We start from the raw sequence: 72,089 nt of genomic DNA, 5'->3' as shown, positions 1-72,089 counted from the left end.
CTACACACTGACAGGACTCTACACACTGACAGGACTCTACACGCTGACAGGACTCTACACACTGACAGGACTCTACACGCTGACAGGACTCTACACGCTGACAGGACTCTACACACTGACAGGACTCTACACACTGACAGGACTCTACACACTGACAGGACCCTACACACTGACAGGACCCTACACGCTGACAGGACTCTACACACTGACAGGACTCTACACGCTAACAGGACTCTACACATAACACACTGACAGGACTCTACACACTGACAGGACTCTACACACTGACAGGACTCTACACACTGACAGGGCTCTACACATAACACACTGACAGGACTCTACACACTGACAGGACTCTACACACTGACAGGACTCTACACACTGACAGGACTCTACACACTGACAGGACCCTACACGCTGACAGGACTCTACACGCTAACAGGACTCTACACATAACACACTGACAGGACTCTACACGCTAACAGGACTCTACACATAACACACTGACAGGACTCTACACACTGACAGGACTCTACACATAACACACTGACAGGACTCTACACGCTAACAGGACTCTACACATAACACACTGACAAGACTCTACACACTGACAGGACTCTACACACTGACAGGACTCTACACACTGACAGGACTCTACACACTGACAGGACTCTACACACTGACGGGACTCTACACACTGACAGGACTCTACACGCTGACAGGACTCTACACATAACACACTGACAGGACTCTACACACTGACGGGACTCTACACACTGACAGGACTCTACACGCTGACAGGACTCTACACATAACACACTGACAGGACTCTACACACTGACAGGACTCTACACACTGACAGGACTCTACACACTGACAGGACCCTACACACTGACAGGACTCTACACACTGACAGGACTCTACACACTGACAGGACTCTACACACTGACAGGACTCTACACGCTGACAGGACTCTACACGCTGACAGGACTCTACACACTGACAGGACTCTACACACTGACAGGACTCTACACACTGACAGGACTCTACACGCTGACAAGACTCTACATGCTGACAGGACTCTACACACTGACAGGACTCTACACACTGACAGGACTCTACACGCTGACAGGACTCTACACACTGACAGGACTCTACACGCTGACAGGACTCTACACGCTGACAGGACTCTACACGCTGACAGGACTCTACACGCTGACAGGACTCTACACACTGACAGGACTCTACACGCTGACGGGACTCTACACGCTGACGGGACTCTACACGCTGACAGGACTCTACACGCTGACAGGACTCTACACGCTGACAGGACTCTACACACTGACAGGACTCTACACACTGACGGGACTCTACACACTGACGGGACTCTACACACTGACAGGACTCTACACTCTACACACTGACAGGACTCTACACACTGACAGGACTCTACACACTGACAGGATTCTACACGCTGACAGGACTCTACACGCTGACAGGACTCTACACACTGACAGGACTCTACACACTGACGGGACTCTACACGCTGACAGGACTCTACACGCTGACAGGACTCTACACGCTGACAGGACTCTACACGCTGACAGGACTCTACACACTGACAGGACTCTACACACTGACGGGACTCTACACACTGACGGGACTCTACACACTGACAGGACTCTACACTCTACACACTGACAGGACTCTACACACTGACAGGACTCTACACACTGACAGGATTCTACACACTGACAGGACTCTACACGCTGACAGGACTCTATACACTGACAGGACTCTACACGCTGACAGGACTCTACACACTGACAGGACTCTACATGCTGACAGGACTCTACACACTGACAGGACTCTACACACTGACAGGACTCTACACACTGACAGGACTCTACACGCTGACAGGACTCTACACGCTGACAGGACTCTACACACTGACAGGACTCTACACGCTGACAGGACTCTACACACTGACAGGACTCTACACACTGACATGACTCTACACTCACAGGACTCTACACACTGACAGGACTCTACACACTGACAGGACTCTACACACTGACAGGACTCTACACACTACACACTGACAGGACTCTACACACTGACAGGACTCTACACACTGACAGGACTCTACACACTGACAGGAGTCTACACACTGACAGGAGTCTACACACTGACAGGACTCTACACACTGACAGGACCCTACACACTGACAGGACCCTACACACTGACAGGACCCTACACACTGACAGGACTCTACACACTGACAGGACCCTACACACTGACAGGACCCTACACACTGACAGGACTCTACACACTGACAGGACTCTACACACTGACAGGACTCTACACACTGACAGGACTCTACACACTGACAGGACTCTACACACTGACAGGACTCTACACACTACACACTGACAGGACTCTACACACTGACAGGACTCTACACACTACACACTGACAGGACCCTACACACTGACAGGACTCTACACACTACCCCTAATTTGGTACTGGAACTGACCCTGTATATAGTCACCTTACCCCTATACATATCTACCTCCATCATTACAATATCCCTGCACATTGTTAATATGGTACTGGAACTGACCCTGTATATAGTCCCCTGACCCCTATACATATCTACCTCCATCATTACAGTATCCCTGCACATTGTTAATATGGTACTGGAACTGACCCTGTATATAGTCCCCTGACCCCTATACATATCTACCTCCATCATTACAGTATCCCTGCACATTGTTAATATGGTACTGGAACTGACCCTGTATATAGCTTCTTACTTTCTCCTGTCCTTCTTATTTGATATGTTTATTTCTGGTGTGTTTTTTGTTCTAGCTTGTGTTATTTTTAGTACTACGTTGATATTGATTACTGCGTTGTTGGGTTAGGTGCTGGCAGAGAGGCATTTCACTGTACTTTGTGCACGCGACATTAACTTGAAACTTGATGGTTTTTGTTGTCGTATTTCATTTAAAGAGTGATTATACATTAAACAAAGTGTTAAATACCTACATTCTGTTGTTCCATCGCCACATTATTTTCATTTTTTTAAAGTAGTTATATTACAGTGAACTTTTATGACCCCTTTAGACGGGGGTCACGTGATGCAGCGAAGCTAAGAAGAAGCCTGACCTTGAGCTCCCGATAAATCTTTAACAAACTCATCCTACAACTTGATAACTTCACCCATACTTATTACTACCACTGTAGCCGAGTGGTGATCTGCCTACGGGACAAAACAAAGGCAAGGGAAGCACCGAAACAGACCAAGAAACGACGGAGAAAGAACCTCTGGCCTCCTCCGAACCAAGATGGCACCACGACACCTCAGGAAGAGGAACCAAGATGGCACCATGACACCTCAGGAAGAAGAACCAAGATGGCACCATGACACCTCAGGAAGAAGAACCAAGATGGCACCATGCCACCTCAGGAAGAAGAACCAAGATGGCACCATGACACCTCAGGAAGAAGAACCAAGATGGCACCATGACACCTCAGGAAGAAGAACCAAGATGGCACCATGACACCTCAGGAAGAAGAACCAAGATGGCACCATGACACCACAGGAAGAAGAACCAAGATGGCACCATGACACCTCAGGAAGAAGAACCAAGATGGCACCATGACACCTCAGGAAGAAGCACCAAGATGGCACCATGACACCTCAGGAAGAAGAACCAAGATGGCACCATGACACCTCAGGAAGAAGAACCAAGATGGCACCATGACACCTCTGGAAGAAGAACCAAGATGGCACCATGACACCTCAGGAAGAAGAACCAAGATGGCACCATGACACCTCAGGAAGAAGAACCAAGATGGCACCATGACACCTCAGGAAGAAGAACCAAGATGGCACTATGACACCTCAGGAAGAAGAACCAAGATGGCACCATGACACCTCAGGAAGAAGAACCAAGATGGCACCATGACACCTCAGGAAGAAGAACCAAGATGGCACCATGACACCTCTGGAAGAAGAACCAAGATGGCACCATGACACCTCAGGAAGAAGAACCAAGATGGCACCATGACACCTCAGGAAGAAGAACCAAGATGGCACCATGACACCTCAGGAAGAAGAACCAAGATGGCACTATGACACCTCAGGAAGAAGAACCAAGATGGCACCATGACACCTCAGGAAGAAGAACCAAGATGGCACCATGACCCCCTCAGGAAGAAGAACCAAGATGGCACCATGACACCTCAGGAAGAAGAACCAAGATGGCACCATGACACCTCAGGAAGAAGCACCAAGATGGCACCATGACACCTCAGGAAGAAGAACCAAGATGGCACCATGACCCCCTCAGGAAGAAGAACCAAGATGGCACCATGACACCTCAGGAAGAAGAACCAAGATGGCACCATGACACCTCAGGAAGAAGCACCAAGATGGCACCATGACACCTCAGGAAGAAACTAGGCTAGCTCACATCCTCAAAGTGATCAAAGAAGGCAAGATGACTCACAACACAATTTAACTTGAAAACGGCTGAGTTCAGCTGTTCCATCTCAGCACACAGTTGGCTGAAATCAAAAACTCCATCTCAGGTTTGACAAACGACTATCAACACGCTAGGATCACGAATGGAAAGAAGCTGAAGAGCGCATCAGCACTGCTGAGGACAAGCTAGAGGGAATGGGGACGGGACTACAGAAACTGGGCAAAAAACAAACAAATACCCGATGCACTCACTAACTGTTAAGTCGCTCTGGATAAGAGCGTCTGCTAAATGACCTACATGTAATGAATAAAGGTCGACCATTTAGACAACTACAGTAGGAGAAGCAACATTAGAATTATCGGCCTCCGCGATAAGGGGACCTCCGCTGTGAGGGGACGGACCCCATTGGTTTATCTCCTGCCATGATTCCCTCCCTACTGGGCAAAGAACATTTTAGCTGAACCCCTGGTTATCGAACGGGCACGCACGTCACTCGCCCATCCCCCTGATCAGAACCCACGACCCTTCCTCGTTCGGTTCCTGAGGTACCAGGTCAGAGAGAAAGTTCTCAGAACCGCGGGCCAAAACATTTTCAAGGAGAAAAGGAGTGATCCTACACAACGGGGAGGCGATTGAATTCTTCCCAGACATGAGTCCCGGGATGGTCAAACGCAGGAAGGAATTCGACCAGGTGAAAAAAAAGAACATTCCCTTTGCGACGCTTCAACCTGCAACGATGAGAATCATCCATGGCGGACAGAGAAGATTCTTCAAAACGCCCTGAAGAGGTCGCAACTTTTCTCCGCGGACTGCAGGCGACCGGCTCAGGGCATGGTTGATTGGCATGCGGACCGGGTTAATTTCACTGCGTCCCACTAGCCTGCTTTATAACCGATAGGACTGCTTTGCTGGATTATACTATAGTTTACTGACAGATCAATGAGGTAAGATCCCAATATCCATGTAAACAAAACAGACTCCTGCCAATGATTTAGGATAGCAACACGTTTCAACATTGGCATGAGAAGGGAATAACGCATTTAGAACATCGTTCTTGTAGATGGGGTACTTAGAACATCGTTATATAGATGGGGTACTTATGTCATTTAGAACATGGTTATATAGATGGGGTACTTATGTCATTTAGAACATCGTTATGTAGATGGGGTACTTATGTCATTTAGAACATCGTTATAGAGATGGGGTACTTATGTCATTTAGAACATCGTTATATAGATGGGGTACTTATGTCATTTAGAACATCGTTATGTAGATGGGGTACTTATGTCATTTAGAACATCGTTATATAGATGGGGTACTTATGTCATTTAGAACATCGTTATGTAGATGGGGTACTTATGTCATTTAGAACATCGTTATATAGATGGGGTACTTATGTCATTTAGAACATCGTTATATAGATGGGGTACTTATGTCATTTAGAACGTGGTTATATAGATGGGGTACTTATGTAATTTAGAACATCGTTATATAGATGGGGTACTTATGTCATTTAGAACATCGTTATATAGATGGGGTACTTATGTCATTTAGAACGTGGTTATATAGATGGGGTACTTATGTAATTTAGAACATCGTTATATAGATGGGGTACTTATGTCATTTAGAACATCGTTATATAAATGGGGTACTTATGTCATTTAGAACATGGTTATATAGATGGGGTACTTATGTCATTTAGAACATGGTTATATAGATGGGGTACTTATGTCATTTAGAACATCGTTATATAGATGGGGTACTTATGTCATTTAGAACATGGTTATATAGATGGGGTACTTATGTCATTTAGAACATGGTTATATAGATGGGGTACTTAAGTCATTTGAGCAACTGAAAGAGAAATACCAGTATCCAAATAATGTATTTTGTCATTTACAGTTAAGAAACTTTCTCAGAAGCTTGGAGATATGACTTTACCAAATCTATCAAGTGTTCAACAACTACTCCATGACAACCACAGATTTATATCCAGAGCAACTACTCCATGACAACCACAGATTTATATCCAGAGCAACTACTCCATGATAACCACAGATTTATATCCAGAGCAACTACTCCATGATAACCACAGATTTATATCCAGAGCAACTACTCCACGATAACCACAGATTTATATCCAGAGCAACTACTCCATGATAACCACAGATTTATATCCAGAGCAACTACTCCACGATAACCACAGATTTATATCCAGAGCAACTACTCCACGATAACCACAGATTTATATCCAGAGCAACTACTCCATGATAACCACAGATTTATATCCAGAGTGTCCAACAACTACTCCACGATAACCACAGATTTATATCCAGAGCAACTACTCCATGATAACCACAGATTTATATCCAGAGCAACTACTCCATGACAACCACAGATTTATATCCAGAGCAACTACTCCATGATAACCACAGATTTATATCCAGAGCAACTACTCCACGATAACCACAGATTTATATCCAGAGCAACTACTCCATGATAACCACAGATTTATATCCAGAGTGTCCAACAATGCCCAACTACTCCATGATAACCACAGATTTATATCCAGAGTGTTGAACAACTACTCCATGATAACCACAGATTTATATCCAGAGTGTTGAACAACTACTCCATGATAACCACAGATTTATATCCAGAGTGTCCAACAATGCCCAAAACCAGATGTGGAGTATAAGTCTAGAGAGCGATGGGAATCGGATTTGAATACTACAATTGATGAGGGGCTGTGGTCGGACCTATGCCAAGACATTGTGTCAGCGACCATCAACTCTAGAGACTTCTACATTACAACTTCCTCCACCAACTCTAGAGACTTCTCTACATGACAACTTCCTCCACCACCTCTATAGACGTCTACATGACAACTTCCTCCACCAACTCTAGAGACTTCTACATGACAACTTCCTCCACCACCTCTAGAGACTTCTCTACATGACAACTTCCTCCACCACCTCTATAGACGTCTACATGACAACTTCCTCCACCAACTCTAGAGACTTCTACATGACAACTTCCTCCACCAACTCTAGAGACTTCTACATGACAACTTCCTCCACCAACTCTAGAGACTTCTACATTACAACTTCCTCCACCAACTCTAAAGACTTCTACATGACAACTTCCTCCACCAACTCTAGAGACTTCTACATTACAACTTCCTCCACCACAGAGGTTACAGAGATGTAACCCTGAAATATCACAAATGTGTTTATGATGTGGAACAGCAGAAGGCACTTTTTTTCTCCCCCATTCTACTTGGCAGTGTACTGAATTACAGTACTTCTGGCGTGATGTTTGTGATACCGTGGCCTTTAATATGGAGGTCCCTTTCCCACTTGACCCTGAAATATGCCTTCTGGGTAACTTCCCAAATGTGAATTTTGAGGAATAACGTCAACATCAAATGTACAGAAATCGCCCTCGCCACTGCAAGAAAATGTGTTGCGTTGACGTAGAAATCAGATTCCCCTCTCCGAATTACAAGATGGACTCTCAGAAATGAATAAGTGTATGGAGAAGATGCCCTATGCTTTAAGAAATAAATTAAACTACTTTGTGTATATGTTGGTCTCTCTGTAATGTACTGTTTGTATTGGTTTGTTATATGTTGGTCTCTCTGTTGTCTCTCTGTAATTGCTATACTGCTCATAAACGGTGTAACAATACATCATGCAGATGTATATAATGAACATCCACTAGTGGCTAACACAGTTAAGAAATATTCATTTTATTGTTATTTAGATAGAAATATTTTGCATTCATCAAAACCAATGTATTAATTTTTTTACAATATTTTTTCTGACATGGTGGAATAATTCACGAGGTAGTGAATGTTTTTCATGTCAACAACTTATGAACGTTATCAGAACAACGTCATTAGTACACACATTGACTAAATGAAACTCAACTAAATTCAAGAGGTTTCAAAGTTAGAATCAAGAAATGCACATTCTATTCATCTATTTAATAATTTAGATTTTGCAATATCCAAATCATATCAAATTAATTTAACAATATCCTAATCATGTAATCAAATTCATTAAGCAATATCCAAATCACATAATTCAAATAAAAAGAGTATTCAATGTTGGAATCAAAATATTTAAATAATGTAATGAACAACAACGGAGGGTTAAAAAGAAACACATTTTTAAATATTTAATCTGATTTTAGACACGATCAGGTCTCGAGATAAAAAAATAAAACAAAAGTAGCTCTATTTTTACAATTTCATATAAACAATTTGATTTCATGTGGCATAAACACAAACACTAATTCTCAGTCAAAAACACAAGTCGGAACACAGCCTCTCTATTCTCTCATGCGTTTTCAGGTCCTCTGACTGGGAAAATGTCTTTCCACAATGAGAGCAGTGGTATGTCTTCTCCTCCTGTGTATGTATTCTTTCATGCTTATTCAGGTTCCCTAACTGACTAAAACTCTTTCCGCACTGGGAGCAGTGGTACGTCTTCTCCTCCTGTGTATTAGTATGTTGGAAAGGCTTTTCTCCTGTGTGTGTTATCTCATGCTTTTTCAGACTCCCTGACCACCTAAAACTCTTTCCACATTGGGAACAGTGATAAGGCAGCGATCCTGTGTGTATTCTCTCATGCCTTTTCAGGTTTCGTAGCCGACTAAAACTTTTTCCACACTGGGAACATTGGAAAGGCTTTTCTCCTGTGTGTGTCCTCTCATGTTCTTTTAGGCTGCCTAAGACGGTAAAACTCTTCCCACACAGGGAGCAGTGGTGAGGCTTCTCTTCTGTATGTATTATTTTATGTATTTCCAAGGTCTCTAAATTAGAAAAAGACTTTCCACACTGGGAACAGTGGTAAGGCTTCTCCCCTGTGTGCATTCTCTCGTGCTCCTTCAGGCTCCCTATCCGGGTAAACCGCATTCCACACTGGAAACATTGGAAAGGCTTTTCTCCTGTGTGTGTTCTCTTATGCTCTTTTAGGTTGCCTAAAAAAGTAAAACTCTTTCCACACAGGGAGCAGTGATGAGGCTTCTCTCCTGTATGTAATCTCTTATGTATTTTCAGGCTCCCTAACTGAGTAAAACTCTTTCCACACTGAGAACAGTGGTAAGGCTTCTCTCCTGTATGTATTCTCTTATGTATTTTCAGGCTTTCAAACTGAGTAAAACTCTTTCCACACTGGGAACAGTGGTGTCGTCCTGCTGGTTTGGGCGTCTCTGGGTCTGGTTCCGCTGAAGGACTTTTCCCGCTGTCAGAGTCTGGTCTCTCTCCTGCCAAAGACAAACAGATGATTTAGTTAAACAGAGACCTGAATGAAACCTCCACATGATAAAACTGTCTTCCTATGAGGTTTAATCCAGACTAGATCCCTCAATAAAAGAGTGGCTGTAGTGCTTTGTAGGCCAATAAAAACACTATTAAACTTTACTGTTGTTATGCATTTATTAGACCTAATAGATAAATAGACTAGTCAGTATAGGATACATTTATTAGACCTAATGGATAAATAGACTAGTCAGTATAGGATACATTTATTAGACCTAATAGATAAATAGACTAGTCAGTATAGGATACATTTATTAGACCTAATGGATAAATACAGTGAGGGAAAAAAGTATTTGATCCCCTGCTGATTTTGTACGTTTTCCCACTGACAAAGAAATTATCAGTCTATAATTTTAATGGTAGGTTTATTTGAACAGTGAGAGACAGAATAACAACAACAAAATCCAGAAAAACGCATGTCAAAAATATTGTAAATTGATTTGCATTTTAATGAGGGAAATAAGTATTTGACCCCTCTGCAAAACATGACTTAGTACTTGGTGGCAAAACCCTTGTTGGCAATCACAGAGGTCAGACGTTTCTTGTAGTTGGCCACCAGGTTTGCACACATCTCAGGAGGGATTTTGTCCCACTCCTCTTTGCAGATCTTCTCCAAGTCATTAAGGTTTCGAGGCTGACAAAATCAGCAGGGGATCAAGTAATTTTTTCCCTCACTGTAGACTAGTCAGTATAGGATACATTTATTAGGAAGGTGTTCGGTATACTCAGTGTAGTGCTGTAGTGTTTGGGAGACTCAGTGTAGTGCTGTAGTGTTTGGTATACTCAGTGTAGTGCTGTAGTGTTTGGTATACTCAGTGTAGTGCTGTAGTGTTTGGTATACTCAGTGTAGTGTTTGGTATACTCAGTGTAGTGCTGTAGTGTTTGGTATACTCAGTGTAGTGCTGTAGTGTTTGGTATACTCAGTGTAGTGATGTAGTGTTTGGTATACTCAGTGTAGTGCTGTAGTGTTTGGTATACTCAGTGTAGTGCTGTAGTGTTTTGGTATACTCAGTGTAGTACTGTAGTGTTTGGTATACTCAGTGTAGTGCTGTAGTGTTTGGTATACTCAGTGTAGTGTTTGGTATACTCAGTGTAGTGCTGTAGTGTTTGGTATACTCAGTGTAGTGTTTGGTATACTCAGTGTAGTGCTGTAGTGTTTGGTATACTCAGTGTAGTACTGTAATGTTTGGTATACTCTGTGTAGTGCTGTAGTGTTTGGTATACTCAGGGTAGTGCTGTAGTGTTTGGTATACTCAGTGTAGTGCTGTAGTGTTTTGGTATACTCAGTGTAGTACTGTAGTGTTTGGTATACTCAGTGTAGTGCTGTAGTGTTTGGTATACTCAGTGTAGTGTTTGGTATACTCAGTGTAGTGTTGTAGTTTTTGGTATACTCAGTGTAGTGCTGTAGTGTTTGGTATACTCAGTGTAGTGCTGTAGTGTTTGGTATACTCAGTGTAGTGTTTGGTATACTCAGTGTAGTGTTGTAGTGTTTGGTATACTCAGTGTAGTGCTGTAGTGTTTGGTATACTCAGTGTAGTGCTGTAGTGTTTGGTATACTCAGTGTAGTGTTTGGTATACCCAGTGTAGTGCTTTAGTGTTTGGTATACTCAGTGTAGTGCTGTAGTGTTTGGTATACTCAGTGTAGTGCTGTAGTGTTTGGTATACTCAGTGTAGTGCTGTAGTGTTTGGTATACTCAGTGTAGTGCTGTAGTGTTTGGTATACTCAGTGTAGTGATGTAGTGTTTGGTATACTCAGTGTAGTGCTGTAGTGTTTGGTATACACAGTGTAGTTCTGTAGTGTTTTGTATACCCAGTGTAGTGCTGTAGTGTTTGGTATACCCAGTGTAGTGCTGTAGTGTTTGGTATACTCAGTGTAGTGTTTGGTATACTCAGTGTAGTGCTGTAGTGTTTGGTATACTCAGTGTAGTGCTGTAGTGTTTGTTATACTCAGTGTAGTACTGTAGTGTTTGGTATACTCAGTGTAGTGTTTGGTATACTCAGTGTAGTGCAGTAGTGTTTGGTGTACTCAGTGTAGTGTTTGGTATACTCAGTGTAGTGCTGTAGTGTTTGGTATACTCAGTGTAGTGCTGTAGTGTTTGGTATACTCAGTGTAGTGCAGTAGTGTTTGGTATACTCAGTGTAGTACTGTAGTGTTTGGTATACTACGTGTAGTGCTGTAGTGTTTGGTATACTCAGTGTAGTGTTTGGTATACTCAGTGTAGTGCTGTAGTGTTTGGTATACTCAGTGTAGTGCTTTAGTGTTTGGTATACTCAGTGTAGTGTTGTAGTGTTTGGTATACTCAGTGTAGTGCTGTAGTGTTTGGTATACTCAGTGTAGTGCTGTAGTGTTTGGTATACTCAGTGTAGTGCTGTAGTGTTTGGTACACTCAGTGTAGTGTTTGGTATACTCAGTGTAGTGCTGTAGTGTTTGGTATACTCAGTGTAGTGCTGTAGTGTTTGGTATACTCAGTGTAGTGTTTGGTATACTCAGTGTAGTGCTGTATTGTTTTGTATACTCAGTGTAGTGTTTGGTATACTCAGTGTAGTGCTGTAGTGTTTGGTATACTCAGTGTAGTACTGTAGTGTTTGGTATACTCTGTGTAGTGCTGTAGTGTTTGGTATACTCAGGATAGTGCTGTAGTGTTTGGTATACTCAGTGTAGTGCTGTAGTGTTTTGGTATACTCAGTGTAGTACTGTAGTGTTTGGTATACTCAGTGTAGTGCTGTAGTGTTTGGTATACTCAGTGTAGTGTTTGGTATACTCAGTGTAGTGTTGTAGTTTTTGGTATACTCAGTGTAGTGCTGTAGTGTTTGGTATACTCAGTGTAGTGCTGTAGTGTTTGGTATACTCAGTGTAGTGTTTGGTATACTCAGTGTAGTGTTGTAGTGTTTGGTATACTCAGTGTAGTGCTGTAGTGTTTGGTATACTCAGTGTAGTGCTGTAGTGTTTGGTATACTCAGTGTAGTGTTTGGTATACCCAGTGTAGTGCTTTAGTGTTTGGTATACTCAGTGTAGTGCTGTAGTGTTTGGTATACTCAGTGTAGTGCTGTAGTGTTTGGTATACTCAGTGTAGTGCTGTAGTGTTTGGTATACTCAGTGTAGTGCTGTAGTGTTTGGTATACTAAGTGTAGTGATGTAGTGTTTGGTATACTCAGTGTAGTGCTGTAGTGTTTGGTATACACAGTGTAGTGCTGTAGTGCTTTGTATACCCAGTGTAGTGCTGTAGTGTTTGGTATACCCAGTGTAGTGCTGTAGTGTTTGGTATACTCAGTGTAGTGTTTGGTATACTCAGTGTAGTGCTGTAGTGTTTGGTATACTCAGTGTAGTGCTGTAGTGTTTGGTATACTCAGTGTAGTGCTGTAGTGTTTGGTATACTCAGTGTAGTGTTTGGTATACTCAGTGTAGTGCTGTAGTGTTTGGTATACTCAGTGTAGTGCTGTAGTGTTTGGTATACTCAGTGTAGTGTTTGGTATACCCAGTGTAGTGCTGTAGTGTTTGGTATACCCAGTGTAGTGTTGTAGTGTTTGGTATACTCAGTGTAGTGCTGTAGTGTTTGGTATACTCAGTGTAGTGCTGTAGTGTTTGGTATACTCAGTGTAGTGCTGTAGTGTTTGGTATACTCAGTGTAGTGCTGTAGTGTTTGGTATACCCAGTGTAGTGCTGTAGTGTTTGGTATACTCAGTGTAGTGCTGTAGTGTTTGGTATAATCAGTGTAGTGCTGTAGTGTTTGGTATACTCAGTGTAGTGCTGCAGTGTTTGGTATACTCAGTGTAGTGCTGTAGTGTTTGGTATACTCAGTGTAGTGCTGTAGTGTTTGGTATACTCAGTGTAGTGCTGTAGTGTTTGGTATACTCAGTGTAGTGCTGTAGTGTTTGGTATACTCAGTGTAGTGCTGTAGTGTTTGGTATACTCAGTGTAGTGCTGTAGTGTTTGGTATACTCAGTGGAGTGCTGTAGTGTTTGGTATACTCAGTGTAGTGCTGTAGTGTTTGGTATACTCAGTTTAGTGCTGTAGTGTTTGGTATACTCAGTGTAGTGCTGTAGTGTTTGGTATACCCAGTGTAGTGCTGTAGTGTTTGGTATACTCAGTGTAGTGTTTGGTATACTCAGTGTATTGTTGTAGTTTTTGGTATACTCAGTGTAGTGCTGTAGTGTTTGGTATACTCAGTGTAGTGCTGTAGTGTTTGGTATACTCAGTGTAGTGCTGTAGTGTTTGGTATACTCAGTGTAGTGCTGTAGTGTTTGGTATACCCAGTGTAGTGCTGTAGTGTTTGGTATACCCAGTGTAGTGTTGTAGTGTGTGGTATACCCAGTGTAGTGCTGTAGTGTTTGGTATACCCAGTGTAGTGCTGTAGTGTTTGGTATACTCAGTGTAGTGCTGTAGTGTTTGGTATACTCAGTGTAGTGCTGTAGTGTTTGGTATACCCAGTGTAGTGCTGTAGTGTTTGGTATACCCAGTGTAGTGCTGTAGTGTTTGGTATACCCAGTGTAGTGCTGTAGTGTTTGGTATACCCAGTGTAGTGTTTGGTATACTCAGTGTAGTGCTGTAGTGTTTGGTATACCCAGTGTAGTGCTGTAGTGTTTGGTATACCCAGTGTAGTGTTTGGTATACTCAGTGTAGTGCTGTAGTGTTTGGTATACCCAGTGTAGTGCTGTAGTGTTTGGTATACCCAGTGTAGTGCTGTAGTGTTTGGTATACCCAGTGTAGTGCTGTAGTGTTTGGTATACCCAGTGTAGTGCTGTAGTGTTTGGTATACCCAGTGTAGTGTTTGGTATACTCAGTGTAGTGCTGTAGTGTTTGGTATACCCAGTGTAGTGCTGTAGTGTTTGGTATACCCAGTGTAGTGTTTGGTATACTCAGTGTAGTGCTGTAGTGTTTGGTATACCCAGTGTAGTGCTGTAGTGTTTTGTATACCCAGTGTAGTCCTGTTGTGTGCATTGTGGTTGTGTATCGTTACTAGATTGACTCTGTCTGTTTTTATTTATTTATCCAGAGATAACGCCCAGCTAACGCCCACCGAACGCCCACCGAACGCCCGCCTAACGCCCACCGAACGCCCACCTAACGCCCACCTAACGCCCACCTAACGCCCACCTAATGCCCACCTAATGCCCACCTAACGCCCACCTAACGCCCAGCTAACGCCCACCTAACGCCCACCTAACGCCCATCGAACGCCCATCTAGTTAGACGCTCCTTCCCCTACCTGCCTTCCAGACGCAAAGCATCATGGACGCTGTAGTAATCTCATCATTCTAACAAATTACATCCTGGTTCGATAAATGGATATGTTATCGCTTATTAGCTTTTTTTTTAAAGTTCGGATAACTAGGGCCACTAACAATTTGCTGTGGAGTCGTCGAGACAAGCTGTGGAACGTTCTTTTAACAAAAAACACAGTTGTGCTCCGTCTGTCTTCCCAAGGAAAACTAGTTAGAACATTCTAACATATATTTCATGGAACGATGAACCATGCTGCCAATATATTCCCTCACCACTTCTGCCCGGTCGGTTCAGTCCTTAACCCGGTTCAACCCGGTTCAGTCCTTAACCCTGTGCAACCCGGTTCAGTCCTTAACCCTGTACAACCCGGTTCAGTCCTTAACCCTGTACAACCCGGTTCAGTCCTTTACCCTGTACAACCCGGTTCAGTCCTTTACCCTGTACAACCCGGTTCAGTCCTTAACCCTGTACAACCCGGTTCAGTCCTTAACTCAGTACAACCCGGTTCAGTCCATAACCCTGTACAACCCGGTTCAGTCCATAACCCTGTACAACCCGGTTCAGTCCTTTACCCTGTACAACCCGGTTCAGTCCTTAACCCTGTGCAACCCGGTTCAGTCCTTAACCCTGTACAACCCGGTTCAGTCCTTAACCCTGTGCAACCCGGTTCAGTCCTTAACCCTGTACAACCCGGTTCAGTCCTTAACCCTGTACAACCCGGTTCAGTCCTTAACCCGGTTCAACCCGGTTCAGTCCATAACCCTGTACAACCCGGTTCAGTCCTTTACCCTGTACAACCCGGTTCAGTCCTTAACCTTGTACAACCCGGTTCAGTCCTTAACCCGGTTCAACCCGGTTCAGTCCTTTACCCTGTACAACTCGGTTCAGTCCATAACCCTGTACAACCCGGTTCAGGTCAGAGACATGTATTTAGAGAGTTGGGCCATTAAGGTTTCTGCATTATGGTGCATTTCCATGACATTATGGCAGCCATGTTAGCGCCCCATTAACAATACATGGGGAATATTTAAACTGAACGTCTAGAATCTGAACAATATGGAACGTTCTGAAAGTTGGCCCAACTCTGCATAATAATAATGTATTACATTTCTATAGCGCTTTTCATAACAGTCTCATGTCTCAGGTTCAGCCTAATGGTAATAGGCCCCGTGTAGCTCAGTTGGTAGAGCATGGCACTTGCAACGCCAGGGTTGTGGGTTCGTTTCCCACTGGGGGCCAGTATGAAAAAATTGTATGCACTCACTAACTGTAAGTCGCTCTGGATAAGAGCGTCTGCTAAATGACTTAAATGTAAAATGTTTTGAGGATATTTATAAGTTATATTATCCAATAATTAATGGCTAGGCCCAGAGCCATATATTAAAACGATACATTATTTCAACAAGTGCAGTTTGTGACCCTGCTTTTAAGACAGTACTCACTGGTGTTAATCAGATCTTCAGTCTCCTCTTCCTCTCCTTCCTCCTCCTCTTTCACTCCTAAAACATCTTCCTCCTCCTCTTTTATTGAGATAGCCTCCTCTTCCTCTTTCACTCTAAAAGGTTCTTTCTCTTCTTTCACTATAACATCCTCCTCTTCTTTCAGTGTTATGGCCTCCTCTTTCTCCTTTTTCATTCTGAAAGCTTCTACCTCCTCTTCCTCTACTGTGACAGCCTCTATCCCCTCTTCCTCTTTCACTCTGAAAGGTTCTTCCTCTTCTTTCACTGTAACATTCTCCTCCTCTTCTTTCAATGTGATACTGATAGCCTCCTCTTCCTCCACTGTGATGGCCTCTATCCCCTCTTCCTCTTTCACTCTAAAAGGTTCTTCCTCTTCTTTTACTGAAACATCCTCCTCTTCCTCTTTCACGAGAGCTTCTTTCTCCGTCCAGCAGACCTCCTCTTCTTTAGTAGGAGGAGAGTAACTTAGTGAGCTCATGGTCTGTGATGTTAGCTAGTTAGCATTAATGACTAGCCTCGTGCTACGCTAATTTAGCAAGCCAGCTAGCTATTAACCTGATTAGCAACGTAAATATGACATCAAATGGGGAAACTAGCTATATGAAAGAAGTATGTTTTAAAATACAGAGGCAAATATACAACGAAAGCGTTTACAGAGCTCCAATGTTTCAGCTATATTGGCTAGCAAGCTACCGAGGTGGCTGACTAGATGTTGTTGAAGAAGCGTCCCGTCCACTAGATTACACGTCACACTGCCATCGTCGCCGGGTTTCCATCAATTCCGAATTCGGAGCAATGCGCAGGGGATTGTGGGACGGTGAGCGGCGCGAACTCTGCTAGCGGAGCGCGGAACAATTACACGCGGCCACCGCTGCGTTTAACCAGTCAGGCGAGGAGCAGATGTTTGCTTGAATTTTTTTTTTTTTTTTGACTTTTATTTAACAAGGCAAGTCAGTTAAGAACAAATTGTTATTTACAATGATGGCCTACCAACATAGTTCCGGGGAAGCACAATACAGAGACAAAATCATAAGGTCAATGGCACGGAGGAGGATTGTAGAGATTGTTGGTGTTGATGGTGGGTGAAGAGAGATTTGCACAACAATGTTTTGCTTGTGCTGCTAGCTAGCTATGAACATCAAGCAACCTAAACCTCACAACTGTGATCAAAGCCACCATTTTGTGAATGCGTTGACTAAATTAAACTGTAACATTTGCCCCCGTAAGGGTAGAAATCACCAGTAAAACGCATGAAAACATTTTAAATGATACACTAAGCATGAATTCCCATGTAATATGCTACCAATTGGGTTATGGTATCTTAACATTATGATTCTCATATAGTATAATAATAATAATATGCCAACTTACAGTCATGCGTGGATACATTTTTACGTATGGGTGGTCCCGGGGATCGAACCCACTACCCTGACGTTACAAGCGCCGTGCTCTACCAATTGAGCTACAGAGGACAGTATACCTTATGGCTACTTTCATTATACTGATGTCATGACATTGATGATTATAGCTCACTTCCTGGAAAATACATAGGCCTACATTCACAGGAATGGGTCCTTGGGATAAAGGAAATTGTGGCTTTGACTTGCAAACGTTGTGGTGCAAATCTCTCTTTACCCACCACCAACAATCTCTGCAATCCTCCTCCGTGCCACTGACCTTCTGATTGTCTCTGTATTCTAAAATCATTCTCAGCAAATAAACGAGGTAGAATTACAACACGATTTAGCTTTTTGATGTTTTTAATTAGCTGACAAATAGCCATCTCCTCGTTGTTTTCATGTACAGTACTGTACCTAGGATACAAGGGTTGGATTTGCACTAAACAATTTAATGTCAGAAAAATAATGTAGGAAATCTGGTTTATGGTTAGCCTCATATACATTATCTACTGGTATCATTTTAAATCGAGAACATATAGCCAGCTCATCAATATGCAAACGATGTGTGAGATTAGCTTTTCTCTGCTTCAGATGTACAATGACAAGGGGCACATTGATGGGCTCCCGAGTGGCGCAGTGGTCTAAGGCACTGCATCTCAGTGCTTGAGGCGTCACTACAGACCCCCCCTGGTTCGATTCCAGGCTGTATCACAACCGGCCGTGATTGTGGGGTCCCATAGGGCGGCGCACAATTGTCGTCCGGGTTTGGCCGGTGTAGGCCGTCATTGTAAATAAGAATTTGTTGTTAACTGACCTGCCTAGTTAAATAAAGGTAATAATAAAAAAATTATTGGGCCAGTTGTGCTGCCATTATGATAAGCTGCAGAACGGGTTCACATGGTTGATATCCTGAGACAGTCAAATAAAACCGATTGGAAAGTTCACAAATGGACAAAAAAAAAAGGTAATGTTTCATTTGAGAAAGAAACACAGAACAGTTTGAGACAGATCCCCTTCACACCTTTTTATTGCAGAATTGTGATCTGTGATGAATGAACATTGACACCAGTTCATCTTGAATAATGTTTTTAAGGTAACAACTAAATCCAGTTCACTTCACTTCAACATTGAATTAATCAAAGTATATTTTCAAAAAGTACAAATAATCTAACTTGTTTGTAAATGTTAGTAATCTTTAGGTTATTATTACAAAAGCCTAATTTCAGGTGAACAAAAAAATCCATACCGGACATGACCAACCTTGATCTACCGGGTGACCATCCATACCGGACATGGCCAACCTTGATCTACCGGGTGACCATCCATACCGGACATGGCCAACCTTGATCTACCGGGTGAGCATCCATACCGGACATGGCCAACCTTGATCTACCGGGTGACGATCCATACCGGACATGGCCAACCTTGATCTACTGGGTGAGCATCCATACCGGACATGTGCCAACCTTGATCTACCGGGTGAGCATCCATACCGGACATGGCCAACCTTGATCTACCGGGTGAGCATCCATACCGGACATGGCCAACCATGATCTACCGGGTGAACATCCATACCGGACATGGCCAACCATGATCTACCGGGTGAGCATCCATACCGGACATGGCCAACCTTGATCTACCGGGTGAGCATCCATACCGAACATGGCCAACCTTGATCTACCGGGTGAGCAGACTTCTATTCTAGCCCAGCAATAACACAATACTCATTAGGTTTGATTGAGTTGAATCAGGTGTGTTAGAGCTGGGCTGGAACAGAAGCCTGCACAACCCAGCAGACCTCCAGGAGAAGGATCAGGTCCAGCAGACCTCCAGGAGAAGGATCAGGTCCAGCAGACCTCCAGGAGAAGGATCAGGTCCTGCTACAGTTGTAATACGTTTGTAGCCTACGTTGTGTGTGACTTTTAACTGTATTGTTGTATACAACATGCTAACATAAGTACACATACAACCCAAGGATGGTGGCAGTAGTCTCTCGGGACATTCACTGGGACCTCTTCATCTGCAGACAGGCTTTCACAGCTCTCCATATCAACCCAAGGATGGTGGCAGCAGTCTCTCGGGACATTCACTGGGACCTCTTCATCTGCAGACGGGCTTTCACAGCTCTCCATATCAACCCAAGGATGGTGGCAGCAGTCTCTCGGGACATTCACTGGGACCTCTTCATCTGCAGACGGGCTTTCACAGCTCTCCATATCAACCCAAGGATGGTGGCAGCAGTCTCTCGGGACATTCACTGGGACCTCTTCATCTGCAGACGGGCTTTCACAGCTCTCCATATCAACCCAAGGATGGTGGCAGCAGTCTCTCGGGACATTCACTGGGACCTCTTCATCTGCAGACGGGCTTTCACAGCTCTCCATATCAACCCAAGGATGGTGGCAGCAGTCTCTCGGGACATTCACTGGGACCTCTTCATCTGCAGACAGGCTTTCACAGCTCTCCATATCAACCCAAGGATGGTGGCAGCAGTCTCTCGGGACATTCACTGGGACCTCTTCATCTGCAGACGGGCTTTCACAGCTCTCCATATCAACCCAAGGATGGTGGCAGCAGTCTCTCGGGACATTCACTGGGACCTCTTCATCTACAGACGGGCTTTCACAGCTCTCCATATCAACCCAAGGATGGTGGCAGCAGTCTCTCGGGACATTCACTGGGACCTCTTCATCTGCAGACGGGCTTTCACAGCTCTCCATATCAACCCAAGGATGGTGGCAGCAGTCTCTCGGGACATTCACTGTGACCTCTTCATCTACAGACGGGCTTTCACAGCTCTCCATATCAACCCAAGGATGGTGGCAGCAGTCTCTCGGGACATTCACTGGGACCTCTTCATCTGCAGACAGGTTTTCACAGCTCTCCATATCTGAGGACAGACAACGTCACAAAGAAACAGGCTTCATCTTATTACAGTTAGACCAGCCCCGGCTATTATCTCTCTGTCTGTCTTCATAGTTTTCCTCTCTAGGGGACTAAAACTAGGAGGATATGTTTCATAATGTCACCCCACAACCTGCCCCAGTCTAACTAGTGACACCTAGTTGCTTTTCTGATGGCTGGAACATTAAATCCTTTCACCCTCTTACATTGCTGTTATCTACAAATGCATTTGGAGCGTGAGTTTTTAAATGTATAGGCCTACATCAAGATAACAAGCTAATATGAAGAGAACTAGCGGATGATATTTCACTTAACTATAGTATGTAAAGTTGGCTAGATAGCTAGCTAACGAGCAGCTCATTAGCCTACACACAGTGGCCTGCTGTAGCTAGCTAGCTAACGAGCAGCTCGTTAGCCTACACACAGTGGCCTGCTGTAGATAGCTAGCTAACGAGCAGCTCATTAGCCTACACACAGTGACCTGCTGTAGCTAGCTAGCTAACGAGCAGCTCATTAGCCTACACACAGTGGCCTGCTGTAGCTAGCTAGCTAACGAGCAGCTCATTAGCCTACACACAGTGGCCTGCAGTAGATAGCTAGCTAACGAGCAGCTCATTAGCCTACACACAGTGGCCTGCTGTAAATAGCTAGCTAACGAGCAGCTCATTAGCCTACACACAGTGACCTGCTGTAGATAGCTAGCTAACGAGCAGCTCATTAGCCTACACACAGTGGCCTGCTGTAGATAGCTAGCTAACAAGCAGCTCATTAGCCTACACACAGTGGCCTGCTGTAGATAGCTAGCTAACGAGCAGCTCATTAGCCTACACACAGTGGCCTGCTGTAGATAGCTAGCTAACAAGCAGCTCATTAGCCTACACACAGTGACCTGCTGTAGATAGCTAGCTCACAATACAGCGTTTAACATTTCCAAAATGTATTTACTTACTGTATAGGTTCACGCCTACGCCCATGACATGGACACCATGCTGTATATGACGGATGGTAGTTTGCACCTGCTACCACATATCTACAACACAGAATCCATGTGTACATGTGTGTATAGTGCGTATGTTATCATGTGTCTGTGCCTGTGTGTGTCTTAACAGTCCCCACTCTTCCATAAGGTGTATTTTTATCTGTTTTTTTAAATCTGATTCTACTGCTTGCATCAGTTACTTGATGTGGAATAGAGTTCCCATGTAGTCATGGCTCTATGTAGTACTGTGCACCTCCCATAGTCTGTTCTGGACTTGGGGACTGTGAAGAGACCTCTGGTGGCATGTCTTGTGGGGTATGCATGGGTGTCCGAGCTGTGTGCCAGTAGTTCAAACAGACAGCTCGGTGCATTCAACATGTCAATACCTCTCACAAATACAAGTAGTGATGAAGTCAATCTCTCCTCCACTTTGAGCCAGGAGAGATTGACATGCATATTATTAATGTTAACTCTCCGTGTACATTCAAGGGCCAGCCGTGCTGCCCTGTTCTGAGCCAATTGCAATTTTCCTTTTTGTGGCATCTGACCACACGACTGAACACTAGTCCAGGTGCAACAAAACTAGGGCCTGTAGGACCTGCCTTGTTGATAGTGCTGTTAAGAATGCAGAGGAGCACTTTATTATGGACAGACTTCTCCCCATCTTAGCTACTGTTGTAGCAACATGTTTTGACCTTGACAGTTTACAATCCAGCGTTACTCCAAGCAGTTTAGTCACCTCAACTTGCTCAATTTCCACATTATTCATTACAAGATTTAGTTGAGGTTTAGGGTTTAGTGAATGGTTTGTCCCCAATACGCTTTTCGTTTTTGAAATATTTAGGACTAACTTATTCCTTGCCACCCATTCTGAAACGAACTGCAGCTCTTTCTTAAGTGTTGCAGTCATTTCAGTCACTGTAGTAGCTGACGTGTATAGTGTTGAGTCATCTGCATGCATACACACTGGCTTTACTCAAAGCCAGTGGCATGTCGTTAGTAAAGATTGAAAGAAGTAAGGGGCCTAGACAGCTGCCTTGGGGAATTCCTGATTCTACCTGGATTATGTTTGAGAAGCTTCCATTAAAGAACACCCTCTGTGTTCTGTTAGACAGGTAACTCTTTATCCACAATATAGCAGGGGGTGTAAAGCCATAACACATACGTTTTTCCAGCAGCAGTCTATGATCGATAATGTCAAAAGCCGCACTGAAGTCTAACAAAACAGCCCCCACAATCTTTTTATCATCAATTTCTCTCACCCAATCATCAGTAATTTGTGTAAGTGCTGTGCTTGTTGAATGTCTTTCCCTATAAGCGTGCTGAAAGTCTGTTGTCAATTTGTTTACTGTAAAATAGCATTGTATCTGGTCAAACACCATTTTTTCCAAAAGTTTAATAAGGGTTGGTAACAGGCTGATTGGTCGGCTATTTGAACCAGTTAAGGGGGCTTTACTATTTTTAGGTAGCGGAATGACTTTTGCTTCCCTCCAAGCCTGGGGGCACACACTTTCTAGTAGGCTTAAATTGAATGTATGGCAAATAGGAATGGCAATATCGTCCGCTGTTATCCTCAGTAATTTTCCATCCAAGTTGTCAGACCCAGGTGGTTTGTCATTGTTGATAGACAACAATAATCTTTTCACCTCTTCCATACTCACTTTATGGAATTCAAAATTACAATGCTTGTCTTTTATAATTTGGTCAGTTATACTTGGATGTGTAGTGTCAGCGTTTGTTGCTGGCATGTCATGCTTCAGTTTGGCAAGATTAGCAATGAAAACATCATTAAAGTAGTTGGCAATATCAGTGGGTTTTGTGATGAATGAGCCATCTGATTCAATGAATGATGGAGCTGAGTTTGCCTTTTTGCCCAAACTGTCATTTAATGTGCTCCAGAGCTTTTTAATATAATTCTTTATACGATTTATCTTTGTTTATAATTAATAAATAATTAAATAAATAATTGGTCATTTAGCAGACGCTCTTATCCAGAGCGACTTACAGGAGCAATTAGGGTTAAGTGCCTTGCTCAAGGGCACATCGACAGATTTTTCACCTAGTGGGCTCGGGGATTAGAACCAGCGACCTTTCGGTTACTGGCACAACGCTCTTAACCACTAAGCTACCTGCCGCCCAATAGTATAGTTTCTTAATTTTATTCAGTTTAGTCACATGATTTCTCAATTTGCAGTACGGTTATGTAGCCAGACTTATTTGCCATTCCTTTTGCCTCATCCCTCTCAACCATACAATTTTTCAATTCCTCATCAATCCACAGGGATTTAACAGTTTTTACAGTCATTTTCTTAACCTCTACGGGATCGGTGTCCCTATACCGGGTTAGGGTTAGGGTAAAGCTGGATCCCTTCTAGCCAATACATTGAAAAGGGTAAAGCTGGATCCCTTCTAGCCAATACATTGAAAAGGGGACACAAATTGTACAATGAGGTCCATATAGCCTGGAGGAGGACAATGTCCCAAAAAACTCCAGTGACCCAATGATAATTTGTAGAGAACTTGATTCATAATATATATATATATATATATATATATATATATATATATATATATATATATATATATATATATATATACAGTGGGGAGAACAAGTATTTGATACACTGCCGATTTTGCAGGTTTTCCTACTTACAAAGCATGTAGAGGTCTGTAATTTTTATCATAGGTACACTTCAACTGAAAATCCAGAAAATCACATTGTATGATTTTTCACATCAAATTGATCAGAAATACAGTGTAGACATTGTTAATGTTGTAAATGGCTATTGTAGCTGGAAACTGCTGATTTTTAATGGAATATCTACATAGGCATACAGAGGCCCATTATCAGCAACCATCAGTCCTGTGTTCCAATGGCACGTTGTGTTTGCTAATCCAAGTTTATCATTTTAAACGGCTAATTGATCATTAGAAAACCCTTTTGTAATTATGTTAGCACAGCTGAAAACTGTTGTGCTGATTAAAGAAGCAATACAACTGTCCTTCTTGAGACTAGTTGAGGATCTGGAGCATCAGCAATTGTGGGTTCGATTACAGGCTCAAAACGGCCAGAAACAAAGAACTTTCTTCTGAAACTCGTCAGTCTATTCTTGTTCTGAGAAATGAAGGCTATTCCATGCGAGAAATTGCCAAGAAACTGAAGATCTCGTACAACGCTGTGTACTACTCCCTTCACAGAACAGCGCAAACTGGCTCTAACCAGAATAGAACGAGGAGTGGGAGGCCCCGGTACACAACTGAGCAAGAGTTGCAAAGAAAATGCCATATCTCAGACTGGCCAATAAAAATAAAATATTAAGATGGGCAAAAGAACACTGGACTTTTTCTTTGCAACTCTGCCTTGAAGGTCAGCATCCTGGAGTCGCCTCTTCACTGTTGACGTTGAGACTTGTGTTTTGCGGGTGCTATTTAACGAAGCTGCCAGTTGAGGACCTGTGAGGCGTCTGTTTCTCAAACGAGACACTCTTAACGTATTTGTCCTCTTCATCTGCAGACAGGATTTGAACGCCTCTCCGTATCCGAGCACAGAAATCATCACAAAGAAAAAGGCTGCATTATAACTCAAAATTAGACAGCACTGAATATTACGTTGCTGTATCTCCCTGTCCTTATAGTTTTTTTTCTCACTAGGGACTGGAACTCCAGAATATTTTAATAATGTCCTCCCACAAAGGTACCTTCCCTATCCAGAGTAGCCTACTCTCCATTCTGACAGCTGGAACTGCTAACTAATCCTTTCACCCTCTTCCATGGCTGTTAGCTAGCTAGCTACAAATGCATTTTGGAGTTACAACAATACGTACAGTAGCAGCCAAAAAAGTTTAGACACACACCTACTCATTCAAGGATTTTTCTTGAAACTAACTTCAGGTTTATGTTGAAAAGTCCAATAATAAGATGCGGAGACCACCCACTGGTTGAATCAACATTACGTTTGAACCAACGTGGAATAGAAGTTGAATTGACCTCTGTGTCCAGTGGGCAACTGGATCCAATCAAACTCATTTAGCAATATCCAAATCACATATCAAATCAAATTCAAGATGTTTCCAGGTTAGAATCAAGAAATGCAAAATTGCATTAAATCTATATAATAATGTAATAGACTAGAGTCCTGTCTGGGGGAAGTACTTGTACATCAAGCTGCCTCTCACTACAGAAACAGGAGATAGGCTCCTGTTACTATGAGCTGTTCTGGATCAGACAAGCCAAGGCTCCTGTTATTATGAGCTGTTCTGGATCAGACAAGCCAAGGCTCCTGTTACTATGAGCTGTTCTGGATCAGACAAGCCAAGGCTCCTGTTACTATGAGCTGTTCTGGATCAGACAAGCCAAGGCTCCTGTTACTATGAGCTGTTCTGGATCAGACAAGCCAAGGCTCCTGTTACTATGAGCTGTTCTGGATCAGACAAGCCAAGGCTCCTGTTACTATGAGCTGTTCTGGATCAGACAAGCCAAGGCTTGTGCAAGGCTACTTACTTACTTATATAAAAAAAATTACATTTAGCAATATCCAAATCATATAAATGAACATCATCAGAGGGTTTATCATTTGATCAAATCAATCAAATCTCAGAATCAAAACGAAATAAACATTTAAAAAATATTTAATCAGATTTTAAACATGTCTTGAGATGAAAACATTAAAATAAATGTAAAGGCCTATTTTTGAGTATGATTCCATTTATACAATTTGATTTCATGTGGCATTAACAAAAACACAAATTCTCAGTCAAAAAAAAAGAAAGAAGCCAGAACGCACTGTTCTCTGATGAGATTTCAGGTCCTGGAAAATGTATTTCCACAATGACAGCAGTGGTATGTCTTCTCCTCCTTTGTATGTATCCTCTGATGTGATTTCAACCTCCCCAATATAATTCTACATTGGGGCGCAGTGGTACGTCTTTTCTCCAGAGTGTATTCTCTTACAGTAACTCTTTGAAACATTGTTGAATTTAGAACTTTACATCACCGGTTATTTAGTGTGCTGAACGTTATAAAATATGTTTGCAAAGGGAAGTAACAGTTGTATATTTCCACTAGTGCCACTAGTAAACACTGTGTTGATCAAAGCCTCCAGTAATTCACCCCCTTTTCTACACAATGCTTCAGGAAGCTTTGTTTACCCATCACTAAGTGCTACCGCTAATTTAACCAGCCAGCTAACTAACAACGTAAATATGAAATTAAATGGGTCAACTAGCTAATACGACAGAAGTGTGTTTTAAAACGCAGTGATCTCAGAAAAGGTACAATTGTGAACCTGCAACTAAGAGGGAAAAAGGGGGTAAAATAAAATAATTGACGTTTTAAAATATCAAAATCATGTAATGAACATCTAATTGTATTCAATCAATCCAAATCCATAATCAAAACAAAAAACACATTTAAAAATCTGATTTTAGACATGATCATGTCTCCAGAGGAAAAAACTGTAACAAAAGTAGGCCTATTTTTTTGGTAAGATTTCATATAAACAATATGATTTAATGTGGCATAAAATAACAGTCAAACATCAGTCAGAACACAGCCTCTCTATTCTGTCATGTGATTTCAGGTCCTCTGTCCGGGAAAACGTCTTTCCACAATTAGGTTCCCTAATTAGGTTCCCCTGTGTGTTTTCTCATGCCTTTTCAAGTTCCCTAACTTGGTAAATCTCTTTCCACACAGGGAACAATGACAAGGCTTTTCTCCTGAGTGTATTCCCTTATGTATGTTCAGGCTCCCTGACTGGGTAAAATTCTTTCCACACTGATGGCAGTGGTAAGGCTTTTCTCCTGTGTGTATTTGTTTATGCATTTTTAGGGTTGCTAACTGGGTAAAACTCTTTCCACACTGGGAGCAAGAGTGGGGTTTCTCCCCTGTGTGTGTCCTCTCGTGTGATTTTAGGTCCTGTGATCGTGAAAATCTCTTTCCGCAATGGGAACAGGGGTAAGGCTTCTCTCCAGAGTGTATTCTCTTATGTTTGTTCAGGTTCCCTAAGTGGGTAAAACTCTTTCCACACTGATAGCAGTGGTAAGGCTTTTCTCCTGTGTGTATTCTCTTATGTATGTTCAGGCCCCCTAACCACCGAAAACTCTTTCCACACTGGGAGCAATAGTGTGATTTCTTCTCTGTGTGTGTCCTCTCATGTGATCTTAGGTCCTGTGATCGTGAAAATCTCTTTCCACAATGGGAACAGGGGTAAGGCTTCTCTCCAGAGTGTATTCTCTCATGCTCTTTCAGCTTCCATAACCACTTAAAACTCAAATTACACTGAGAGCAGTGGTGTCGTCTCACTGGATTGGCCATCTCTGGGTCTGGTTCCCCTGAAGGACTCTTCCTGATGTCAGAGTGAGAGTCTGGTCTCTCTCCTGCCAAAGACAGAGTATTTAGTTAAACAGGGTTCAGAATTAAACCTCCACAAGACAAAAGTGTCTTCCTTTGAGGTTTAATCCAGACTAGATCCCTCATTATAAAACTGTACATTTGGATCCTGGATGCTGATTGGTTGATAGCTTAAAAAAGGTCAAACAAACGAAAATACAGCTAGTTTGCTGTCATTCCAGCAGCAGAGGTTGACGTGACTGTTAGCTTTAGCGGTCTAGCTAGCAAGGTAGAAGAACGCTAGCCAGCCTGCATAGCAACCATTTCTGTTTAGAATGCACTACCAGTGTGCTTGGCTAGAAACTATAACAATAGAATGAACAACCAGTGTGCTTGGCTAGAAACTATGCCAATAGAATGAACAACCAGTGTGCTTGGTTAGAAACTATACCAACAGAATGATCAACCAGTGTGCTTGGCTAGAAACTATACCAACAGAATGATCAACCAGTGTGCTTGGCTAGAAACTATACCAACAGAATGAACAACCAGTGTGCTTGGCTAGAAACTATGCCAATAGAATGAACAACCAGTGTGCTTGGTTAGAAACTATACCAACAGAATGAACAACCAGTGTGCTTGGCTAGAAACTATACCAACAGAATGAACAACCAGTGTGCTTGGCTAGAAACTATACCAACAGAATGAACAACCAGTGCTTTTGTCTCTCAACCTCAGAAATATAACTAATGACTGGCTTAAGTCCGGACTATATCTGTTAGTGCCCTTTTGGTATCAGAAAGAAAGTGTATTAGAGGGCAATTCCCCCTCCCCCCCAAAAAAAACATTAATTTAAAAGTTTAACCAACCATACAACTCTATAAGGACTACTTTTAACGATTTACACTGAACATTTTCCAAAAAACACATTTACTGGAAGAACTGCTGCTGCAATGTTTGTTAACAGAATTTCTGTAAAATCTCCCTCAGTTTTTAAAGTGACCACGTTTTCCAAAAACTCTTAAAATACTGTATCTTCTCCGAATTAAGATTCAACGATGTCTTCAGAAAGAATGTGGGGTCGTCGGCTATGACACAACACCTTGAGTTTGAACAAATCTATTTTGGTTAATGAACTACATTAAGTGAAGTGGATTTAAACCCAGTAACAGAATTGCGGTAACGGAAGTTCAAGTTTCAAGTTGTATGTACGGGATACACATGGTATTCACCGTCCAATGAAATGGTTATTGGCAGGTTCCTTCTGGACAATGCAACAACAATAAGAAATAATACAAGATAAGAATAGGAACATAAATTAAATGTCTCAGTAGAACAGAATAAACATTTTAGCATCAGGATAATACAGGAAGGAACAATTATTAGTCCAATATTTACACACGTCTTGGGGAAAGGAGGATTGGAGGGCAAGTGTTTAAACTGTGCAGTATTTAGCAATCATAATAGGAATCTGGTAGCAGCAGTTGTGATGTGTGTGTAGCATGAATATATATATGTGTGTATGTCTGTGTGGGTGTGTATGTGTGTATGTGTTTGTGAGTGTGTATGTCTGTGTGTGTGTCTGTGTGTGTCTGTGTGTGTGTGTGTGTGTGTGTGTCTGTGTGTGTCTGTGTGTGTGTGTCTGTGTGTGTGTGTGTGTGTCTGTGTGGATGTGTGTGTGTGTGTGTGTGTGTGTGTTGTATATGTCTGTGTGGGTGTGTATGTCTGTGTGTGTGTGTGTCTGTAAAAACGTGTACAGACAGACAGACCATCAAAGGCCATCAAAGAGGCAAAACGACAGTCCAGGGACAAAGTGGAGTCGCAACTCAACTAATAAATAACAACTAATAAATAACACAACATGGCTGTCTACAAGCACCAGGGCCGGCCGGTCATGGCTAGAAGGGATCCAGCTTTTGCAGAGGCCAAAGTGAGCCCCGTACCGTATCGTCCGGAGGCAGGCAGAGGCCAAAGTGAGCCCCGTACCGTATCGTCCGGAGGCAGGCAGAGGCCAAAGTGAGCCCCGTACCGTATCGTCCGGAGGCAGGCAAAGGCCAAAGTGAGCCCCGTACCGTATCGTCCGGAGGCAGGCAGAGGCCAAAGTGAGCCCCGTACCGTATCGTCCGGAGGCAGGCAGAGGCCAAAGTGAGCCCCGTACCGTATCGTCCGGAGGCAGGCAAAGGCCAAAGTGAGCCCCGTACCGTATCGTCCGGAGGCAGGCAGAGGCCAAAGTGAGCCCCGTACCGTATCGTCCGGAGGCAGGCAGAGGCCAAAGTGAGCGCCGTACCGTATCGTCCGGAGGCAGGCAGAGGCCAAAGTGAGCCCCGTACCGTATCGTCCGGAGGCAGGCAGAGGCCAAAGTGAGCCCCGTACCGTATCGTCCGGAGGCAGGCAGAGGCCAAAGTGAGCCCCGTACCGTATCGTCCGGAGGCAGGCAGAGGCCAAAGTGAGCCCCGTACCGTATCGTCCGGAGGCAGGCAGAGGCCAAAGTGAGCTCCGTACCGTATCGTCCGGAGGCAGGCAGAGGCCAAAGTGAGCTCCGTACCGTATCGTCCGGAGGCAGGCAGAGGCCAAAGTGAGCCCCGTACCGTATCGTCCGGAGGCAGGCAGAGGCCAAAGTGAGCTCCGTACCGTATCGTCCGAAGGCAGGCAGAGGCCAAAGTGAGCCCCGTACCGTATCGTCCGGAGGCAGGCAGAGGCCAAAGTGAGCTCCGTACCGTATCGTCCGGAGGCAGGCAGAGGCCAAAGTGAGCCCCGTACCGTATCGTCCGGAGGCAGGCAGAGGCCAAAGTGAGCTCCGTACCGTATCGTCCGGAGGCAGGCAGACGCCAAAGTGAGCTCCGTACCGTATCGTCCGGAGGCAGGCAGAGGCCAAAGTGAGCCCCGTACCGTATCGTCCGGAGGCAGGCAGAGGCCAAAGTGAGCTCCGTACCGTATCGTCCGGAGGCAGGCAGAGGCCAAAGTGAGCCCCGTACCGTATCGTCCGGAGGCAGGCAGAGGCCAAAGTGAGCTCCGTACCGTATCGTCCGGAGGCAGGCAGACGCCAAAGTGAGCTCCGTACCGTATCGTCCGGAGGCAGGCAGAGGCCAAAGTGAGCCCCGTACCGTATCGCTGTGCGCCTCTAAAATGTTTTAATAATGCGGAGGGTTCCATACAGCTACTCATAGACATGATTGGTTGATGGTAGGTGAGGGCGGGAGGTCCTAAACACAAACTCACTTCCTTGACAACTTCTTTAATAATAATAATAATAATAATAGTATGCCATTTAGCAGACGCTTTTATCCAAAGCTACTTACAGTCATGTGTGCATACATTTTTACGTATGGGTGGTCCCGGGGATCGAACCCACTACCCTGGCGTTACAAGCGCCATGCTCTACCAATTGAGCTACAGAGGACCACAACAGCTCTCCGCTGCTCTGCCAAGCCCAGGAAGTATGAATGCCCTGACTTCTGCAGAGGCCACATCACCGTAAATGCTGCGCGGCCCAATGCAGACATCAGAATGACCATGTAGCTCCTTTTAGCTAGATAGATAGCTGCAGTGCCAACCGTGAGTGTCTGTCGGTGTGTTTAAATGTCATTCTGTTTTAGGGCTGAACTTTGGCAGAGGCCAAAGTGAGCCCCGTACCGTATCGTCCGGAGGCAGGCAGAGGCCAAAGTGAGCTCCGGACTGTTTTAGGGCTGAACCCATTTAAATCGACTGGTCGATAGGCTGTTGGTCGATAGGCTGTTGGTCGATCGAGATTTCTTTAGTCGAACAGTCGCAAAAAATAAATAAAACAAATAATGGTGGAGCACAAGACACCTGTCTGATTGGCTCCTGTCTGAGTGGACTGATCCATTGTGGAGGCCTGTCTGAGTGGACTGATCCATTGTGGAGGCCTGTCTGAGTGACTAAGACGTGCTACCGAAATTGTATATGGTTATATTACATAAGAACAATGGTGCAACACTAATAAAAATAATATTATTTTATAACAAATGCGCTTTCTCCCTCGTAGTATTCAGACCCCTTGACTTTTTCCACATATTGTTACATTACAGCCTTATTCTAAAATTGATTAAATTGTTTTTCCCCTCATCAATCTACACACAACATCCCATAATGACAAAGAAAATAAAATGTTTTTTAGACATTTTAGCACATTTATTAAATTACAATCTAAGTAAGAGTACTTTTACTTAAGTACAGATTTTTTTTGTACTCTACCCACCGCTGCAAATGATCCATAGTCTAACTATAAAGCGTGGGAGAGTATCCAACACTGGAGGAAAGTTGATCGTTATGCATCAGGCCTACATCTGTCAATCAACTGATGACCCCCTAACGGGTCATAATCCAGAATGTAGCCTATTGTCTTCTAACCCAATAACAAGGGGCCCTGACGGGTCATAATCCAGAATGTAGCCTATTGTCTTCTAACCCAATAACAAGGGGCCCTAACGGGTCATAATCCAGAATGTAGCCTATTGTCTTCTAACCCAATAACAAGGGGGCCTAACGGGTCATAATCCAGAATGTAGCCTATTGTCTTCTAACCCAATAACAAGGGGCCCTAACGGGTCATAATCCAGAATGTAGCCTATTGTCTTCTAACCCAATAACAAGGGGCCCTGACGGGTCATAATCCAGAATGTAGCCTATTGTCTTCTAACCCAATAACAAGGGGCCCTGACGGGTCATAATCCAGAATGTAGCCTATTGTCTTCTAACCCAATAACAAGGGGCCCTGACGGGTCATAATCCAGAATGTAGCCTATTGTCTTCTAACCCAATAACAAGGGGCCCCTGTTAAAGCCACCTACTACATTATTACATGTACACCTCATTTAGCAGAACGCTCTTATCCAGAGCCACTTACAGTTAGTGAGTCATTTAGCAGACGCTCTTATCCAGAGCCACTTACAGTTAGTGAGTCATTTAGCAGACGCTCTTATCCAGAGCCACTTACAGTTAGTGAGTCATTTAGCAGAACGCTCTTATCCAGAGCCACTTACAGTTAGTGAGTCATTTAGCAGAACGCTCTTATCCAGAGCCACTTACAGTTAGTGAGTCATTTAGCAGACGCTCTTATCCAGAGACACTTACAGTTAGTGAGTCATTTAGCAGACGCTCTTATCCAGAGCCACTTACAGTTAGTGAGTCATTTAGCAGACGCTCTTATCCAGAGCCACTTACAGTTAGTGAGTCATTTAGCAGACGCTCATATCCAGAGCCACTTACAGTTAGTGAGTCATTTAGCAGACGCTCTTATCCAGAGCCACTTACAGTTAGTGGGTCATTTAGCAGAACACTCTTATCCAGAGCCACTTACAGTTAGTGAGTCATTTAGCAGACGCTCTTATCCAGAGCCACTTACAGTTAGTGAGTCATTTAGCAGAACGCTCTTATCCAGAGCCACTTACAGTTAGTGAGTCATTTAGCAGAACGCTCTTATCCAGAGCCACTTACAGTTAGTGAGTCAATTAGCAGAACGCTCTTATCCAGAGCCACTTACAGTTAGTGAGTCATTTAGCAGAACGCTCTTATCCAGAGCCACTTACAGTTAGTGAGTCAATTAGCAGAACGCTCTTATCCAGAGCCACTTACAGTTAGTGAGTCATTTAGCAGACGCTCTTATCCAGAGCCACTTACAGTTAGTGAGTCATTTAGCAGACGCTCTTATCCAGAGCCACTTACAGTTAGTGAGTCATTTAGCAGACGCTCTTATCCAGAGCCACTTACAGTTAGTGAGTCATTTAGCAGAACGCTCTTATCCAGAGCCACTTACAGTTAGTGAGTCATTTAGCAGACGCTCTTATCCAGAGCCACTTACAGTTAGTGAGTCATTTAGCAGAACGCTCTTATCCAGAGCCACTTACAGTTAGTGAGTCATTTAGCAGAACGCTCTTATCCAGAGCCACTTAGTTAGTGAGTCATTTAGCAGACGCTCTTATCCAGAGCCACTTACAGTTAGTGAGTCATTTAGCAGACGCTCTTATCCAGAGCCACTTACAGTTAGTGAGTCATTTAGCAGACGCTCTTATCCAGAGCCACTTACAGTTAGTGAGTCATTTAGCAGACGCTCTTATCCAGAGCCACTTACAGTTAGTGAGTCATTTAGCAGACGCTCTTATCCAGAGCCACTTACAGTTAGTGGGTCATTTAGCAGAACACTCTTATCCAGAGCCACTTACAGTTAGTGAGTCATTTAGCAGACGCTCTTATCCAGAGCCACTTACAGTTAGTGAGTCATTTAGCAGAACGCTCTTATCCAGAGCCACTTACAGTTAGTGAGTCATTTAGCAGAACGCTCTTATCCAGAGCCACTTACAGTTAGTGAGTCAATTAGCAGAACGCTCTTATCCAGAGCCACTTACAGTTAGTGAGTCATTTAGCAGACGCTCTTATCCAGAGCCACTTACAGTTAGTGAGTCATTTAGCAGACGCTCTTATCCAGAGCCACTTACAGTTAGTGAGTCATTTAGAAGACGCTCTTATCCAGAGCCACTTACAGTTAGTGAGTCATTTAGCAGAACGCTCTTATCTAGAGCCACTTACAGTTAGTGAGTCATTTAGCAGACGCTCTTATCCAGAGCCACTTACAGTTAGTGAGTCATTTAGCAGACGCTCTTATCCAGAGCCACTTACAGTTAGTGAGTCATTTAGGAGAACGCTCTTATCCAGAGCCACTTACAGTTAGTGAGTCATTTAGCAGACGCTCTTATCCAGAGCCACTTACAGTTAGTGAGTCATTTAGCAGACGCTCTTATCCAGAGCCACTTACAGTTAGTGAGTCATTTAGCAGACGCTCTTATCCAGAGCCACTTACAGTTAGTGAGTCATTTAGCAGACGCTCTTATCCAGAGCCACTTACAGTTAGTGAGTCATTTAGCAGACGCTCTTATCCAGAGACACTTACAGTTAGTGAGTCATTTAGCAGACGCTCTTATCAAGAGACACTTACAGTTAGTGAGTCATTTAGCAGACGCTCTTATCCAGAGCCACTTACAGTTAGTGAGTCATTTAGCAGACGCTCTTATCCAGAGACACTTACAGTTAGTGAGTCATTTAGCAGACGCTCTTATCCAGAGCCACTTACAGTTAGTGAGTCATTTAGCAGACGCTCTTATCCAGAGCCACTTACAGTTAGTGAGTCATTTAGCAGACGCTCTTATCCAGAGCCACTTACAGTTAGTGAGTCATTTAGCAGACGCTCTTATCCAGAGACACTTACAGTTAGTGAGTCATTTAGCAGACGCTCTTATCCAGAGCCACTTACAGTTAGTGAGTCATTTAGCAGACGCTCTTATCCAGAGCCACTTACAGTTAGTGAGTCATTTAGCAGAACGCTCTTATCCAGAGCCACTTACAGTTAGTGAGTCATTTAGCAGAACGCTCTTATCCAGAGCCACTTACAGTTAGTGAGTCATTTAGCAGACGCTCTTATCCAGAGCCACTTACAGTTAGTGAGTCATTTAGCAGACGCTCTTATCCAGAGCCACTTACAGTTAGTGAGTCATTTAGCAGACGCTCTTATCCAGAGCCACTTACAGTTAGTGAGTCATTTAGCAGAACGCTCTTATCCAGAGCCACTTACAGTTAGTGAGTCATTTAGCAGAACGCTCTTATCCAGAGCCACTTAGTTAGTGAGTCATTTAGCAGACGCTCTTATCCAGAGCCACTTACAGTTAGTGAGTCATTTAGCAGACGCTCTTATCCAGAGCCACTTACAGTTAGTGAGTCATTTAGCAGACGCTCTTATCCATAGCCACTTACAGTTAGTGAGTCATTTAGCAGACGCTCTTATCCAGAGCCACTTACAGTTAGTGAGTCATTTAGCAGACGCTCTTATCCAGAGCCAATTACAGTTAGTGGGTCATTTAGCAGAACACTCTTATCCAGAGCCACTTACAGTTAGTGAGTCATTTAGCAGACGCTCTTATCCAGAGCCACTTACAGTTAGTGAGTCATTTAGCAGAACGCTCTTATCCAGAGCCACTTACAGTTAGTGAGTCATTTAGCAGAACGCTCTTATCCAGAGCCACTTACAGTTAGTGAGTCATTTAGCAGACGCTCTTATCCAGAGCCACTTACAGTTAGTGAGTCATTTAGCAGACGCTCTTATCCAGAGACACTTACAGTTAGTGAGTCATTTAGCAGACGCTCTTATCCAGAGCCACTTACAGTTAGTGAGTCATTTAGCAGACGCTCTTATCCAGAGCCACTTACAGTTAGTGAGTCATTTAGCAGAACGCTGTTATCCAGAGCCACTTACAGTTAGTGAGTCATTTAGCAGACGCTCTTATCCAGAGCCACTTACAGTTAGTGAGTCATTTAGCAGACGCTCTTATCCAGAGCCACTTACAGTTAGTGAGTCATTTAGCAGAATGCTCTTATCCAGAGCCACTTACAGTTAGTGAGTCATTTAGCAGACGCTCTTATCCAGAGCCACTTACAGTTAGTGAGTCATTTAGCAGACGCTCTTATCCAGAGACACTTACAGTTAGTGAGTCATTTAGCAGACGCTCTTATCCAGAGCCACTTACAGTTAGTGAGTCATTTAGCAGACGCTCTTATCCAGAGACACTTACAGTTAGTGAGTCATTTAGCAGACGCTCTTATCCAGAGCCACTTACAGTTAGTGAGTCATTTAGCAGACACTCTTATCCAGAGCCACTTACAGTTAGTGAGTCATTTAGCAGACGCTCTTATCCAGAGACACTTACAGTTAGTGAGTCATTTAGCAGACGCTCTTATCCAGAGCCACTTACAGTTAGTGAGTCATTTAGCAGAACGCTGTTATCCAGAGCCACTTACAGTTAGTGAGTCATTTAGCAGACGCTCTTATCCAGAGCCACTTACAGTTAGTGAGTCATTTAGCAGACGCTCTTATCCAGAGCCACTTACAGTTAGTGAGTCATTTAGCAGACGCTCTTATCCAGAGCCACTTACAGTTAGTGAGTCATTTAGCAGAACGCTCTTATCCAGAGCCACTTACAGTTGGTGAGTCATTTAGCAGACGCTCTTATCCAGAGCCACTTACAGTTAGTGAGTCATTCAGCAGACGCTCTTATCCAGAGCCACTTACAGTTAGTGAGTCATTTAGCAGACGCTCTTATCCAGAGCCACTTACAGTTAGTGAGTCATTTAGCAGACGCTCTTATCCAGAGACACTTACAGTTAGTGAGTCATTTAGCAGACACTCTTATCCAGAGCCACTTACAGTTAGTGAGTCATTTAGCAGACACTCTTATCCAGAGCCACTTACAGTTAGTGAGTCATTTAGCAGACGCTCTTATCCAGAGCCACTTACAGTAAGTGAGTCATTTAGCAGACGCTCTTATCCAGAGCCACTTACAGTTAGTGAGTCATTCAGCAGACGCTCTTATCCAGAGCCACTTACAGTTAGTGAGTCATTTAGCAGACGCTCTTATCCAGAGACACTTACAGTTAGTGAGTCATTTAGCAGACACTCTTATCCAGAGCCACTTACAGTTAGTGAGTCATTTAGCAGACGCTCTTATCCAGAGCCACTTACAGTTAGTGAGTCATTTAGCAGACGCTCTTATCCAGAGCCACTTACAGTAAGTGAGTCATTTAGCAGACGCTCTTATCCAGAGAGACTTACAGTTAGTGAGTCATTTAGCAGACGCTCTTATCCAGAGACACTTACAGTTAGTGAGTCATTTAGCAGACGCTCTTATCCAGAGACACTTACAGTTAGTGAGTCATTTAGCAGACGCTCTTATCCAGAGAGACTTACAGTAGTGAGTCATTTAGCAGACGCTCTTATCCAGAGAGACTTACAGTTAGTGAGTCATTTAGCAGACGCTCTTATCCAGAGCCACTTACAGTTAGTGAGTCATTTAGCAGACGCTCTTATCCAGAGCCACTTACAGTTAGTGAGTCATTTAGCAGACGCTCTTATCCAGAGACACTTACAGTTAGTGAGTCATTTAGCAGAACGCTCTTATCCAGAGCCACTTACAGTTAGTGAGTCATTTAGCAGAACGCTCTTATCCAGAGCCACTTACAGTTAGTGAGTCATTTAGCAGACGCTCTTATCCAGAGCCACTTACAGTTAGTGAGTCATTTAGCAGACGCTCTTATCCAGAGCCACTTACAGTTAGTGAGTCATTTAGCAGACGCTCTTATCCAGAGACACTTACAGTTAGTGAGTCATTTAGCAGACGCTCTTATCCAGAGCCACTTACAGTTAGTGAGTCATTTAGCAGACGCTCTTATCCAGAGACACTTACAGTTAGTGAGTCATTTAGCAGACGCTCTTATCCAGAGACACTTACAGTTAGTGAGTCATTTAGCAGACGCTCTTATCCAGAGCCACTTACAGTTAGTGAGTCATTTAGCAGAACGCTCTTATCCAGAGCCACTTACAGTTAGTGAGTCATTTAGCAGACGCTCTTATCCAGAGACACTTACAGTTAGTGAGTCATTTAGCAGACGCTCTTATCCAGAGCCACTTACAGTTAGTGAGTCATTTAGCAGACGCTCTTATCCAGAGCCACTTACAGTTAGTGAGTCATTTAGCAGACGCTCTTATCCAGAGACACTTACAGTTAGTGAGTCATTTAGCAGACGCTCTTATCCAGAGACACTTACAGTTAGTGAGTCATTTAGCAGACGCTCTTATCCAGAGCCACTTACAGTTTGTGAGTCATTTAGCAGACGCTCTTATCCAGAGCCACTTACAGTTAGTGAGTCATTTAGCAGACGCTCTTATCCAGAGACACTTACAGTTAGTGAGTCATTTAGCAGACGCTCTTATCCAGAGCCACTTACAGTTAGTGAGTCATTTAGCAGAACGCTCTTATCCAGAGCCACTTACAGTTAGTGAGTCATTTAGCAGACGCTCTTATCCAGAGCCACTTACAGTTAGTGAGTCATTTAGCAGACGCTCTTATCCAGAGCCACTTACAGTTAGTGAGTCATTTAGCAGACGCTCTTATCCAGAGCCACTTACAGTTAGTGAGTCATTTAGCAGACGCTCTTATCCAGAGCCACTTACAGTTAGTGAGTCATTTAGCAGAATGCTCTTATCCAGAGCCACTTACAGTTAGTGAGTCATTTAGCAGACGCTCTTATCCAGAGCCACTTACAGTTAGTGAGTCATTTAGCAGACGCTCTTATCCAGAGCCACTTACAGTTAGTGAGTCATTTAGCAGACGCTCTTATCCAGAGCCACTTACAGTTAGTGAGTCATTTAGCAGACGCTCTTATCCAGAGCCACTTACAGTTAGTGAGTCATTTAGCAGACGCTCTTATCCAGAGACACTTACAGTTAGTGAGTCATTTAGCAGAACGCTGTTATCCAGAGCCACTTACAGTTAGTGAGTCATTTAGCAGACGCTCTTATCCAGAGCCACTTACAGTTAGTGAGTCATTTAGCAGACGCTCTTATCCAGAGACACTTACAGTTAGTGAGTCATTTAGCAGACGCTCTTATCCAGAGCCACTTACAGTTAGTGAGTCATTTAGCAGACACTCTTATCCAGAGCCACTTACAGTTAGTGAGTCATTTAGCAGACGCTCTTATCCAGAGACACTTACAGTTAGTGAGTCATTTAGCAGACGCTCTTATCCAGAGCCACTTACAGTTAGTGAGTCATTTAGCAGAACGCTGTTATCCAGAGCCACTTACAGTTAGTGAGTCATTTAGCAGACGCTCTTATCCAGAGCCACTTACAGTTAGTGAGTCATTTAGCAGACGCTCTTATCCAGAGCCACTTACAGTTAGTGAGTCATTTAGCAGAATGCTCTTATCCAGAGCCACTTACAGTTAGTGAGTCATTTAGCAGACGCTCTTATCCAGAGCCACTTACAGTTAGTGAGTCATTTAGCAGACGCTCTTATCCAGAGACACTTACAGTTAGTGAGTCATTTAGCAGACGCTCTTATCCAGAGCCACTTACAGTTAGTGAGTCATTTAGCAGACGCTCTTATCCAGAGACACTTACAGTTAGTGAGTCATTTAGCAGACGCTCTTATCCAGAGCCACTTACAGTTAGTGAGTCATTTAGCAGACACTCTTATCCAGAGCCACTTACAGTTAGTGAGTCATTTAGCAGACGCTCTTATCCAGAGACACTTACAGTTAGTGAGTCATTTAGCAGACGCTCTTATCCAGAGCCACTTACAGTTAGTGAGTCATTTAGCAGAACGCTGTTATCCAGAGCCACTTACAGTTAGTGAGTCATTTAGCAGACGCTCTTATCCAGAGCCACTTACAGTTAGTGAGTCATTTAGCAGACGCTCTTATCCAGAGCCACTTACAGTTAGTGAGTCATTTAGCAGACGCTCTTATCCAGAGACACTTACAGTTAGTGAGTCATTTAGCAGACGCTCTTATCCAGAGCCACTTACAGTTAGTGAGTCATTTAGCAGACGCTCTTATCCAGAGACACTTACAGTTAGTGAGTCATTTAGCAGACGCTCTTATCCAGAGCCACTTACAGTTAGTGAGTCATTTAGCAGACACTCTTATCCAGAGCCACTTACAGTTAGTGAGTCATTTAGCAGACGCTCTTATCCAGAGACACTTACAGTTAGTGAGTCATTTAGCAGACGCTCTTATCCAGAGCCACTTACAGTTAGTGAGTCATTTAGCAGAACGCTGTTATCCAGAGCCACTTACAGTTAGTGAGTCATTTAGCAGACGCTCTTATCCAGAGCCACTTACAGTTAGTGAGTCATTTAGCAGACGCTCTTATCCAGAGCCACTTACAGTTAGTGAGTCATTTAGCAGACGCTCTTATCCAGAGCCACTTACAGTTAGTGAGTCATTTAGCAGAACGCTCTTATCCAGAGCCACTTACAGTTGGTGAGTCATTTAGCAGACGCTCTTATCCAGAGCCACTTACAGTTAGTGAGTCATTCAGCAGACGCTCTTATCCAGAGCCACTTACAGTTAGTGAGTCATTTAGCAGACGCTCTTATCCAGAGCCACTTACAGTTAGTGAGTCATTTAGCAGACGCTCTTATCCAGAGACACTTACAGTTAGTGAGTCATTTAGCAGACACTCTTATCCAGAGCCACTTACAGTTAGTGAGTCATTTAGCAGACGCTCTTATCCAGAGCCACTTACAGTTAGTGAGTCATTTAGCAGACGCTCTTATCCAGAGCCACTTACAGTAAGTGAGTCATTTAGCAGACGCTCTTATCCAGAGCCACTTACAGTTAGTGAGTCATTCAGCAGACGCTCTTATCCAGAGCCACTTACAGTTAGTGAGTCATTTAGCAGACGCTCTTATCCAGAGACACTTACAGTTAGTGAGTCATTTAGCAGACACTCTTATCCAGAGCCACTTACAGTTAGTGAGTCATTTAGCAGACGCTCTTATCCAGAGCCACTTACAGTTAGTGAGTCATTTAGCAGACGCTCTTATCCAGAGCCACTTACAGTAAGTGAGTCATTTAGCAGACGCTCTTATCCAGAGAGACTTACAGTTAGTGAGTCATTTAGCAGACGCTCTTATCCAGAGACACTTACAGTTAGTGAGTCATTTAGCAGACGCTCTTATCCAGAGACACTTACAGTTAGTGAGTCATTTAGCAGACGCTCTTATCCAGAGAGACTTACAGTAGTGAGTCATTTAGCAGACGCTCTTATCCAGAGAGACTTACAGTTAGTGAGTCATTTAGCAGACGCTCTTATCCAGAGCCACTTACAGTTAGTGAGTCATTTAGCAGACGCTCTTATCCAGAGCCACTTACAGTTAGTGAGTCATTTAGCAGACGCTCTTATCCAGAGACACTTACAGTTAGTGAGTCATTTAGCAGAACGCTCTTATCCAGAGCCACTTACAGTTAGTGAGTCATTTAGCAGAACGCTCTTATCCAGAGCCACTTACAGTTAGTGAGTCATTTAGCAGACGCTCTTATCCAGAGCCACTTACAGTTAGTGAGTCATTTAGCAGACGCTCTTATCCAGAGCCACTTACAGTTAGTGAGTCATTTAGCAGACGCTCTTATCCAGAGCCACTTACAGTTAGTGAGTCATTTAGCAGACGCTCTTATCCAGAGCCACTTACAGTTAGTGAGTCATTTAGCAGACGCTCTTATCCAGAGACACTTACAGTTAGTGAGTCATTTAGCAGACGCTCTTATCCAGAGACACTTACAGTTAGTGAGTCATTTAGCAGACGCTCTTATCCAGAGCCACTTACAGTTAGTGAGTCATTTAGCAGAACGCTCTTATCCAGAGCCACTTACAGTTAGTGAGTCATTTAGCAGACGCTCTTATCCAGAGCCACTTACAGTTAGTGAGTCATTTAGCAGACGCTCTTATCCAGAGCCACTTACAGTTAGTGAGTCATTTAGCAGACGCTCTTATCCAGAGCCACTTACAGTTAGTGAGTCATTTAGCAGACGCTCTTATCCAGAGACACTTACAGTTAGTGAGTCATTTAGCAGACGCTCTTATCCAGAGACACTTACAGTTAGTGAGTCATTTAGCAGACGCTCTTATCCAGAGCCACTTACAGTTAGTGAGTCATTTAGCAGACGCTCTTATCCAGAGCCACTTACAGTTAGTGAGTCATTTAGCAGACGCTCTTATCCAGAGACACTTACAGTTAGTGAGTCATTTAGCAGACGCTCTTATCCAGAGCCACTTACAGTTAGTGAGTCATTTAGCAGAACCCTCTTATCCAGAGCCACTTACAGTTAGTGAGTCATTTAGCAGAACGCTCTTATCCAGAGCCACTTACAGTTAGTGAGTCATTTAGCAGACGCTCTTATCCAGAGCCACTTACAGTTAGTGAGTCATTTAGCAGACGCTCTTATCCAGAGCCACTTACAGTTAGTGAGTCATTTAGCAGACGCTCTTATCCAGAGCCACTTACAGTTAGTGAGTCATTTAGCAGAATGCTCTTATCCAGAGCCACTTACAGTTAGTGAGTCATTTAGCAGACGCTCTTATCCAGAGCCACTTACAGTTAGTGAGTCATTTAGCAGACGCTCTTATCCAGAGCCACTTACAGTTAGTGAGTCATTTAGCAGACGCTCTTATCCAGAGCCACTTACAGTTAGTGAGTCATTTAGCAGACGCTCTTATCCAGAGCCACTTACAGTTAGTGAGTCATTTAGCAGACGCTCTTATCCAGAGACACTTACAGTTAGTGAGTCATTTAGCAGAACGCTGTTATCCAGAGCCACTTACAGTTAGTGAGTCATTTAGCAGACGCTCTTATCCAGAGCCACTTACAGTTAGTGAGTCATTTAGCAGACGCTCTTATCCAGAGCCACTTACAGTTAGTGAGTCATTTAGCAGACGCTCTTATCCAGAGCCACTTACAGTTAGTGAGTCATTTAGCAGACGCTCTTATCCAGAGCCACTTACAGTTAGTGCATACATTATTCTTTTTTATTTTCATACTGGCCCCCCGTGGGAATCGAAACCCACAACCCTGGCGTTGCAAACGCCATGCTCTACCAACTGAGCTACCTCCCTGCCGGCCATTCCCTCCCCTACCCTGGACGACGCTGGGGCCAATTGTGCGCCGCCCCATTGGTCTCCCGGTTGCAGCCGGCTACAGCAGAGCCTGGATTCGAACCAGGATCTATAGTGGCACAGCTAGCACTGCGATGCAGTGCCTTAGCCCACTGCGCCACTCGGGAGGTTATCTCCTTAGACCAGGGGTGTCAAACGTACGGCCCGCGGGCCGGATCAGGCCCGCAAACGGGTTTAATCCGGCCCGCGAGATGATTTTGAAGAAGAAGAAAAAAAAACAACAACAAAAAACAATTTAAGTATAAAAATGCGCTGCAATTTTTCTATAAAATAAACTGCTGTTCCAATTGCGTCCACTGGATGGCGCAATAGCAATTGTGTTAAGCAAGCAAACTGTTTATACCGGGGCAGAGCAAGTAGGTCAAGCACGTGCAGCCAATGAGCTACTTTGTTTTGCCCTGCGATATTTATTACGGCTTCTACTTTTAACATTATGTGCTTTGGCACCCTCATTGCCCCAATATGTCTCTGTCAAAAAAGAGAAAAGTGGACGCAGAGTGCAGAGTGTTCCAAGAAAAATGGTCATCCTATTTAATCACGGAATTGAATGGGAAAGCTGTATGTTTGGTGTGTTCAGAGCATGTTGCAGTGCTGAAAGAATATAACCTTCGTCGCCACTATGTGAGTCTTCATGCCGACAAATATGACAACTTTCAAGGACAGCGGAGATGAGAGAAGGTGAATGAACTGTTGGCGGGTCTGAAGAAACAGCAGTCTGTGTTTACTCACAGCCGAGACATCAGTGACGCTGCAGTGAAAGCTAGCTACCTCATTGCTAATGAAATCGCAGTGGCTTCAAAACCATTTAGTGAGGGTGAATTTGTAAAAACATGCATGATGAAGGCAGCGGAGATTGTGTGCCCTGAAAAGCGGCAGGCTTTTGCAAATATCAGCCTGACAAGAAACACAGTTGCAGACAGGATTTCCGATCTTTCAGTGGATTTGGACAGCCAGTTGAAGCAAAAAGTAAAGTCATTTATTGCGTTTTCGGTTGCAATTGATGAAAGCACGGACATTACAGATGTTGCACAACTGGCCATTTTTTCATCCGCGGAGTTGATGACACATTGACCGTCACCGAGGAGTTCGTGGAGTTGGTGCCGATGACAGATACAACGACAGCAGCTGATATTTTTACCGCACTCGTCGGCGCGCTGGACAGGGTCGGAGTGGACTGGTCCCGCGCTGTCAGCCTGGCTACAGATGGTGCGCCCTCAATGATCGGGAAAAAAGCAGGCGTTGTGACAAAGTTCAGAGAGAAAGTGCAATCTGCAAATGGAGGACGTGATTTTTTGACTTTTCACTGTATTTTGCACCAGGAGGCTTTGTGTTGCAAGTCATTAACGATGGATAACGTCATGAAGGTGGTCATCCAAACTGTTAATTTAATCCGATCCAGAAGCCTGAATCACAGTCAGTTTGACAGCCTTCTCAGAGAGAAAGACCACATCTATGGCCTGCCATACCACACTGAGGTAAGATGGTTAAGCCGAGGTGCTGTGCTGAGGCGTTTCTTTGATTTACTAGAAGAAATTGAACAGTTCATGGAAGAAAAGGGCAAACCAGTGTTAGAATTTCATTCCGCAGAATGGATGCCGGACCTTGCATTTATGGTGGATGTTACAGAGCACCTGAATAACTTGAACAAACAGCTGCAAGGGCGCAACAAAGTTGTCACGCAGTATTATGACAGCATACGTTCTTTCAAGTTGAAGCTGTCATTGTGGGAGACGCAACTTGCCGGTGGTGATGCAGCTCACTTCCCCTGTCTGAAAAATGTGTGCGCGACCCAACATGTGGCAGACATGAAGCGGTTCAAAGATAAAATAACTGGACTGTTACAGGAGTTTGAGCAACGCTTTCAGATTTATGTTTATATGTTTTTATGTTGATGTGCTATTGTTTTTAATTGATTTTATTTTATTTGTATATTTAACCTATTCTTGACTCTGTGGTTCTTGCACTTGTTTGGGGAACAGGATTTCATTATTTTTATCTACATTTCTGCCTGAGAAATGACACCCTGATATAGTTCTGTGATCTGTGAAACAGTTCTGTTAATCACTGAGGCATTGTGTGTTTGTGTGTTCTTTTTCTTTAGAATTTTCAAATAAACTTGACGTGTTTTATGATTAATAGTGATGTTGTGCTTGTACTATTTTGGACACACTGTCCTCAGGCTCCAGCTTTATGTTGTATGTTGATCGTATTAAAACAAAGAAAACAATCTGAAGTTGTTGTTTTTAAGTTATATATACCATGATTTTTCCGGTCCGGCCCACTTGGGAATAGATTTTCCTCCATGTGGCCCCTGAGCTAAAATGAGTTTGACACCCCTGCCTTAGACCGTCAATATGCACTAAAATTCAACCGCACAGCTGATCTCAATTTCAAACGTAACTGGGTCACCTCATTACAGGCTCCCTGAAAAGGTGATGTCGGTGTTACCTTAGTCAGAGATCTGTATATAATGAGGAGATGCTCGTGTCTCCGTCCTGACAATGGGAGTCGTCCCAAAGGCAGGTGGACAAGCTCAGGTCTGAATATTAAGCCCTTGGAAACGCATTGGGCTTATTTTGGAGAGAGTGAACCCCTCTCTCTCTCTCTCTCTTCGCCTCTTCCTCTCTGCCTTAGTCCTGCTCGCAAGCAACGTCTTTCAAGATATGTTCGCCCTCTGGTTGCTAAGGGCGACTTCTCTATTTTACAAGCATTCTGTACAATAGAAATACATACTTTCTCGTTTACCACGGCAAATCTACTGTGGAAATTTACCCAACACTTTGTATGAATGGAAACTAATGTTGGAGTACTGTTATTTTATTTGTTTACTTTTTATGTTATAAGTGTCTGGTATGGTCATTTAATATGAAGAAAAATAAGAAATGACCCTGGACTGTCCATATTTGGAAATGTGTAACTACATCAAGTCAATCTGGAGATTGCGTTATTTGGGGGGGGGGGGCGTGGCAGCCACTATAACTCAAAACTAAATATCAAAATGTCAATAAATATTTAGCTTTCCAGTCCATGTCTGTATACGAAGATGACGGTCTGATCTTTCAGATGCAATTGTAACTGAGTTGAAAGTCCATATCTCCTATAACGGCCATATCGGTGGCCATATCACCTAAAACGGCCATATCGGTGGCCATATCACCTAAAACGGCCATATCGGTGCCCATATCTCCTATAACGGCCATATCGGTGGCCATATCACCTAAAACGGCCATATCGGTGGCCATATCACCTAAAACGGCCATATCGGTGGCCATATCACCTAAAACGGCCATATCGGTGCCCATATCTCCTATAACGGCCATATCGGTGGCCATATCACCTAAAACGGCCATATCGGTGGCCATATCACCAATAACGGCCATATCATTGCCCATATCACCTAAAACGGCCATATCGGTGGCCATATCTCCTATAACGGCCATATCGGTGCCCATATCACCTAAAACGGCCATATCGGTGGCCATATCACATAAAACGGCCATATCGGTGGCCATATCACATAAAACGGCCATATCGGTGGCCATATCACCTAAAACGGCCATATCGGTGCCCATATCACCTAAAACGGCCATATCGGTGGCCATATCACCTAAAACAGCCATATCGGTGCCCATATCACCTATAACGGCCATATCGGTGGCCATATCTCCTATAACGGCCATATCGGTGCCCATATCACCTATAACGGCCATATCGGTGCCCATATCTCCTATAACGGCCATATCGGTGGCCATATCACCTAAAACGGCCATATCGGTGCCCATATCACCTAAAACGGCCATATAGGTGCCCATATCCCCTAAAACGGCCATATCGGTGGCCATATCTCCTATAACGGCCATATCGGTGCCCATATCACCTAAAACGGCCATATCGGTGCCCATATCTCCTATAACGGCCATATCGGTGGCCATATCACCTAAAACGGCCATATCGGTGGCCATATCACCTAAAACGGCCATATCGGTGGCCATATCTCCTATAACGGCCATATCGTTGCCCATATCACCTAAAACGGCCATATCGGTGGCCATATCTCCTATAACGGCCATATCGGTGGCCATATCACCTAAAACGGCCATATCGGTGGCCATATCACATAAATGGCCATATCGGTGGCCATATCTCCTATAACGGCCATATCGGTGCCCATATCACCTAAAACGGCCATATCGGTGGCCATATCGGTGCCCATATCACCTATATCGGCCATATCGGTGCCCATATCGCCTATAACGGCCATATCGGTGCCCATATCACCTATAACGGCCATATCGGTGGCCATATCTCCTATAACGGCCATATCGGTGCCCATATCACCTAAAACGGCCATATCGGTGCCCATATCTCCTATAACGGCCATATCGGTGGCCATATCACCTAAAACGGCCATATCGGTGGCCATATCACCTAAAACGGCCATATAGGTGCCCATATCACCTAAAACGGCCATATCGGTGGCCATATCTCCTATAACGGCCATATCGGTGCCCATATCACCTAAAATGGCCATATCGGTGCCCATATCTCCTATAACGGCCATATCGGTGGACATATCACCTAAAACGGCCATATCGGTGGCCATATCACATAAAACGGCCATATCGGTGGCCATATCACCTAAAACGGCCATATCGGTGGCCATATCACCTAAAACGGCCATATCGGTGCCCATATCACCTATAACGGCCATATCGGTGGCCATATCTCCTATAACGGCCATATCGTTGCCCATATCACCTAAAACGGCCATATCGGTGGCCATATCTCCTATAACGGCCATATCGGTGGCCATATCACCTAAAACGGCCATATCGGTGGCCATATCACATAAATGGCCATATCGGTGGCCATATCTCCTATAACGGCCATATCGGTGCCCATATCACCTAAAACGGCCATATCGGTGGCCATATCGGTGCCCATATCACCTATATCGGCCATATCGGTGCCCATATCGCCTATAACGGCCATATCGGTGCCCATATCACCTATAACGGCCATATCGGTGGCCATATCTCCTATAACGGCCATATCGGTGCCCATATCACCTAAAACGGCCATATCGGTGCCCATATCTCCTATAACGGCCATATCGGTGGCCATATCACCTAAAACGGCCATATCGGTGGCCATATCACCTAAAACGGCCATATAGGTGCCCATATCACCTAAAACGGCCATATCGGTGGCCATATCTCCTATAACGGTCATATCGGTGCCCATATCACCTAAAACGGCCATATCGGTGCCCATATCTCCTATAACGGCCATATCGGTGGACATATCACCTAAAACGGCCATATCGGTGGCCATATCACATAAAACGGCCATATCGGTGGCCATATCACCTAAAACGGCCATATCGGTGGCCATATCACCTAAAACGGCCATATCGGTGCCCATATCACCTATAACGGCCATATCGGTGCCCATATCACCTATAACGGCCATATCGGTGCCCATATCACCTATAACGGCCATATCGGTGCCCATATCTCCTATAACGGCCATATCGGTGGCCATATCACCTAAAACGGCCATATCGGTGGCCATATCACCTAAAACGGCCATATAGGTGCCCATATCACCTAAAACGGCCATATCGGTGGCCATATCTCCTATAACGGCCATATCGGTGGCCATATCACCTAAAACGGCCATATCGGTGGCCATATCACATAAAACGGCCATATCGGTGGCCATATCACATAAAACGGCCATATCGGTGGCCATATCACCTAAAACGGCCATATCGGTGCCCATATCACCTAAAACGGCCATATCGGTGGCCATATCACCTAAAACGGCCATATCGGTGGCCATATCACCTAAAACGGCCATATAGGTGCCCATATCACCTAAAACGGCCATATCGGTGGCCATATCTCCTATAACGGCCATATCGGTGCCCATATCACCTAAAATGGCCATATCGGTGCCCATATCTCCTATAACGGCCATATCGGTGGACATATCACCTAAAACGGCCATATCGGTGGCCATATCACATAAAACGGCCATATCGGTGGCCATATCACCTAAAACGGCCATATCGGTGGCCATATCACCTAAAACGGCCATATCGGTGCCCATATCACCTATAACGGCCATATCGGTGGCCATATCTCCTATAACGGCCATATCGTTGCCCATATCACCTAAAACGGCCATATCGGTGGCCATATCTCCTATAACGGCCATATCGGTGGCCATATCACCTAAAACGGCCATATCGGTGGCCATATCACATAAATGGCCATATCGGTGGCCATATCTCCTATAACGGCCATATCGGTGCCCATATCACCTAAAACGGCCATATCGGTGGCCATATCGGTGCCCATATCACCTATATCGGCCATATCGGTGCCCATATCGCCTATAACGGCCATATCGGTGCCCATATCACCTATAACGGCCATATCGGTGGCCATATCTCCTATAACGGCCATATCGGTGCCCATATCACCTAAAACGGCCATATCGGTGCCCATATCTCCTATAACGGCCATATCGGTGGCCATATCACCTAAAACGGCCATATCGGTGGCCATATCACCTAAAACGGCCATATAGGTGCCCATATCACCTATAACGGCCATATCGGTGGCCATATCTCCTATAACGGCCATATCGGTGCCCATATCACCTAAAACGGCCATATCGGTGCCCATATCTCCTATAACGGCCATATCGGTGGCCATATCACCTAAAACGGCCATATCGGTGGCCATATCACCTAAAACGGCCATATAGGTGCCCATATCACCTAAAACGGCCATATCGGTGGCCATATCTCCTATAACGGCCATATCGGTGCCCATATCACCTAAAATGGCCATATCGGTGCCCATATCTCCTATAACGGCCATATCGGTGGACATATCACCTAAAACGGCCATATCGGTGGCCATATCACATAAAACGGCCATATCGGTGGCCATATCACCTAAAACGGCCATATCGGTGGCCATATCACCTAAAACGGCCATATCGGTGCCCATATCACCTAAAACGGCCATATAGGTGCCCATATCACCTAAAACGGCCATATCGGTGGCCATATCTCCTATAACGGCCATATCGGTGGCCATATCACCTAAAACGGCCATATCGGTGGCCATATCACATAAATGGCCATATCGGTGGCCATATCTCCTATAACGGCCATATCGGTGCCCATATCACCTAAAACGGCCATATCGGTGGCCATATCGGTGGCCATATCACCTAAAACGGCCATATCGGTGCCCATATCACCTAAAATGGCCATATCGGTGCCCATATCTCCTATAACGGCCATATCGGTGGACATATCACCTAAAACGGCCATATCGGTGGCCATATCACATAAAACGGCCATATCGGTGGCCATATCACCTAAAACGGCCATATCGGTGGCCATATCGGTGCCCATATCACCTATATCGGCCATATCGGTGCCCATATCGCCTATAACGGCCATATCGGTGCCCATATCACCTATAACGGCCATATCGGTGGCCATATCTCCTATAACGGCCATATCGGTGCCCATATCACCTAAAACGGCCATATCGGTGCCCATATCTCCTATAACGGCCATATCGGTGGCCATATCACCTAAAACGGCCATATCGGTGGCCATATCACCTAAAACGGCCATATAGGTGCCCATATCACCTATAACGGCCATATCGGTGGCCATATCTCCTATAACGGCCATATCGGTGCCCATATCACCTAAAACGGCCATATCGGTGCCCATATCTCCTATAACGGCCATATCGGTGGCCATATCACCTAAAACGGCCATATCGGTGGCCATATCACCTAAAACGGCCATATAGGTGCCCATATCACCTAAAACGGCCATATCGGTGGCCATATCTCCTATAACGGCCATATCGGTGCCCATATCACCTAAAATGGCCATATCGGTGCCCATATCTCCTATAACGGCCATATCGGTGGACATATCACCTAAAACGGCCATATCGGTGGCCATATCACATAAAACGGCCATATCGGTGGCCATATCACCTAAAACGGCCATATCGGTGGCCATATCACCTAAAACGGCCATATCGGTGCCCATATCACCTAAAACGGCCATATAGGTGCCCATATCACCTAAAACGGCCATATCGGTGGCCATATCTCCTATAACGGCCATATCGGTGGCCATATCACCTAAAACGGCCATATCGGTGGCCATATCACATAAATGGCCATATCGGTGGCCATATCTCCTATAACGGCCATATCGGTGCCCATATCACCTAAAACGGCCATATCGGTGGCCATATCGGTGGCCATATCACCTAAAACGGCCATATAGGTGCCCATATCACCTAAAACGGCCATATCGGTGGCCATATCTCCTATAACGGCCATATCGGTGCCCATATCACCTAAAATGGCCATATCGGTGCCCATATCTCCTATAACGGCCATATCGGTGGACATATCACCTAAAACGGCCATATCGGTGGCCATATCACCTAAAACGGCCATATCGGTGGCCATATCACATAAATGGCCATATCGGTGGCCATATCTCCTATAACGGCCATATCGGTGCCCATATCACCTAAAACGGCCATATCGGTGGCCATATCGGTGCCCATATCACCTATATCGGCCATATCGGTGCCCATATCGCCTATAACGGCCATATCGGTGCCCATATCACCTATAACGGCCATATCGGTGGCCATATCTCCTATAACGGCCATATCGGTGCCCATATCACCTAAAACGGCCATATCGGTGCCCATATCTCCTATAACGGCCATATCGGTGGCCATATCACCTAAAACGGCCATATCGGTGGCCATATCACCTAAAACGGCCATATAGGTGCCCATATCACCTATAACGGCCATATCGGTGGCCATATCTCCTATAACGGCCATATCGGTGCCCATATCACCTAAAACGGCCATATCGGTGCCCATATCTCCTATAACGGCCATATCGGTGGCCATATCACCTAAAACGGCCATATCGGTGGCCATATCACCTAAAACGGCCATATAGGTGCCCATATCACCTAAAACGGCCATATCGGTGGCCATATCTCCTATAACGGCCATATCGGTGCCCATATCACCTAAAATGGCCATATCGGTGCCCATATCTCCTATAACGGCCATATCGGTGGACATATCACCTAAAACGGCCATATCGGTGGCCATATCACATAAAACGGCCATATCGGTGGCCATATCACCTAAAACGGCCATATCGGTGGCCATATCACCTAAAACGGCCATATCGGTGCCCATATCACCTAAAACGGCCATATAGGTGCCCATATCACCTAAAACGGCCATATCGGTGGCCATATCTCCTATAACGGCCATATCGGTGGCCATATCACCTAAAACGGCCATATCGGTGGCCATATCACATAAATGGCCATATCGGTGGCCATATCTCCTATAACGGCCATATCGGTGCCCATATCACCTAAAACGGCCATATCGGTGGCCATATCTCCTATAACGGCCATATCGTTGCCCATATCACCTAAAACGGCCATATCGGTGGCCATATCTCCTATAACGGCCATATCGGTGGCCATATCACCTAAAACGGCCATATCGGTGGCCATATCACATAAATGGCCATATCGGTGGCCATATCTCCTATAACGGCCATATCGGTGCCCATATCACCTAAAACGGCCATATCGGTGGCCATATCGGTGCCCATATCACCTATATCGGCCATATCGGTGCCCATATCGCCTATAACGGCCATATCGGTGCCCATATCACCTATAACGGCCATATCGGTGGCCATATCTCCTATAACGGCCATATCGGTGCCCATATCACCTAAAACGGCCATATCGGTGCCCATATCTCCTATAACGGCCATATCGGTGGCCATATCACCTAAAACGGCCATATCGGTGGCCATATCACCTAAAACGGCCATATAGGTGCCCATATCACCTAAAACGGCCATATCGGTGGCCATATCTCCTATAACGGTCATATCGGTGCCCATATCACCTAAAACGGCCATATCGGTGCCCATATCTCCTATAACGGCCATATCGGTGGACATATCACCTAAAACGGCCATATCGGTGGCCATATCACATAAAACGGCCATATCGGTGGCCATATCACCTAAAACGGCCATATCGGTGGCCATATCACCTAAAACGGCCATATCGGTGCCCATATCACCTATAACGGCCATATCGGTGCCCATATCACCTATAACGGCCATATCGGTGCCCATATCACCTATAACGGCCATATCGGTGCCCATATCTCCTATAACGGCCATATCGGTGGCCATATCACCTAAAACGGCCATATCGGTGGCCATATCACCTAAAACGGCCATATAGGTGCCCATATCACCTAAAACGGCCATATCGGTGGCCATATCTCCTATAACGGCCATATCGGTGGCCATATCACCTAAAACGGCCATATCGGTGGCCATATCACATAAAACGGCCATATCGGTGGCCATATCACATAAAACGGCCATATCGGTGGCCATATCACCTAAAACGGCCATATCGGTGCCCATATCACCTAAAACGGCCATATCGGTGGCCATATCACCTAAAACGGCCATATCGGTGGCCATATCACCTAAAACGGCCATATAGGTGCCCATATCACCTAAAACGGCCATATCGGTGGCCATATCTCCTATAACGGCCATATCGGTGCCCATATCACCTAAAATGGCCATATCGGTGCCCATATCTCCTATAACGGCCATATCGGTGGACATATCACCTAAAACGGCCATATCGGTGGCCATATCACATAAAACGGCCATATCGGTGGCCATATCACCTAAAACGGCCATATCGGTGGCCATATCACCTAAAACGGCCATATCGGTGCCCATATCACCTATAACGGCCATATCGGTGGCCATATCTCCTATAACGGCCATATCGTTGCCCATATCACCTAAAACGGCCATATCGGTGGCCATATCTCCTATAACGGCCATATCGGTGGCCATATCACCTAAAACGGCCATATCGGTGGCCATATCACATAAATGGCCATATCGGTGGCCATATCTCCTATAACGGCCATATCGGTGCCCATATCACCTAAAACGGCCATATCGGTGGCCATATCGGTGCCCATATCACCTATATCGGCCATATCGGTGCCCATATCGCCTATAACGGCCATATCGGTGCCCATATCACCTATAACGGCCATATCGGTGGCCATATCTCCTATAACGGCCATATCGGTGCCCATATCACCTAAAACGGCCATATCGGTGCCCATATCTCCTATAACGGCCATATCGGTGGCCATATCACCTAAAACGGCCATATCGGTGGCCATATCACCTAAAACGGCCATATAGGTGCCCATATCACCTAAAACGGCCATATCGGTGGCCATATCTCCTATAACGGTCATATCGGTGCCCATATCACCTAAAACGGCCATATCGGTGCCCATATCTCCTATAACGGCCATATCGGTGGACATATCACCTAAAACGGCCATATCGGTGGCCATATCACATAAAACGGCCATATCGGTGGCCATATCACCTAAAACGGCCATATCGGTGGCCATATCACCTAAAACGGCCATATCGGTGCCCATATCACCTATAACGGCCATATCGGTGCCCATATCACCTATAACGGCCATATCGGTGCCCATATCACCTATAACGGCCATATCGGTGGCCATATCACATAAAACGGCCATATCGGTGGCCATATCACATAAAACGGCCATATCGGTGGCCATATCACCTAAAACGGCCATATCGGTGCCCATATCACCTAAAACGGCCATATCGGTGGCCATATCACCTAAAACGGCCATATCGGTGCCCATATCACCTATAACGGCCATATCGGTGGCCATATCACCTATAACGGCCATATCGGTGCCCATATCACCTATAACGGCCATATCGGTGCCCATATCACCTATAACGGCCATATCGGTGGCCATATCTCCTATAACGGCCATATCGGTGCCCATATCACCTAAAACGGCCATATCGGTGCCCATATCTCCTATAACGGCCATATCGGTGGCCATATCGCCTAAAACGGCAATATCGGTGCCCATATCACCTAAAACGGCCATATCGGTGCCCATATCACCTAAAACGGCCATATCGGTGCCCATATCTCCTATAACGGCCATATCGGTGGCCATATCACCTAAAACGGCCATATCGGTGGCCATATCACATAAAACGGCCATATCGGTGGCCATATCACATAAAACGGCCATATCGGTGGCCATATCACCTAAAACGGCCATATCGGTGCCCATATCACCTAAAACGGCCATATCGGTGGCCATATCACCTAAAACAGCCATATCGGTGCCCATATCACCTATAACGGCCATATCGGTGGCCATATCTCCTATAACGGCCATATCGGTGCCCATATCACCTATAACGGCCATATCGGTGCCCATATCTCCTATAACGGCCATATCGGTGGCCATATCACCTAAAACGGCCATATCGGTGCCCATATCACCTAAAACGGCCATATAGGTGCCCATATCCCCTAAAACGGCCATATCGGTGGCCATATCTCCTATAACGGCCATATCGGTGCCCATATCACCTAAAACGGACATATCGGTGCCCATATCTCCTATAACGGCCATATCGGTGGCCATATCACCTAAAACGGCCATATCGGTGGCCATATCACCTAAAACGGCCATATCGGTGGCCATATCTCCTATAACGGCCATATCGTTGCCCATATCACCTAAAACGGCCATATCGGTGGCCATATCTCCTATAACGGCCATATCGGTGGCCATATCACCTAAAACGGCCATATCGGTGGCCATATCACATAAATGGCCATATCGGTGGCCATATCTCCTATAACGGCCATATCGGTGCCCATATCACCTAAAACGGCCATATCGGTGGCCATATCGGTGCCCATATCACCTATATCGGCCATATCGGTGCCCATATCGCCTATAACGGCCATATCGGTGCCCATATCACCTATAACGGCCATATCGGTGGCCATATCTCCTATAACGGCCATATCGGTGCCCATATCACCTAAAACGGCCATATCGGTGCCCATATCTCCTATAACGGCCATATCGGTGGCCATATCACCTAAAACGGCCATATCGGTGGCCATATCACCTAAAACGGCCATATAGGTGCCCATATCACCTAAAACGGCCATATCGGTGGCCATATCTCCTATAACGGCCATATCGGTGCCCATATCACCTAAAATGGCCATATCGGTGCCCATATCTCCTATAACGGCCATATCGGTGGACATATCACCTAAAACGGCCATATCGGTGGCCATATCACATAAAACGGCCATATCGGTGGCCATATCACCTAAAACGGCCATATCGGTGGCCATATCACCTAAAACGGCCATATCGGTGCCCATATCACCTATAACGGCCATATCGGTGGCCATATCTCCTATAACGGCCATATCGTTGCCCATATCACCTAAAACGGCCATATCGGTGGCCATATCTCCTATAACGGCCATATCGGTGGCCATATCACCTAAAACGGCCATATCGGTGGCCATATCACATAAATGGCCATATCGGTGGCCATATCTCCTATAACGGCCATATCGGTGCCCATATCACCTAAAACGGCCATATCGGTGGCCATATCGGTGCCCATATCACCTATATCGGCCATATCGGTGCCCATATCGCCTATAACGGCCATATCGGTGCCCATATCACCTATAACGGCCATATCGGTGGCCATATCTCCTATAACGGCCATATCGGTGCCCATATCACCTAAAACGGCCATATCGGTGCCCATATCTCCTATAACGGCCATATCGGTGGCCATATCACCTAAAACGGCCATATCGGTGGCCATATCACCTAAAACGGCCATATAGGTGCCCATATCACCTAAAACGGCCATATCGGTGGCCATATCTCCTATAACGGTCATATCGGTGCCCATATCACCTAAAACGGCCATATCGGTGCCCATATCTCCTATAACGGCCATATCGGTGGACATATCACCTAAAACGGCCATATCGGTGGCCATATCACATAAAACGGCCATATCGGTGGCCATATCACCTAAAACGGCCATATCGGTGGCCATATCACCTAAAACGGCCATATCGGTGCCCATATCACCTATAACGGCCATATCGGTGCCCATATCACCTATAACGGCCATATCGGTGCCCATATCACCTATAACGGCCATATCGGTGCCCATATCTCCTATAACGGCCATATCGGTGGCCATATCACCTAAAACGGCCATATCGGTGGCCATATCACCTAAAACGGCCATATAGGTGCCCATATCACCTAAAACGGCCATATCGGTGGCCATATCTCCTATAACGGCCATATCGGTGGCCATATCACCTAAAACGGCCATATCGGTGGCCATATCACATAAAACGGCCATATCGGTGGCCATATCACATAAAACGGCCATATCGGTGGCCATATCACCTAAAACGGCCATATCGGTGCCCATATCACCTAAAACGGCCATATCGGTGGCCATATCACCTAAAACGGCCATATCGGTGCCCATATCACCTATAACGGCCATATCGGTGGCCATATCACCTATAACGGCCATATCGGTGCCCATATCACCTATAACGGCCATATCGGTGCCCATATCACCTATAACGGCCATATCGGTGGCCATATCTCCTATAACGGCCATAACGGTGCCCATATCACCTAAAACGGCCATATCGGTGCCCATATCTCCTATAACGGCCATATCGGTGGCCATATCGCCTAAAACGGCAATATCGGTGCCCATATCACCTAAAACGGCCATATCGGTGCCCATATCACCTAAAACGGCCATATCGGTGCCCATATCTCCTATAACGGCCATATCGGTGGCCATATCACCTAAAACGGCCATATCGGTGACCATATCACCTAAAACGGCCATATCGGTGGCCATATCTCCTATAACGGCCATATCGTTGCCCATATCACCTAAAACGGCCATATCAGTGGCCATATCTCCTATAACGGCCATATCGGTGGCCAATATCACCTAAAACGACCATATCGGTGGCCATATCACATAAATGGCCATATCGGTGGCCATATCACCTAAAACGGCCATATCGGTGGCCATATCACCTAAAACGGCCATATCGGTGGCCATATCACCTAAAACGGCCATATCGGTGGCCATATCGGTGCCCATATCACCTAAAACGGCCATATCGGTGCCCATATCACCTATAACGGCCATATCGGTGCCCATATCACCTATAACGGCCATATCGGTGCCCATATCACCTATAACGGCCATATCGGTGCCCATATCTCCTATAACGGCCATATCGGTGGCCATATCACCTAAAACGGCCATATCGGTGGCCATATCACCTAAAACGGCCATATAGGTGCCCATATCACCTAAAACGGCCATATCGGTGGCCATATCTCCTATAACGGCCATATCGGTGGCCATATCACCTAAAACGGCCATATCGGTGGCCATATCACATAAAACGGCCATATCGGTGGCCATATCACATAAAACGGCCATATCGGTGGCCATATCACCTAAAACGGCCATATCGGTGCCCATATCACCTAAAACGGCCATATCGGTGGCCATATCACCTAAAACGGCCATATCGGTGCCCATATCACCTATAACGGCCATATCGGTGGCCATATCACCTATAACGGCCATATCGGTGCCCATATCACCTATAACGGCCATATCGGTGCCCATATCACCTATAACGGCCATATCGGTGGCCATATCTCCTATAACGGCCATATCGGTGCCCATATCACCTAAAACGGCCATATCGGTGCCCATATCTCCTATAACGGCCATATCGGTGGCCATATCGCCTAAAACGGCCATATCGGTGGCCATATCACCTAAAACGGCCATATAGGTGCCCATATCACCTAAAACGGCCATATCGGTGGCCATATCTCCTATAACGGCCATATCGGTGGCCATATCACCTAAAACGGCCATATCGGTGGCCATATCACATAAAACGGCCATATCGGTGGCCATATCACATAAAACGGCCATATCGGTGGCCATATCACCTAAAACGGCCATATCGGTGCCCATATCACCTAAAACGGCCATATCGGTGGCCATATCACCTAAAACGGCCATATCGGTGCCCATATCACCTATAACGGCCATATCGGTGGCCATATCACCTATAACGGCCATATCGGTGCCCATATCACCTATAACGGCCATATCGGTGCCCATATCACCTATAACGGCCATATCGGTGGCCATATCTCCTATAACGGCCATATCGGTGCCCATATCACCTAAAACGGCCATATCGGTGCCCATATCTCCTATAACGGCCATATCGGTGGCCATATCGCCTAAAACGGCCATATCGGTGCCCATATCACCTAAAACGGCCATATCGGTGCCCATATCACCTAAAACGGCCATATCGGTGCCCATATCTCCTATAACGGCCATATCGGTGGCCATATCACCTAAAACGGCCATATCGGTGACCATATCACCTAAAACGGCCATATCGGTGGCCATATCTCCTATAACGGCCATATCGTTGCCCATATCACCTAAAACGGCCATATCAGTGGCCATATCTCCTATAACGGCCATATCGGTGGCCAATATCACCTAAAACGACCATATCGGTGGCCATATCACATAAATGGCCATATCACCTAAAACGGCCATATCGGTGGCCATATCACCTAAAACGGCCATATCGGTGGCCATATCACCTAAAACGGCCATATCGGTGGCCATATCGGTGCCCATATCACCTATAACGGCCATATCGGTGCCCATATCACCTAAAACGGCCATATCGGTGCCCATATCACCTAAAACGGCCATATCGGTGCCCATATCTCCTATAACGGCCATATCGGTGGCCATATCACCTAAAACGGCCATATCGGTGACCATATCACCTAAAACGGCCATATCGGTGGCCATATCTCCTATAACGGCCATATCGTTGCCCATATCACCTAAAACGGCCATATCGGTGGCCATATCTCCTATAACGGCCATATCGGTGGCCAATATCACCTAAAACGACCATATCGGTGGCCATATCACATAAATGGCCATATCGGTGGCCATATCACCTAAAACGGCCATATCGGTGGCCATATCACCTAAAACGGCCATATCGGTGGCCATATCACCTAAAACGGCCATATCGGTGGCCATATCGGTGCCCATATCACCTATAACGGCCATATCGGTGCCCATATCACCTATAACGGCCATATCGGTGCCCATATCACCTATAACGGCCATATCGGTGCCCATATCACCTATAACGGCCATATCGGTGCCCATATCTCCTATAACGGCCATATCGGTGCCCATATCACCTAAAACGGCCATATCGGTGCCCATATCTCCTATAACGGCCATATCGGTGGCCATATCACCTAAAACGGCCATATCGGTGGCCATATCACCAAAAACGGCCATATAGGTGCCCATATCACCTAAAACGGCCATATCGGTGGCCATATCTCCTATAACGGCCATATCGGTGCCCATATCACCTAAAACGGCCATATCGGTGCCCATATCACCTAAAACGGCCATATCGGTGCCCATATCACCTAAAACGGCCATATCGGTGCCCATATCTCCTATAACGGCCATATCGGTGGCCATATCGCCTAAAACGGCCATATCGGTGCCCATATCACCTAAAACGGCCATATCGGTGGCCATATCACATAAATGGCCATATCGGTGGCCATATCACCTAAAACGGCCATATCGGTGGCCATATCACCTAAAACGGCCATATCACCTAAAACGGCCATATCGGTGGCCATATCACCTAAAACGGCCATATCAGTGGCCATATCGGTGCCCATATCACCTATAACGGCCATATCGGTGCCCATATCACCTAAAACGGCCATATCGGTGCCCATATCTCCTATAACGGCCATATCGGTGGCCATATCACCTAAAAGGGCCATATCGGTGGCCATATCACCTAAAACGGCCATATAGGTGCCCATATCACCTAAAACGGCCATATCGGTGGCCATATCTCCTATAACGGCCATATCGGTGCCCATATCACCTAAAACGGCCATATCGGTGCCCATATCTCCTATAACGGCCATATCGGTGGCCATATCACCTAAAACGGCCATATCGGTGGCCATATCACCTAAAACGGCCATATCGGTGGCCATATCTCCTATAACGGCCATATCGGTGCCCATATCACCTAAAACGGCCATATCGGTGCCCATATCACCTATAACGGCCATATCGGTGCCCATATCACCTAAAACGGCCATATCGGTGCCCATATCTCCTATAACGGCCATATCGGTGCCCATATCACCTAAAACGGCCATATCGGTGGCCATTTTAGGTCGTCAGATTACCTCAATCACCAATTTCTCAGCCTGAGTATCACCAAAACTCCACACTTTGAATGAATAACATGCAACGGATGAAATTGATCAACATAAATGTTCAAAACATGAAAAACATGTTTTAAACATAACATTTGACAAAAAAAAAGTGTAAACATGTTCAAATATGCTTATTTGGGGGGAATTTAAACCATTTACTTGTGTTACAAAACGTTAATAAAATATAAAGTGTTACTGTTTGACAGAAAGTGTCATTTTGTCAACATTGGTGCTTTTAGACTATATCCTCTGGTATACAGAAAACATGTTGTCAATCTTATTAATCATGTTTGATAAAAGCTCTCAGAAGAAAAATTACTCAACCCATGGATTATTGTGAATAACACTAAGAACATCCTTTAGTCATGTGTTACAATAATCCACAGGTTTTCATGCTTTATTGGTTAAATAACCTGATCAGTTTATTTTAAATACATTTAATCCAGATCAAAATTATCCTTCTTTGTCTTGATTTTGTTCTCTTCATCATTTGAAGTCACACACGAGTTGTTTTATGCTTTTATGTGATGTCAAGCACAGACACTGATTAAAGCACTACAGAAAGAGATATTCAGATGTTTACAAAGGTAGTGAAATATATAATGTGAAGCATTTGATCCATTAACGTTTTGTTGGCCACCCCCCACTCTTTGTAGCCCCACGCCTCTCCTTGTTGTGGCAGGTGTAACCTCACACATGGGGACAGCAGCCACGTCCTCCTGCTACACCGAGACAGGACGTGAAACCCACCCGTACACTACCCCAAGGCGGCAGGTAGCTTAGTGGTAAAGAGCGTTGTGCCAGTAACCGAAAGGTCGCTGGTTCTAATCCCCGAGCCGACTAGGTGAAAAATCTGTCGATGTGCCCTTGAGCAAGGCACTTAACCCTAATTGCTCCTGTAAGTCGCTCTGGATAAGAGCGTCTGCTAAATGACTAAAATGTAAATGTAACAATTCCTACAGAACAACCTATTAAAGTGTAGACCTTCATTAGAATGGCCCTTTAAAACCACACATCGGTTCAACAACTGCAGAATTTGCGCCCCTGTTTTTAAGACAGTACTTACTAGTGTTAATCAGATCTCCCGTCTCTTCTTCTTCTTCCTCCAATGTGACAGTAATCTCTCCCAATCCAAAAACGGCATCCTCCTCTTCTTTCACTGTAACATCCTCCTCTTCTTTCACCCTGAACGCGTCTTCCTCTTTTTTCACTGTAACATCCTCCTCCTCTTTCACTCTGAACGCGTCTTCCTCTTCTTTCACTGTAACATCCTCCTCCTCTTTCACTCTGAACGCGTCTTCCTCTTCTTTCACTGTAACGTCTTTCTCTTCTTCTTTCACGGTAACAGCTTCACCCTCTACTTGTTTTTGTATTGTAACATCCTCCTCTTCCTCCTCCTCTTTTACTAGAGCTTCTTTCTCCGTCCAGCAGACCTCCTCTTCTTTAGCAGGAGGAGAGTAGCTTAGTGAGCTCATGGTCGGGGATGTTAGCTAACTAGGCTAGTGCTAACTTAACCAGCCAGCTAGCTGACCAATACCAACAACACCGTAAATATGAAATTAAATGGGATAACTAACTAAACGACAGAAGTGGGTTTAAAACACAGTGGCTAATATATACAGAAAGTGTCTAAAGAGCTTGAATGTTTCGCCTATATTGTCTAGAAAGCTACGGAGATGACTGACGAGCTGTTGTTGTCGTTGAAGAAACGTGCCGTCCACTAGATTATACGTCACACTGGTAACATCGCCTGAAAGATGCACACATCGCCATCTGCTGACTGGAGTGGGTAACGCAGTCGAGGGAAATATTTATTTCATTTTCCAGACAAAAAGTAGATTTTTTTTATTTATTTCATTAAATAATATTATATTGAGACGTACAAAGAGAAGCATGTGTTGATTAGTGAATATCTTTAATGAGTGAGAATTTAAAACAACCAACCATACTACTGCACATCTGCATTTAGGAAATCAGTCAAACGAACAGATAATATCCCAATAAGGCAACTAGGTCCAAACTGCTCCTACATGGTGTACCAGTACTGAGTAGGTCCAAACTGCTCCTACATGGTGTACCGGTACTGAGTAGGTCCAAACTGCTCCTACATGGTGTACCGGTACTGAGTAGGTCCAAACTGCTCCTACATGGTGTACCAGTACTGAGTAGGTCCAAACTGCTCCTACATGGTGTACCAGTACTGAGTAGGTCCAAACTGCTCCTACATGGTGTACCAGTACTGAGTAGGTCCAAACTGCTCCTACATGGTGTAACAGTACTGAGTAGGTCCAAACTGCTCCTACATGGTGTACCAGTACTGAGTAGGTCCAAACTGCTCCTACATGGTGTACCGGTACTGAGTAGGTCCAAACTGCTCCTACATGGTGTACCGGTACTGAGTAGGTCCAAACTGCTCCTACATGGTGTACCGGTACTGAGTAGGTCCAAACTGCTCCTACATGGTGTACCAGTACTGAGTAGGTCCAAACTGCTCCTACATGGTGTACCAGTACTGAGTAGGTCCAAACTGCTCCTACATGGTGTACCAGTACTGAGTAGGTCCAAACTGCTCCTACATGGTGTACCAGTACTGAGTAGGTCCAAACTGCTCCTACATGGTATACCGGTACTGAGTAGGTCCAAACTGCTCCTACATGGTGTACCAGTACTGAGTAGGTCCAAACTGCTCCTACATGGTGTAACAGTACTGAGTAGGTCCAAACTGCTCCTACATGGTGTAACAGTACTGAGTAGGTCCAAACTGCTCCTACATGGTGTAACAGTACTGAGCTGCGTTTAGTATGAAAAAAGTATTGGAACTTCAGTTCATCAACTATTTTAATTGGCTGATACACATTTTGTGCTGGAGAACCTGTTTAAATGTAAAATGGTTGCTTATAGATCCATTATTCATCCAATTAATAATTTACATTTTAAAATATCCAAATCATATAATAAACATGAAGGGTTTATAGTTGAATTCAATCAATCCCAAATCCATAATTACAAATGTTTTAATTATAATTTGATTTTAGACATGATCATGTCTCCAGAGGAAAAAAACTAAAACAAAAGTAAGCCTATTTTTGAGTAAGATTTCATATAAACAATATGATTTAATGTGGCATAAAATAACAGTCAAACATCAGTCAGAACACAGCCTGTCTATTCTGTCATGTGAATTCAGGTCCTCTGTCTGGGAAAATGTCTTTGCACAATTAGGTTCCCTGACTAAAACTCTTTCCAAACTGTGAGCTTATCCTCCCCTGTGTGTGTATGTTCTCATGCCTTTTCAAGTTCCCAAGCTTGGTAAAACTTTTTCCACACTGAGAACAATGGTAAGGCTTCTCTTTAGAGTGTATTATCTTATGTATGGTCAGGCTATCTAAATCAATAAAACTCTTTCCACACTGGGAGCAGTGGTAAGGCTTTTCTCCTGTGTGTGTCCTCTCGTGCTTTTTAAGGTCCGGTGATCTTGAAAATCTCTTTCCACACTGGGAGCAGTGGTAAGGCTTTTCTCCTGTGTGTTTCCTCTCGTGTTCTTTTAGGTTCCCTAACTTGGTAAAATCCTTTCCACACAGGGAGCAATGGTAAGGTTTCTCTCCGGTGTGTGTCCTCTCGTGCTCCTTCAGATTATCTGACAACCTAAAGTTCTTTCCACAATGGGAACAAGGGTAAGGCTTCTCTCCAGAGTGTATTCTCTTATGTTTGTTCAGGTTCCCTAACTGGGTAAAAGTCTTTCCACACTGAGAGCAGTGGTAAGGCTTTTCTCCTAAGTGCATTCCTTTATGCCTTTTCAGGCTCACTAACTGGGTATAACTTTTTCCACACTGGGAGCATTGGAAGGGCTTTTCTCCTGTGTGTGTTCTCCCATGCTCTTTCAGCTTCCATAACCACTTAAAACTCTTATTACACTGGGAGCAGTGGTGTTGTCTCGCTGGTTTAGACATCGCTGGGTCTGGTTTCCCTGCATGACTCTTCCCGCTGTCTGTGTGAGAGACTGGTCTCTCTCCTGCCAAAGACAAACAGAGCATATAGTGAAACCTCCACAAGATAAAACTGTCTTCCTATGAGGTTTAATCTAGACTAGATCGCTCATTATAAAACAGTACATTTGGATCCCGGATACTGATTGGTTGATCGCCGTTAGTTATTCATGATTATCCCTGGGTTCCATTTGAATTATTCCTACTAGTCGAGGCTCCTCAGAGGAGGACCATCCTCAGTGAATTTCAGAAAAATTAAAAGTGAAATATTTTTTTTAAAGTTATCATTTTTAGATAAAACTATACTAAATATAATCACGTCACCAAATAACTGATTAAAAACACACTGTTTTGCAATGAAGGTTCTCCAGTAGCCTCAGCAGCACTCTGTAGGGTAGCACCATGGTGTAGCCGGAGGACAGCTAGCTGAAGGACAAACAAGAGAGGCTAGGAGGCTGGTGATTCTCACCCCCGTCCATGAACTGACATGTTGTCCACCCAATCAAAGGATCAGAGAATGAATCTAGTACTGAAAGCACAAGGCTACGGCTATCCAACACTGGAACTCTGCCAAGTCAAGGTCAGCTTTTGGTTTTATTAATGTATTGCCACCGGGGCCCACCGGTGTAACTGCCAAACTGTTTGCTGTACACTGTACTGCATGATTGTAGCGGGTTTATTAACGCGTTAGTTCTAGTAGCTAGTTATGTTGACTCTGACATTACTTTAGCTAATATGGTGACAACAATGTAGGCTGTGTGTAGCAGTTAGCGGTTATGGTATTTGTATTTTGTATTTATTAGGGATCCCCATTAGCTGCTGCCAAGGAAGCAGCTACTCTTCCTGGGGTCCAAACATATTAAAGCACTTACATCACATATAAAACAAAATATAAAACAGTACATCATATGACATTATTACACCACTACCTACAGTGGGGGAAAAAAGTATTTAGTCAGCCACCAATTGTGCAAGTTCTCCCTCTTAAAAAGATGAGAGAGGCCTGTAATTTTCATCATAGGTACACGTCAACTATGACAGACAAATTGAGAAAAAAAATCCAGAAAATCACATTGTAGGATTTTTAATGAATTTATTTGGAAATTATGGTGGAAAATAAGTATTTGGTCAATAACAAAAGTTTCTCAATACTTTGTTATATACCCTTTGTTGGCAATGACACAGGTCAAACGTTTTCTGTAAGTCTTCACAAGGTTTTCACACACTGTTGCTGGAATTTTGGCCCATTCCTCCATGCAGATCTCCTCTTGAGCAGTGATGTTTTGGGGCTGTCGCTGGGCAACACGGACTTTCAACTCCCTCCAAAGATTTTCTATGGGGTTGAGATCTGGAGACTGGCTAGGCCACTCCAGGACCTTGAAATGCTTCTTACGAAGCCACTCCTTCGTTGCCCGGGCGGTGTGTTTGGGATCATTGTCATGCTGAAAGACCCAGCCACGTTTCATCTTCAATGCCCTTGCTGATGGAAGGAGGTTTTCACTCAAAATCTCACGATACATGGCCCCATTCATTCTTTCCTTTACACGGATCAGTCGTCCTGGTCCCTTTGCAGAAAAACAGCCCCAAAGCATGATGTTTCCACCCCCATGCTTCACAGTAGGTATGGTGTTCTTTGGATGCAACTCAGCATTCTTTGTCCTCCAAACACGACGAGTTGAGTTTTTACCAAAAAGTTATATTTTGGTTTCAACTGACCATATGACATTCTCCCAATCGTCTTCTGGATCATCCAAATGCACTCTAGCAAACTTCAGACGGGCCTGGACATGTACTGGCTTTAGCAGGGGGACACATCTGGCACTGCAGGATTTGAGTCCCTGGCGGCGTAATGTGTTACTGATGGTAGGCTTTGTTACTTTGGTCCCAGCTCTCTGCAGGTCATTCACTAGGTCCCCCGTGTGTTTGGGATCATTGTCATGCTGAAAGAACCAGCCACGTTTCATCTTCAATGCCCTTCTTTTTTAGTTTGTTTTACCATCAATATCAATTGGAACCTGTTTTACCATCAATATCAACTGGAACCTGTTTTACCATCAATATCAACTGGAACCTGTTTTACCATCAATATCAACTGGAACCTGTTTTACCATCAAAATCAACTGGAACCTGTTTTACCATCAATATCAATTGGAACCTGTTTTACCATCAATATCAATTGGAACCTGTTTTACCATCAATAGGAACCTGTTTTACCATCAATATCAATTGGAACCTGTTTTACCATCAATATCAATTGGAACCTGTTTTACCATCAATATCAACTGGAACCTGTTTTACCATCAATATCAATTAGAACCTGTTTTACCATCAATAGGAACCTGTTTTACCATCAATATCAATTAGAACCTGTTTTACCATCAATATCAATTGGACCTTGTTTTACCATCAATATCATTTAGAACCTGTTTTACCATCAATATCAATTAGAACCTGTTTTACCATCAATATCAACTGGGACCGGTCTATGTTTACCTGGATATATTGCTTCCTTTACCATTCAACAACAAAATAACTGTGTGACAAACCTTTAAGTACAGTGGGGAAAAAATTATTTAGTCAGCCACCAATTGTGCAAGTTCTCCCACTTAAAAAGATGAGAGAGGCCTGTAATTTTCATCATAGGTACACATCAACTATGACAGACAAATTGAGAAAAAAAATCCAGAAAATCACATTGTAGGATTTTTAATGAATTTATTTGCAAATTATGGTGGAAAATAAGTATTTGGTCACCTACAAACAAGCAAGATTTCTGGCTCTCACAGACCTGTAACATCTTCTTTAAGAGGCTCCTCTGTCCTCCACTCGTTACCTGTATTAATGGCACATGTTTGAACTTGTTATCAGTATAAAAGACACCTGTCCACAACCTCAAACAGTCACACTCCAAACTCCATATTGGCCAAGACCAAAGAGCTGTCAAAGGACACCAGAAACAAAATTGTAGACCTGCACCAGGCTGGGAAGACTGAATCTGCAATAGGTAAGCAGCTTGGTTTGAAGAAATCAACTGTGGGAGCAATTATTAGGAAATGGAAGACATACAAGACCACTGATAATCTCCATCGATCTGGGGCTCCACGCAAGATCTCACCCTGTGGGGTCAAAATGATCACAAGAACGGTGAGCAAAAATCCCAGAACCACACGGGGGACCTAGTGAATGACCTGCAGAGAGCTGGGACCAAAGTAACAAAGCCTACCATCAGTAACACACTACGCCTCCAGGGACTCAAATCCTGCAGTGCCAGACGTGTCCCCCTGCTAAAGCCAGTACATGTCCAGGCCCGTCTGAAGTTTGCTAGAGTGCATTTGGATGATCCAGAAGAGGATTGGGAGAATGTCATATGGTCAGATGAAACCAAAATATAACTTTTTGGTAAAAACTCAACTCGTCGTGTTTGGAGGACAAAGAATGCCGAGTTGCATCCAAAGAACACCATACCTACTGTGAAGCATGGGGGTGGAAACATCATGCTATGGGGCTGTTTTTCTGCAAAGGGACCAGGACGACTGATCCGTGTAAAGGAAAGAATGAATGGGGCCATGTATTGTGAGATTTTGAGTGAAAACCTCCTTCCATCAGCAAGGGCATTGAAGATGAAACGTGGCTGGGTCTTTCAGCATGACAATGATCCCAAACACACCGCCCGGGCAACGAAGGAGTGGCTTCGTAAGAAGCATTTCAAGGTCCTGGAGTGGCCTAGCCAGTCTCCAGATCTCAACCCCATAGAAAATCTTTGGAGGGAGTTGAAAGTCTGTGTTGCCCAGCGACAGCCCCAAAACATCACTGCTCTAGAGGAGATCTGCATGGAGGAATGGGCCAAAATACCAGCAACAGTGTGTGAAAACCTTGTGAAGACTTACAGAAAACGTTTGACCTGTGTCATTGCCAACAAAGGGTATATAACAAAGTATTGAGAAACTTTTGTTATTGACCAAATACTTATTTTCCACCATAATTTGCAAATAAATTCATTAAAAATCCTACAATGTCATTTTCTGGATTTTTTTTTCTCATTTTGTCTGTCATAGTTGACGTGTACCTATGATGAAAATTACAGGCCTCTCTCATCTTTTTAAGTGGAAGAACTTGCACAATTGGTGGCTGACTAAATACTTTTTTCCCCCACTGTATAACAAATGTGATTTCTGTTCAACCAAGAAAATATATCTTAGGCCTTTTCTTGGACACACGGAAGCATGTTGAAACAGTCCTTGTAAAGGTGTCTAAAGGAAGTGGCTGATTAGAATATTGGGACGTTGTTTTGAAGCCACTACAGCAACAATGTTTACATTTTGAAACGTGATCTCCGCCCTGCCACAGGTAATGAACGTGACCGGATGAGACAGCAACTTTTTCTGAGCCAGCCTGATGAAAATCAAGCATCAGCACTATTATCAATATCTTATTATATCATACAAAGAAATATCAACAGAAAAACTGGTCAAACAAACAAATACACATATACTGAACAAAAATATAAATGCAACATGCACAATTTCAAAGGTTTTACTGAGTTACAGTTCATATAAGGAAATCAGTCAATTGAAATAAATAAATTAGGCCCTAATCTATGGATTTCACATGACTGGGAATAGAGATATGCATCTGTTGTAGGGGCGTGGATCAGAAAACCAGTCAGTATCTGGTATGACCACCACTTGCCTCATGCAGCGCGACACATCTCCTTCACATAGAGTTAATCAGGCTGTTGATTGTGGCCTGTGGAAGGTTGTCCCACTCCTCTTCAATGGCTGTGCAAAGTTGCTGAAAATTTGCGGGAACTGGAACACTCTGTGGTTCACATTGTTCCAGAGCATTCCAAACATGCTCAATGGGTGACGTGTCTTGTGAGTATGTAGGCCATGGAAGAACTGGGACATTTTCAGCTTCCAGGAATTGTGTACAGATCATTGCAACATGGGGGCCGTGTATTATCATGTTGAAACATGAAGGTGATGGCTGTAGATGAATGTCACAACAATGGGCCTCAGGATCTCGTCACAGTATCTCTGTGTGTTCAAATTGCCATCGATAAAATGCAATTGTGTTTGTTGTCCGTAGCTTATGCCTGCCCATACCATAACCCCACCATGGGGCACTCTGTTCACAACGTTGACATCAGCAAACCGCTCGCCCACACAACGCCTACATGTGGTCTGCGGTTGTGAGGCCAGTTGGACGTACTGCAAAATTATCTAAAACGACATTGGAGGCGGCTTATGGTAGAGATATTAACATTAAATTATCTGGCAACAGCTCTGGTGGTCATTCCTGCAGTCAGCATGCCAATTGCACACTCCCTCAAAACTTGAGACATCTGTGGCATTGTGTTGTGTGACAAAACTGCACATTTTAGAGTGACCTTTTATTGTCCCCAGCACAAGGTGCACCTGTGTAATGATAATGCTGTTTAATCAGCTTCTTGATGTGCCACACATGTCAGGTGGCTGGATTATTTTGGCAAAAAGAGAGATGCTCACTAACAGGGATTTTAAAAAAAAAATGTGTGCACCAATTTTTTTTGGGCCGCATGTTACATTTATGGGATCTTTTATTTCAGCTCATGAAACATGGGACCAACACTTTACATGTTGCGTTCATATTTTCTGTTCAGTGCAACATTCAGTAAAAAAAGAGCTTGCCTCCCTCTTCCAATAATCTATTGGTATAAGAAATGCTAAAAAAAATAAACATTAACTCTAGCAAGCTATTTTTGGCTAGCTTTTCCTGCGTGACTTCAAGAGCTAAAGATTGTTTTTTACGGAGAGGCCAGCGGAGCACAGGTGCTTGAGTATTGCGCAAGAGACAGAGGCCAGAAGCTTATTATGCATAAACCAATCATTAATTAGCTAAATATATGGATAACACTGCATTGAATGTATTACCTGAAAGACGTAGGCTAGGACAGCTATATATAGTGCATTCGGAAAGTATTCAGACCCTCCTTACACTTTTTCCACATTTTGTTACGTTACAGCCTTATT

The 72,089-nt window shown here is 44.5% G+C and overlaps 1 protein-coding gene across 1 annotated transcript; it reads right to left on the bottom strand.

Moving 5' to 3' along the window:
* Nucleotides 1-26,396: 26,396 nt before the first annotated feature.
* On the bottom strand, nt 26,397-63,804 carry LOC311120562 (uncharacterized protein). Its single transcript, XM_084195149.1, has 2 exons — nt 63,159-63,804; nt 26,397-28,157 (listed from the first exon to the last, which is right to left on the bottom strand). Exons 1-2 carry the CDS (start codon nt 63,565-63,567, stop codon nt 27,406-27,408), a joined length of 1,161 nt encoding a protein of 386 aa, XP_084051275.1. The 5' UTR covers nt 63,568-63,804; the 3' UTR covers nt 26,397-27,405.
* Nucleotides 63,805-72,089: the final 8,285 nt, after the last annotated feature.

This window comes from Coregonus lavaretus, assembly GCF_964263955.1.
Source record: "Coregonus lavaretus genome assembly, contig: HAP1_SCAFFOLD_47, whole genome shotgun sequence".
Lineage (NCBI taxonomy): Eukaryota > Metazoa > Chordata > Actinopteri > Salmoniformes > Salmonidae > Coregonus > Coregonus lavaretus.
Note: the sequence above shows the minus strand (reverse complement) of the source record. Positions and strands in the feature narration are given on the sequence as shown.

What these genes read in the sequence shown, in the direction of transcription:
- LOC311120562 (XM_084195149.1), bottom strand. Translation starts at nt 63,567, where the DNA reads ATGAGCTCACTAAGCTACTCTCCTCCTGCTAAAGAAGAGGAGGTCTGC. An exon ending in GGGAGATCTGATTAACACTA is followed by an intron (nt 28,158 to 63,158) that starts GTAAGTACTGTC and finishes TGTCTTTGGCAG; the next exon opens with GAGAGAGACCAGACTCTCAC.